The following is a 72,089-nucleotide window of genomic DNA, read 5'->3' on the forward strand; positions in this document are numbered from 1 at the left end:
ACAGTGATGGTGATACAGTAGTGATGGTGAGGTAGTGATGCTGTAGCAGTGATAGTGATATATCAGTGAATATAAGGAGGAAATATATCAGTGTGAGGTGATAATGCAGAGAAAGTGAAATGATGTTGGTGTAGCAGTGATAGTGTTATGTGATAGTGAGCTGTTGGTGATATAACAGTGACAATAGCTGTCATATAGTGACACCAACAATTTGTTATTCAACATGGTCAGTATATGACCCCATGTGTGGGGCCTGAGGTGATGGTGATATATAGAGGTGATAGTGAAGCTATATTGATACAGCAATGATAGGTTACAGGACTGGGAAGATATAGCATTGATGGTGATACAGCCGTGATTGTCAGGTATATGATACCAAAGTATAATACCAAAGATAGTGAAGTTATGATGATATTGTGAAAAAAGTCTGTCCTTAAATTACATTGGCATCAAAACACGCAGTGATGCAAGAGTGATGGTGATGGTACAGTGAACTAGAGTGGCAGCACAACACCACAGTAGTGATGGTGATGGTACAGTGAACTAGAGTGGCAGCACAACACCACAGTAGAGATGGTGGTGGTACAGTGAACTAGAGTGGCAGCACAACACCACAGTAGTGATGGTGGTGGTACAGTGAACTAGAGTGGCAGCACAACACTACAGTAGTGATGGTACAGTGAACTAGAGTGGCAGCACAACACCACAGTAGTGATGGTGATGGTACAGTGAACTAGAGTGACAGCACAACACCACATTAATGATGGTGGTGTTACAGTGAACTAGAGTGGCAGCACAACACCACAGTAGTGATGGTGGTGGTACAGTGAACTAGAGTGGCAGCACAACACCACAGTAGTGATGGTGGTAGTACAGTGAACTAGAGTGGCAGCACACCATCACAGTAGTGATGGTGGTGGAACAGTGAACTAGAGTGGCAGCACAACACCACAGTAGTGATGGTACAGTGAACTAGAGTGGCAGCACAACACCACAGTAGTGATGGTGATGGTACAGTGAACTAGAGTGGTAGCACAACACCACAGTTGTGATGGTGATGGTACAGTGAACTAGAGTGGCAGCACTACACCACAGTAGTGATGGTGATGGTACAGTGAACTTGAGTGGCAGCACAACACCACAGTAGTGATGGTGATGGTACAGTGAACTAGAGTGGCAGCACAACACCACAGTAGTGATGTTACAGTGAACTAGAGTGGTAGCACAACACCACAGTAGTGATGGTGATGGTACAGTGAACTAGAGTGGCAGCACAACACCACAGTAGTGATGGTACAGTGAACTAGAGTGGTAGCACAACACCACATTAGTGATGGTGCTGGTACAGTGAACTAGAGTAGCAGCACAATACCACAGTAGTGATGGTACAGTGAACTAGAGTGGTAGCACAACACCACAGTAGTGATGGTACAGTGAACTAGAGTGGTAGCACAACACCACAGTAGTGATGGTGATGGTACAGTGAACTAGAGTGGCAGCACAACACCACAGTAGTGATGGTGATGGTACAGTGAACTAGAGTGGCAGCACAACACCACAGTAGTGATGGTACAGTGAACTAGAGTGGCAGCACAACACCACAGTAGTGATGGTACAGTGAACTAGAGTGGCAGCACAACACCACAGTAGTGATGGTGATGGTACAGTGAACTAGAGTGGCAGCACAACACCACAGTAGTGATGGTGATGGTACAGTGAACTAGAGTGGCAGCACAACACCACAGTAGTGATGGTACAGTGAACTAGAGTGGCAGCACAACACAACAGAAGTGATGGTGGTGGTACAGTGAACTAGAGTGGCAGGACAACACCACAGTAGTGATGGTGGTGGTACAGTGAACTAGAGTGGCAGCACAACACCACAGTAGTGATGGTGGTGGTACAGTGAACTAGAGTGGCAGGACAACACCACAGTAGTGATGGTGGTGGTACAGTGAACTAGAGTGGCAGCACAACACCACAGTAGTGATGGTACAGTGAACTAGAGTGGCAGCACAACACCACAGTAGTGATGGTGATGGTACAGTGAACTAGAGTGGCAGCACAACACCACAGTAGTGATGGTACAGTGAACTAGAGTGGCAGCACAACACCACAGTAGTGATGGTGATGGTACAGTGAACTAGCGTGGCAGTACAACACCACAGTAGTGATGGTGATGGTACAGTGAACTAGAGTGGCAGCACAACACCACAGTAGTGATGGTGGTGGTACAGTGAACTAGAGTGGCAGTACAACACCACAGTAGTGATGGTGGTGGTACAGTGAACTAGAGAGGTAGCACAACACCACAGTAGTGATGGTGGTGGTACAGTGAACTAGAGTGGCAGCACAACACCACAGTAGTGATGGTGGTGGTACAGTGAACTAGAGTGGCAGCACAACACGACAGTAGTGATGGTGATGGTACAGTGAACTAGAGTGGCAGCAAAACACCACAGTAGTGATGGTGGTGGTACAGTGAACTAGAGTGGCAGCACAACACCACAGTAGTGATGGTGGTGGTACAGTGAACTAGAGTGGCAGCACAACACCACAGTAGTGATGATAAAGTGAACTAGAGTGGCAGCACAACACCACAGTAGTGATGGTGAAGGTACAGTGAACTAGAGAGGCAGCAAAACACCACAGTAGTGATGGTGATGGTACAGTGAACTAGAGTGACAGCACAACACCACAGTAGTGATGGTACAGTGAACTAGAGTGGCAGCACAACACCACAGTAGTGATGGTGATGGTACAGTGAACTAGAGTGGCAGCACAACACCACAGTAGTGATGGTGGTGGTACAGTGAACTAGAATGGCAGCACAACACCACAGTAGTGATGGTACAGTGAACTAGAGTGGCAGCACACCACCACAGTAGTGATGGTGATGGTACAGTGAATTAGAGTGGCAGGAAAACACCACAGTAGTGATGGTACAGTGAACTAGAGTGGCAGCACAACACCACAGTAGTGATGGTACAGTGAACTAGAGTGGCAGCACAACACCACAGTAGTGATGGTGGTGGTACAGTGAACTAGAGAGGTAGCACAACACCACAGTAGTGATGGTGGTGGTACAGTGAACTAGAGTGGCAGCACAACACCACAGTAGTGATGGTGGTGGTACAGTGAACTAGAGTGGCAGCACAACACCACAGTAGTGATGGTGATGGTACAGTGAACTAGAGTGGCAGCACAACACCACAGTAGTGATGATGGTGGTACAGTGAACTAGAGTGGCAGCATAACACTACAGTAGTGATAGTGATGGTACAGTGAACTAGAGTGGCAGCACAACACCACAGTAGTGATGGTGATGGTACAGTGAACTAGAGTGGCAGCACAACACCACAGTAGTGATGGTAGTGATACAGTGAACTAGAGTGACAGCACAACACCACAGAAGTGATGGTGGTGGTACAGTGAACTAGAGAGGCAGCACAACAACACAGTAGTGATGGTTGTGATACAGTGAACTAGAGTGACAGCACAACACCACAGTAGTGATGGTACAGTGAACTAGAGTGGCAGCACAACACCACAGTAGTGATGGTACAGTGAACTAGAGTGGTATCACAATACCACACTAGTGGTGGTGGTGGTGCAGTGAACTAGAGTGGCAGCATAACACCACAGTAGTGATGGTGGTGGTACAGTGAACTAGAGTGGCAGCACAACACCACAGTAGTGATGGTACAGTGAACTAGAGTGGCAGCACAACACCACAGTCCACTACAGTCACCTCCCTAATGTCACTGTGGTTGACTGCTGCCCTCACCACATCCAGGCCGCTCACCACATCACCGAAGACATGTGACCACAGGTAACCATCCTGGCGGTCCCTGGTGGTGATGGTGAACTGGGCACTCCTGGGACCCCCCGGCCTCCACCTGGCCCACACAGCTCCTGCCTGGCCTGACTCCCGGTACTGCCCCTGGAGGTCAGGCAGCAGTGGGGCTCCTCCCTCACCATCATTACTCTCGTAGTCTCCGCCCTCCACCCACTCCCCCGGCCAACCCTTGTCCCACACCTCCAACAGTTTAGTGTTGCGGTAGGTGTGGCCCCGCTGGCCCGTACACAACAACACAAACTGTCTGGCCAGCGGAGTGTCAGGGGTCAGCCGGATGGTGACCCGCCCTCTTGTTGACCCCGCCCACCCGAGGTCAAGGAACGCCAGGGTGCAGGAGGGCTCCAGCACGCCCACAACCTCACTCTCCTGCAGGAAATGAAATAAATCATGCTGATAACTGTATAACAAAATGTTATCATATTAGTTATCAAAACTCAGTAAGTCAGTAATGTCAGTAAGACTAGTGAGTGTAATAAAGTAACCTGGAGGGTGTGGGCGTGGGTGGGCGTGGGCTGATGCAGGAGTGGGTGGAGGTACAGCTGTCCGTCTTGTAGAGTTATCCTGGCGGAGCGGCGGCCATCTTGGTCTTCCTGGACGGCCAACACCCGGCTAGCCTCCACCAGCCTCTTGACGGGCTCCCTCATCCTGTGGAGGTCCTCAACCTGTGGACAGTGTCAGCCCCATTATCACCTGTGGTCAATGTCAGCCCCATTATCACCTGTGGTCAGTGTCAGACCCATTATAACCTGTGGTCAGTGTCAGTCCCGTTATTTTAGACCTGTAGCTCCAGCCCCCCCTCTACTGGAAGCGGGTTGGTGCTGGACCTGAAGCTCGAGCCCCCTCTACTGGCAGGGGGTTGGTGTTGGACCTGTAGCTCCAGCCCCACTCTAATGGCAGGGGGTTGGTGTTGGACCTGTAGCTCCAGCCCCCTCTACTGGCAGGGGGTTGGTGTTGGACCTGTAGCTCCAGCCCCCTCTACTGGCAGGGGGTTGGTGTTGGACCTGTAGCTCCAGCCCCACTCTACTGGCAGGGGGTTGGTGTTGGACCTGTAGCTCCAGCCCCCTCTACTGGCAGGGGGTTGGTGTTGGACCTGTAGCTCCAGCCCCACTCTACTGGCAGGGGGTTGGTGTTGGACCTGTAGCTCCAGCCCCCTCTACTGGCAGGGGGTTGGTGTTGGACCTGCAGCTCCAGTTCCACTCTACTGGCAGGGGTTGGTGTTGGACCTGTAGCTCCAGCCCCCCTCTTCTGGCAGGGGGTTGGTGCTGGACCTGTAGCTCCAGCCCCCCCTCTACTGGCAGGGGGTTGGTGCTGGACCTATAGCTCCAGCCCCACACTACTGGCCGAAGGGTTCGTGCTGGACCGGTAGCTCCAGCCCCCCTCTACTGGCAGGGGGATGGTGATGGACCTGTAGCTCCAGCCCACCTCTACTGGCAGGTGGTTGGTGCTGGACCTATAACTCCAGCCCCCCCCCCCTCTACAGGCAGCGGGTTGGTGCTGGACCTGTAGCTCTAGCCTCCCTCTACTGGCAGGGGGTTGGTGCTGGACCTTTAGCTCCAGCCCCCCACTAGTGGCAGGGAGTTGGTGCTGGACCTGTAGCTCCAGCCCCCCTCTACTGGCAGGGGGTTCTTTCAGGACCAGTCGCTCCAGCCTCCCTCTACTGGAAGGGGGTTGGTGCTGGACCTGTAGCTCCAGCCCCCTTCTACTGGCATGGGGTTGGTGCTGGACCTGTAGCTCCAGCCCCCCCTCTACTGGCAGGGGGTTGCTGCTGGAAATGTAGCTCCAGCCCCCCTCTACTGGCAGGAGAGTTGGTGCTGGACCTGTAGCTCCAGCCCCCTCTACAGGCATGGGAGTTGGTGCTGGACCTGTATCTCCAGCCCCCTTCTACTGGCAGGGGGTTGGTGCTGGACCTGTATCTCCAGCCCCCTTCTACTGGCAGGGGGATGGTGCTGGACCTGTATCTCCAGCCCCCCCTCTACTGGCAGGGGGTTGGTGCTGGACCTGTATCTCCAGCCCCCCCTCTACTGGCAGGGGGTTGGTGCTGGACCTGTAGCTCCAGGCCGCCTCTAATGGCAGGGGGTTGGTGCTGGACCAGTAGCTCCAGCCCCCCTCTACTGGCAGGGGGTTGGTGCTGGACCTGTATCTCCAGCCCCCCCTCTACTGGCAGGGGGTTGGTGCTGGACCTGTAGCTCCAGGCCGCCTCTACTGGCAGGGGGTTGATGCTGGACCTGTAGCTCCAGCCCCCCTCTACTGGCTGGTGGTTGGTGCTAGACCTGTAGCTCCTGCCCCCCCCCCTCTACTGGCATTGGGGGTTGGTGCTGGATATGTAGCTCCAACCCTCCCCTCTACTGGCAGGGGGTTGGTGCTGGACCTGTAGCTCCATCCCCCCTCTGCTGGCAGGGGGTTGGTGCTGGACCTGTAGCTCCAGCCTCCATCTACTGGCAGGGGGTTGGTGCTGGACCAGTAGCTCCAGCCCCCCTCTACTGGCAGGGGGTTGGTGCTGGACCAGTAGCTCCAGCCCCCCTCTACTGGCAGGGGGTTGGTGCTGGACCTGTAGCTCCAGCCCCCCTCTACTGGCAGGGGGTTGGTTCTGGACCTGTAGCTCCAGCACCCCCTCTACTGGCTGGGGGTTGGTGCTAGACCTGTAGCTCCTGCCCCCCCCCTCTACTGGCATGGGGGGTTGGTGCTGGATATGTAGCTCCCTCACCCCTCTACTGCCAGGGGGTTGGTGCTAGACCTGTAGCTCCAGCCCCCCCCCCCCTCTACTGGAAAGGGGTTGGTGCTGGACCTTTAGCTCCAGCCCCTCCTCTAATGGCAGAGGGGTTGGTGCTGGACCTGTAGCTCCTGCCCCCCTCTACTGTCAGGGGATTAGTGCTGAACCTGTAGCTTTTGGCCACCTCTTCTGGCAGGGGGTTGAGGCTGGACCAGTAGCTCCAGCCCTCCTCTACTGGCAGGGGGTTGGTGCTGGACCTGTAGCTCCAGCCCCCTTTTACTTGCAGGGAGTTGGTGCTGGACCTGTAGCTCCAGCCCCCCCTCAACTGGCAGGGGGGGTTGGTGCTGGACCTGTAGCTCCATCCCCCCCACCTCTATTGGCAAGGGGTTGGTGCTGGGCCTGTAGCTCCAGCCCCCCCTCTACTGGCATGGGGGGTTGGTGCTGGACCTGTAGCTCCAGCCCCCCTCTACTGGCAGGGGGATGGTGCTGGACCTATAGCTTCAGCCCCCCTCTACTGGCAGGGGGTTGGTGCTGGACCTGTAGCTCTAGCCCCCCTCTACTGGCAGGGGGTTGATGCTGGACCTATAGCTCCAGCCCCCCTCTACTGGCAGGGGGTTGGTGTTAGCCCTATATCTCCAGGCCCCCCCCCCCTCTGCTGACAGGGGGTTGGTGCTGGGCCTGTAGCTCCAGCCCCCCCTCTACTGGCATGGGGGGTTGGTGCTAGACCTGTAGCTTCAGCCCCCCTCTACTGGCAGGTGATTGGTGCTGGACCTGTAGCTGCAGCCCCCCCCCTCTACTGGCAGGGGGTTGGTGCTGGACCAGTAGCTCCAGCCCCCCTCTACTGGCAGGGGGTTGGTGTTAGCCCTATATCTCCAGGCCCCCCCCCTCTGCTGACAGGGGGTTGGTGCTGGACCTGTAGCTCCAGGCCGCCTCTCCTGGCAGGGGGTTGATGCTGGACTTGTAACTCCAGCCCCCCTCTACTGGCAGGGGGTTGGTTCTGGACCTGTAGCTCTAGCCCCCCCTCTACTGGCATGGGGGGTTGGTGCTAGACCTGTAGCTCCAGCCCCCCTCTACTGGCAGGGGGATGGTGCTGGACCTGTAGCTTCAGCCCCCCTCTACTGGCAGGGGGTTGGTGCTGGACCTGTAGCTCTAGCCCCCCTCTACTGGCAGGGGGTTGATACTTGACCTATAGCTACAGCCCCCCCTCTACTGGCCGAAGGGTTGGTGCTGGGCCTGTAGCTCCAGCCCCCCTCTACTGGCATGGGGGGTTGGGGCTAGACTTGTAGCTCCAGCCCCCCTCTACTGGCAGAGGGTTGGTGCTGGACCTGTAGCTTCAGCCCCCCTCTACTGGCAGGGGGTTGGTGCTGGACCTGTAGCTCTAGCCCCCCCTCTACTGGCAGGGGGTTGGTGCTGGACCAGTAGCTCCAGCCCCCCTCTACTGGCAGGGGGTTGGTGTTAGCCCTATATCTCCAGGCCCCCCCCCCTCTGCTGACAGGGGGTTGGTGTTAGCCCTATAGCTTCAGCCCCCCTCTGCTGACCGGGGGTTGGTGTTAGCCCTATAGCTTCAGCCCCCCTCTACTGGCAGGGGGATGGTGCTGGACCTGTAGCTCCAGCCCCCCCTCTACTGGCAGGGGTTTGGTGCTGGACCTGTAGCTCCAGCCCCCCCCTCTACTGGAAAGGGGTTGGTGCTGGGCCTGTAGCTCCAGCCCCCTTCTACTGGCAGAGGGGTTGGTGCTAGACCTGTAGCTCCTGCCCCCCTCTACTGTCAGGAGATTAGTGCTGAACCTGTAGCTCCAGGCCCCCTCTACTGGCAGGGGGATGGGGCTGGACCAGTATCTCCAGCCCCCCTCTACTGGCAGAGGGTTGGTGCTAGACCGGTAGCTCCAGCCTTCCTTTACTGGAAGGGGGTTGGTGCTGAACCTGAAGCTCCAACCCTCCCCTCTACTGGCATGGGGTTGGTGCTGGATCTGTATCTCCAGCCCCCCCCCCCCCCTCTACTGGCAGGTGATTGGTGCTGGACCTGTAGCTGCAGCCCCCCCCCCCTCTACTGGCAGGGGGTTGGTGCTGATCCTGTAGCTCCAGCCCAACACCCTCTACTGTCAAGGGGTTGGTCCTGAACCTGAAGCACCAACCCTCCCCTGAACTGGCCGGGGGTTGGTGTTAGCCCTATAGCTCCAGCCCCCCCCCCCTCTGCTGACAGGGGGTTGGTGTTAGCCCTATAGCTTCAGCCCCCCCTCTGCTGACCGGGGGTTGGTGCTGGACCTGTAGCTCCAGCCCCCTCTACTGGCAGGGGGTTGGTGCTGGACCTGTAGCTCCAGCCCCCCCCCCGCTACTGGAAAGGGGTTGGTGCTGGACCTTTAGCTCCAGCCCCTCCTCTAATGGCAGAGGGGTTGGTGCTGGACCTGTAGCTCCTGCCCCCCTCTACTGTCAGGGGATTAGTGCTGAACCTGTAGCTCCAGGCCCCCTCTACTGGCAGGGGGATGAGTCTGGACCAGTAGCTCCAGCCCCCCTCTACTGGCAGGGGGTTGGTGCTGGACCTGTAGCTCCAGCCCCCTTCTACTTGCAGGGAGTTGGTGCTGGACCTGTAGCTCCAGCTCCCCCTCAACTGGCAGGGGGGTTGGTGCTGGACCTGTAGCTCCATTCCCCCCCCTCTATTGGCAAGGGGTTGGTGCTGGGCCTGTAGCTCCAGCCCCCCTCTACTGGCATGGGGGGTTGGTGCTAGACCTGTAGCTCCAGCGCCCCTCTACTGGCAGGGGAATGGTGCTGGACCTGTAGCTTCAGCCCCCCCTCTACTGGCAGGGGGTTGGTGCTGGACCTGTAGCTCTAGCCCCCCTCTACTGGAAGGGGGTTGATGCTGGACCTATAGCTCCAGCCCCACACTACTGGCCGAAGGGTTGGTGCTGGGCCTGTAGCTCCAGCCCCCCTCTACTGGCATGGGGTTGGTGCTAGACCTGTAGCTCCAGCCCCCCTCTACTGGCAGGTGATTGGTGCTGGACCTGTAGCTCCAGCCCCCCCTCTACTGGCAGGGGGTTGGTGCGGGACCAGTAGCTCCAGCCCCCCTCTACTGGCAGGGGGTTGGTGTTAGCCCTATATCTCCAGCCCCCCCCCCTCTGCTGACAGGGGGTTGGTGTTAGCCCTATAGCTTCAGCCCCCCCTCTGCTGACCGGGGGTTGGTGCTGGACCTGTACCTCCAAACCCCCCCCCCCTCAACTGGCAGAGGGGTTGGTGCTGGACCTGTAGCTCCAGCCCCCCCCCTCTATTGGCAAGGGGTTGGTGCTGGGCCTGTAGCTCCAACCCCCTCTACTGGCAGGTGGTTGATGCTGGACCTGTAGCTCCAGCCCTCCTCTACTGGCAAGGGGGTTGGTGCTGGACCTGTAACTCCAGCCTCCCTCTACTGGCAGGGGGTTGGTGCTGGACCTGTAGCTCCAGCCCTCCCTCTACTGGCAGGGGGTTGGTGCTGGACCTGTAGCTCCAGCCCCCCTCTACTGGCAGAGGGTTGGTGCTAGACCAGTAGCTCCAGCCTTCCTTTACTGGAAGGGGGTTGGTGCTGGACCTGTAGCTCCAGCCCCCCTCTACTAGCAGGGGGTTGGGGCTGGACCTGTAACTCCAGCCCCCCTCTACTGTCAGGGGGTTGGTGCTAGACCTGTAGCTCCTGCCCCCCCCTCTACTGGCAGGGGGTTGGTGCTGGACCTGTAGCTCCAGCCCCCCCTCTACTGTCAAGGTGTTGGTGCTGAACCTGAAGCTCCAACCCTCCCCTCTACTGGCAGGGGGTTGGATCTGTATCTCCAGCCCCCCTTTACTGGCAGGGGGTTCTTTCAGGACCAGTCGCTCCAGCCTCCCTCTACTGGAAGGGCGTTGGTGCTGGACCTGTAGCTTTAGCCCCCCCTCTACTGCCATGGGGTTGGTGCTAGACCTGTAGCTCCAGCCCCCCTCTACTGGTAGGGGGTTGGTGCTGGACCTGTAGCTCCAGCCCCCCTCTACTTGCAGAGAGTTGGTGCTGGACCTGTAGCTCCAGCCCCCTCTCAATTGGCAGGGGGGTTGGTGCTGGACCTGTAGCTCCATCCCCCCCTCTATTGGCAAGGGGTTGGTGCTGGGCCTGTAACTCCAGCCCCCCCTCTACTGGCATGGGGGGTTGATGCTAGACCTGTATCTCCTGCCCCCTCTACTGACAAGGGGCGGGTGCTGAACCTGAAGCTCCAACCCTCCCCTCTAGTGGCAGGGGGTTGGTTCTGGACCTACAGCTCCAGCGCCTCCCTCTACTGGCAGGGGGTTAGGGCTGGACCAGTAGCTCCAGCCCCCCTCAACTGGCAGGGGGTTGGTGCTGGACCTGTAGCTCCAGCCCCCCTCTACTGCCAGGGGGTTGGTGCTGGACCAGTAGCTCCAGCCCCCTCTACTGCCAGGGGGTTGGTGCTGGACCAGTAGCTCCAGCCCCCCTCTACTGCCAGGGGGTTGGTGCTGGACCAGTAGCTCCAGCCCCCTCCACCCTCTACTGCCAGGGGGTTGGTGCTAGACCTGTAGCTCCAGTCTCTCTCTACTGGCAGGGGGTTGGTGCTGGACCTGTAGCTCCTGCCCTCCTCTATTGTCAAGAGGCTGGTGCTAAACCTGAAGCTCCAACCCTCCCCTCTACTGGCATGGGGTTGGTGCTGGATCTACAGCTCCAGCCCCCTCTACGGGCAGGGGGTTGGTGCTGGACCTACAGCTCCAGCCCCTCCCTCTACTGGCAGGGGGTTACGGATGGACCAGTAGCTCCAGCCCCCCTCTACTGGCAGCGGGTTGGAGCTGGACCTATATCTCCAGCCCCCCCTCTACTGGCAGGGGGCTGGTGCTGGACCTGTAACTCCAGCCCCCCTCTACTGCCAGGGGGTTGGTGCTGGACCTGTAGCTCCAGCACCCCCCTCTACTGGCAGGGGGTTGGTGCTGGACATGTATCTCCAGCCCCCCTCTACTGGCAGGGGGTTGGTGCTGGACATGTATCTCCAGCCCCCCTCTACTGGGAAGTGGTTGGTGCCGAACCAGAAGCTCCAACCCACCCCTCTACTGCCAGGGGGTTGGTGCTAGACCTGTAACTCCAGCCCCCTTCCACTGGCAGGGGGTTGGTGCTTGACCTGTAGCTCCAGCCCCCCCTCTACTGGCAGGGGGTTGGTGCTGGACCTGTAGCTCCAGCCCCACTCTACTGGCAGGGGGTTGATGCTGGACCTGTAGCTCCAGCGCCGCTCTACTGGCAGGGGGTTGATGCTGGACCTGTAGCTCCAGCCCCCTTCTACTGGCAGGGGGTTGGTGCTAGACCTGTAACTCCAGCCCCCTTCTACTGGCAGGGGGTTAGTGCTGGACCTGTAGCTCCAGCCCCCCTCTACTAGCAGGGGGTTGGTGCTGGACCTGTAGCTCCAGCCCCACTCTATTGGCAGGGGGTTGGTGCTGGAGCAGTAGCTCCAGCCTCCAGCCTCCTACGAGGGGGCCTCGTAGCCTGGTGGATAGCGCGCAGGACTCGTAATTCTGTGGCGCGGGTTCGATTCCCGCACGAGGCAGAAACAAATGGGCAAAAGTTTCTTTCACCCTGAATGCCCCTGTTACCTAGCAGTAAATAGGTACCTGGGAGTTAGTCAGCTGTCACAGGCTGCTTCTTGGGGGTGGAGGCCTGGTCGAGGACCGGGCCGCGGGGACACTAAAGCCCCGAAATCATCTCAAGATAACCTCAAGATAACCTCCCTCTATTGGCAGGGGGATGGAGCTGGACCTGTAACTCCAGCCCCACTCTTCTGGCAAGGGCTGGTGTTGGAGATGTTGCTACAGCCCCCCCTCTACTGGCAGGGGGTTGGTGCTGGACCCGTAGCTCCAGCCCCCCCCCCCTCTACTGGAAAGGGGTTGGTGCTGGACCTCTATCTTAAGCCCCCCTCTACTGGCAGGGGGTTGGTGTTGGACCTGAAGCTCCAGCCACCCTCTACTGGCAGAGGGTTGGTTCTGGACCTGTAGCTCCAGCCCACCTCTACTGGCAGGGGTTTGGTGCTGGACCTGTAGCTCCAGCCCCCCTCTGCTGGCAGGGGGTCTGTGCTGGACCTGTAGCTCCAACCCCCCCCCCCTCTCTCCCAACTGGCAGGGGACTGGTGGTGGACCTGTAGCTCCAGCCCCCCTCTACTGGCATGTGTTTGATTCTGGAACTTTAGCTCTAGCCCCACCTCTCTAGTGGCAGGGGGGTTGAAGCTGGACCTGTAGCTCCAGCCCCTCCCCTCTACTGGCAGGGGGTTGGTGCTGGACCTGTAGCTCCAGCCTCACTCTACTGGCAGGGGGAGGGATGGTGCTGGACCTGTAGCCCCAGCCCCCTTCTACTGGCAGGGAGTTGGTGCTGGACCTGTAGCTACAGCCCTCCCTCTACTGGCAGGGGGTTGGTGCTGGACCTGTAGTTCCAGTCCCCCTCTACTGACAGGGGGTTGGTGCTGGACCTGTAGCTCCAGCCCCCCCCCCCATCTACTGGCAGGGGGGATGGTGCTGGATCTGTAGCCCCAGCCCCTTTCTACTGGCAGGGGGTTGGTGCTGGACCTGTAGGTCCAGCCTTCCCTCTACTGGCAGGGGGGGATGGTGCTGGATCTGTAGCCCCAGCCCCCTCTAATGGCAGGGGCTTGGTCCTGGACCTGTAGCTCTAGCCCCCCCCCCCCCTCTACTGGCAGGGGGTTGATTCTGGACCTGTAGCTCCAGCCAACCACTATACTGGCAGGGGGTTGGTGTGGGAAATGTAGCTCCAGCCCCCCCTCTACTGGCAGGGGGTTGGTGCTAGACCTGTACCTTCAGCCCCCCCTCTACTGGCAGGGGGTTGGTTCTGGACCTGTAGCTCCAGCCCACCTCTACTGGCAGGGGGCTGGTGCTGGACCTAAAGCTCCAGCCCCTCTCTACTGGCAGGGGGTTGGTTCTGGATCTGTAGCTTTAGCCCACCTCTACTGCATGTCAAGGATTTGGGAATAATGATGTCCGACGATGTAACATTTAGGGAGCATAACCAAGCAAATATCGCATCAGCCAGAAAAATGATCGCGAGAACTTTCAAATCCAGGGATCCCATCACAATGGTTGTACTCTTCAAGTCACTTGTGTTGTTCCGTCTCGAGTACTGTTCAGTACTCAGTCCCCCCTTTAGAGCAGGAGAGATTGCTGAATTAGAGGGAATACAGAGAACATATACGGCACGCATAGACGAGATAAAACACCTAAATTATTGGGATCGTCTCAAAACTCTCCAAATGTACTCTCTAGAAAGGAGACGAGAGAGTTACCAAATAATATACACACTGAAAATACTGAAGGGTCAGGTCCAAAATGTACACAGTAAAATAACAACATACTGGAGTGAACAATATGGAAGAAAATGCATGATTGGACCAGTGAAGAGCAGGGGTGCCATAGGCACAATCAGAGAACACTGTATAAACATCAGAGGTCAGCGCTTGTTCAACGTCTTCCCAGTGATTATAATAAATATTGCCGGAACAACTGTGGACATCTTCAAGAGAAAACTGGACGGTTTTCTAAGAGAAGTTCCGGATCAGCCGGGCTGTGGTGGGTATGTGGCCCTGCGGGCCGCTCCAAGCAACAGCCTGGTGGACCAAAATCTCACAAGTCGAGCCTGGCCTCGGGCTGGGCTTGGGGAGTAGAACTCCCAGAACCCCATCAACTAGGTATCAACCAGGTACTGGCAGGGGGTTGGTGCTGGACCGCTGGACCTGTAGCTCCAGCCTCACTCTACTGGCAGGGGGTTGGTGCTGGACCTGTAGCTCCAGCCTCCCTGTACTGGCAGGTGGTTGGTACTGGACCTGTAGCTCCAGCCTCCCTGTACTGGCAGGGGGTTGGTGCTGGACCTGTAGCTCCAGCCTCCCTGTACTGGCAGAGGGTTGGTGCTGGACCCGTAGCTCCACTCCCCCTCTACTGGCAGGGGGTTGGTGTTGGACCTGAAATTCCAGCCTCCTCTTCTGGCAGGGAGGTTTATGCTGGCATTGTCTGGGAGTTTGTTGGCAGTTCTAAGGCTTCAGTCTCTTCGAACCCAGCAGTGGTCTGTTTTGGTTCACTGTCTTCCTGAATGCTTTCCCGGTTGGTTGGTGGAGTGTCACCCGCTCTCTGTGCCTCTGTGAGGGGAGCCAGGATCCCGGGTTCAATAGAGGATCACAGGTTCAATCACCATGCAGGACAGAAATGGTTCACATGCTTCCTTTCACCTGATAGGTCTGTTCACCTACCAGTAAATATTTATCCAGGAGTTAGGCAACTATTGTGCATTGTATGTTAAGGAAAGTCAGTAGTTGACCTTGGGGAACCTCGATAAACCTAAGAACAGGCTTCCTCTCCTCAAAACGCAACTCAATATCTTGTGATATGACCTATGAGAGGAAATCAGAAACTTACTGTTAATTGCTTCTGGTGGATCTCTCCAGTGATTTCCTGAACTTTATTCATGATGCTGGAGGCTGAGTCTCCCAGGTGTACGGTGTCAGCTGTGGCACCTGTCTCTGTGGTCATCATCTCCAGGGCCTCCCTGATGGTCTCCTGCACCTGTCATTACCAACACAAACATTAATGGTGGAGGCTGAGTCTCCCAGGTGTATGGGGTCAGCTGTGGCACCTGTCTCTGTGGTCATCATCTCCAGGGCCTCCTTGATGGTCTCCTGCACCTGTCATTACCAACACAAACATTAATAGTGGAGGCTGAGTCTCCCAGGTGTACGGGGTCAGCTGTGGCACTTGTCTCTGTGGACATCATCTCCAGGGCCTCCCTCATGGTCTCCTGCACCTGTCATTGCCAACACAAACATTAATGGCGGAACCTGGCTCTGAGTAAATGAAGCATCAGCCTCTGAGTAAAGTAATTTGACAATATAAGTAATGTTTTTCTACACTGACCACAGTGTAGAGAAACACCAAGATGACAGTTGACTTTATTAATAAAAATGTTTCAGGTGTTAGAACAAAAAGTTTCCTATATATAAAGTCTACTCTCATCTTGATGTGTGTCCATGTCAAAAGTGTTTATATAGAGGCAATACTACACTCAGTTGGGTGAGAACAATGTGACCTTCAGCAGCGTACCTTCACTGAGGTGTGGACAGTCTTGACATCTGGGAAGAGTTCCTGGCACTTCCGGAGCCAATTTTCTACCTCCATGTTGCATTGGTCAACTTCATTGATGGTCATGAATACTTCCTGTGCTGTGTTGACTGTGTTGAGGCTCCCCAACATGGCCTGCAGCTGAGTCTTCCCTTCCTCTCCTTGTGTTGTCATATCCACCACACTGGTATCCTCCAGTTCCAAGAGTTTCATTGCTGACTTATTCTGCTCTACCAGAGCATAGAGTCTGTCCTGGAGCTGGAGGTGATGAGTCTTCCAGTCCCCCAACTGCCCCCGGTACTCCCCCAGCTGGGACAGTACCTCTTCACAGCTAGTAATGAGGCGGCTGATGCTGCTCATCTGCTCCTGCACCATGGAACGTAATGTCTTACTGATGCCTTTGGCAGAACCTTCATAAGGTTTTGCTGGCACTACTTCCTCAGTTGTTAGCTGGATATTTTTGAGTTTCCTAACTAAAGCCTCCACAGCATAGTTAATTGGGAACTGAGTAGAGGCTGTGGCAGCGTGCTCGGCACGGCAGCTGGGGCAGGTCAGCTGACCATTCTTGATAGCATTGTCAATACACTGGGAGCAGAATGTGTGGCCACATGGCAGTGTGCGAGGTCGTAGCCGATTTTCGGCATAATCGTTAAAACACACTGAACATTCCTCTGGCTTGTTATCCTGTGGAAAAGAATATTTAGTTTGCTAGATGTATTTACAACTAAAACTAATATTACAGTACTTTATTTACTAATACAAATTACATATTTTTATACATTCTTTGCATTAGCTATTTCAAAGCAGGGTTAATATTACTGACAGATTAACACATTCACAGCAAGGCCAATATTTTTTATAAACATATCCCAGAGTATGGGATAATATATTTTGGTAACACATTGCAGCAGCAGGGCCGTATATAAGTTTATAAGCCGTACCCAAGAGTACAGACTAACAAAACCCGTCCTTACTTTATTATGAATAATGGAAGGAAATGTATGTATCGTATGTGATAATGGGGGAAGGACCAAGTATTCTTAGTCTAAGTTGGACAATAAGTACACTGTGGGTTACATCTTAACACATGGGTTTTATTGAACAACTCTGGATTATTTTACACTTACTATGGGAACACACAATTACGTTACAGGACTGTTGAGATTGAGTGATACTCTTCACCAAACATAACCATGATGGATAAATTGACTATTGGTCTCACACAAATCTGGGCTTAGTCGATTTGGTGGTGATAAGACCACCAGATCTTATCTATTTGATTTATAAAGTACAGTATATATATATATATATATATATATATATATATATATATATATATATATATATATATATATATATATATGTCGTACCTAGTAGCCAGAACGCACTTCTCAGCCTACTATGCATGGCCAGATTTGCCTAATAAGCCAAGTTTTCATGAATTAATATATTTTCTCTATTTTTTTCTTTTGAAATGATAAAGCTATCCATTTCATTATGTATGAGGTCAATTTTTTTTTATTGGAGTTAAAATTAACGTAGATATATGACCGAACCTAACCAACCCTACCTAACCTAACCTAACCTATCTTTATAGGTTAGGTTCGGTTAGGTAGCCGAAAAAGTTAGGTTAGGTTAGGTAGGTTAGGTAGTCGAAAAACAACTAATTCATGAAAACTTGGCTTATTAGGCAAATCGGGGCTTGCATAGTAGGCTGAGAAGTGCGTTCTGGCTACTAGGTACGACATATATATATATATATATATATATATATATATATATATATATATATATATATATATATATATATATATATATATATATAGAGGGCGAGGCCTAGGGGACGGACGTGTGGCGGAGGAGCTGCTGCCTTCTCAGCCATTACCCTGAGACATCTTGGCCTCACCGTACCAAGACTCAACCATATTCACCGTGTATACACCAAGCAGACGTGGAAGTGGCCGAAAGTGCCTACTGTGTACCATCTATGTGAAAACTTATCAAAACAGGTGGGTTGGCAGTGTGGAGTCATGGAGGCTGGAGTGAGGGGCCAGGATGGACCCTGCAGGCCTCCCATAGTGAGGGGAGGTGGGGGGTGAGTGAGGGGTGTTGTGTGGTCAGGAGAGAGAGGTGGGGGTTACGCGTGTGCCAAATAGTGTTTTGTGTTTTTCTTTTTTGAAAGTTTTGTTGAACAACTTACGTTGTCAGCGATAATTGGCGCAACATATCTATTATACTGTTAGTACATCACACGTGCAGTGAGTCAGATTACAAGTGTGTGATTCATTCATTATTGTGCAGTGATATACGGGGGAATTATACCAGTGTTATACGGGGGAATTATACCAGTGTTATATGGCAGTGATATACGGGGGAATTATACCAGTGTTATACGGCAGTGATATACGGAGGAATTATACCAGTGTTAGTGTCGCCCTGACCCCCGCCTCCACCCAGCGCCCAGGCCGGGAAGTACCTGCTCTCCCCCTACTTCCTCACCCCACCACGTCGCCTCCCCACCCACGAGGCCACCTTGCCACCCGCCCATAGAAGCCGGGAGGCTCCCATGTGTGTCTACACCACCCACCCACCCAATGTATACCCACATATTGTGTAGTGGGTGTATACCCACACTTTGTATAGAGGTGGTATATGTATTACCACTCATCTGAGTAGTAAGTGCCACAGCCAGCTGATCATCCCCCCAGCCTCCAACCGCCGCCCACCCTCCAGTCTCCACCCTCCCGCCCTGCGCCCGCCCATGTCGCAGCCCTCAACAGACAGCCACGCTTCTCCAAGCCAAGATGAGCCATCAAGCAGGGGTAGACACGGTAGATGTCAGACGTGTGACAGGGTATGCTATATCCGGTTGAGGGATGATAATGTGCGCATTCATTACCACAACGGAGCCAGGTGTTTGGGTTCTGAGCGCCCTCCCAGGGAGAACACCAATCAACAGCCCACACCGCCCGTAAGGCAAAACACCTCCCAGACCTTCATTCCCACAGAAAATTAATTAGAAGCTATCAAAGCAACATCGGCCAGAACCTTGCACCACATCCCTAAAGCAGCCCGCCCCCATGCAGCAGCCAAATTATCTGCCCTCCTGAGAAAGGTCAACGACTCTCCTGGAACGACTCAAGCATGGCACAACCTCCTAATGTTTGGCAACATATGTCTAGCCACCCCTGCAAGGAGAGACAAGACCTTAGCTGCCTCAGTCATCAAAGCTATAAATGATTTTCCCAGGGAGGACAACCAGGTGCACCTTCCCACTCGCGCGAGAAACACCCACGGCAGGAAGAGCAACAGTGGCATATCCGAGACATCAAAAATCAGAACATCAGTCACCAAGAAAATAGAAGAAGGAAACACTATTGGCGCAATACGAGTCATCACCAGTGAGGACTCAATTGCCGACAGAGATGCAGCAACAGCTCAAGCCCTAAGGGAGAAACACCCACCCAGGGCTCCGCGTGAGGACGACATTGTACAAGAGGGGGCTACCAGAGCAGAACCTCTATGGGTGGCTGAATCTGTGGTCCATAAAGCAGCCATGTCCTTCCCTACAGGATCAGCAGGTGGGTTCACAGGACTAAAACCCAACCACCTCAAGCAAATGCTCAACCCTGCACTGGGTGACATTGCAAAGAACCTCTTGGTGGAACTAACCAGATTCACCAACACATGTCTAGCTGGCAACATACCAGCGTCCATAAGACCTATCTTTTTTGGATCATCTCTCTGTGCTCTAAAGAAAAAGGATGGAGGGATCAGGCCAATAGCTGTGGGCAATTCTCTCCGGCGTCTCGTCGCAAAGGCAGCTGCAAAAACAGTTAGTGATGCAGCAGCCAACATGCTGAAGCCAAAACAGCTTGGGTTTGGCATTCCACAAGGGTGTGAGGCGGCAGCCCATGCAGCTCGAGCCTTCATCGCCAACATCACAGACGAAAAGGCCCTTATCAAGCTAGATTTAAAAAATGCCTTCAATTTGGTGTGGAGGGATGCTGTACTCCATGCGGTTCATAGTCATTTCACTTCCCTCTACCCTTTTGTACATTCATGCTACAGTATGGATCTTAAGCTACTTTTTGGCGAACATGAAATTGACTCGCGAGAAGGCGTCCAACAGGGTGACCCTCTTGCTCCTCTCCTTTTCTGCTTAGTCATCAAACAAGTCACAGAGGTCCTGTCCAGCGAGCTTAACATCTGGTTCTTGGATGATGGTACCCTAGCTGGTTCCCAAGACTCCCTCCTGGAGGACATCAGAAAAATCCAGGAGCAAGGTGCAGTTTTAGGCCTCACCCTGAACCCTTCTAAATGTGAAATAATATGTTCCAACCAGGGCATCGTAGAGAGAATAGAGGGTCTTCTGCCAAATATCCATAAAACTAAACCTGAAGACAGCACACTCCTAGGAGCTCCCCTGGGGTTGAAAGCCATCGATGAGGTCCTTGATAAGAAAATCGCCGACCTTAAGAGGATGAATGGGAGGATTGAGGATATTGATGCTCATGATGCACTCTACCTCATCACCAGATGTCTGTCCCTCCCCAGCTTAACCTACTTTCTGAGGTGTTCACCATCTTACAGTAGCCAAAAACTAAGTGAGTATGACCGGTTACTGAAATCAATGCTAGAAAAAGCCCTTAACCTCTCTCTCGATGACCTACAATGGAAACAAGCCTCTCTTCCCGTAAGACTTGGGGGCCTCGGAGTTCGAACAGCAACGCAAATCGCTGTTCCAGCCTTCCTGTCCTTATCAGCATCCGACGACCTTGTGAAGGAAATTCTACCTGCCCACTTACTTCAGCTGGCAGGTGTACATGATCCCAATTTTACACGCTGTGCCACAGAGTGGGCCTCTCGTGCAGGCCAATCACCTCAACCACCATCCCCAAAAGCCCACAAGCAATCCAGCTGGGATGGCCCCATTGTAGACCAAGTTGCTGCAGAGTGCCTGGGTGCTGCAACAACACAACACGACATTGCTCGCCTCACAGCAGTAGCAGCACCACATGCAGGGGATTTCCTGTTAGCAACCCCAATGTCGGCAACTGGCACGCGTCTCACACCACATGCCCTCCGAATTGCTGTGGCCCTCCGCTTTGCTGCCCCAATCCACACCAGATATAGGTGTATTTGCGGCGAGGTGGTGGCTGACAGGTACGGCCACCATGGCCTACTCTGCCAAAGCACAGGGGGATGGCACTCGAGGCACAGTGAAGTTAACGACATCATCAAGAGGAGCCTCACCACAGCTGGATGCCCAGCTGAAAGAGAGCCCCGTTACCTAACGCCCCGTAACTCTGATGCTCTTATTGGTCGCCCGGATGGTATCACAGTGAACTCCTGGAAGAATGGCAAGCAGTTGGTATGGGACTACACGTGCGTATCAACCCTGGCTAGCACCTACATTAACCTCAGTGTTGCACAACCAGGTGGCGCTGCCACCCACAGGGAAGCAGCCAAATCCCGTAAGTATAGAGAACTGGATCACCACTACAATTTTGTCCCCATTGCTTCTGAGACACTTGGCACCTGGGGTAAAAGTGCTACCAGTTTTTTGAAGGAACTGGGTTCTAGGCTCATTGAAACGACAAGGGACCCAAGAGCTGCAAGCTTTCTTTTCCAGCGCCTCAGTGTGGCGATACAGAGGGGAAATGCGCACTGCATCCAGGGTTCCTGCCCGCCATCTGAGGAGCTGGAGGAACTCGACAACCTATGATAACCATCTTTGTAACCCATATGTAACTCTTTTTTTGTAACAAAGTTCAAATAAAGTAAATATATATGTGTACATACAAAAGAATGGGGGTGGTAGGAGAAGATAATATTAGTGTTCAGTGAGAAACCACAAGGTCTCCTCTGAATACTTTTTATTTTCTTCTCCGAGGCTATGGGTCCCCACATTGGCACCAGAGGTGGTACCCTCACAAACTTTCTATATATATATATATATATATATATATATATATATATATATATATATATATATATATATATATATATATATATACACACAATGGGGCCTCGACTTCCGATGCTAATCCGTTCCCAGAGACGGATCGTAAGTTGAAATATCGAAAGTCGAAGCGATTTTTCCCATAAGAAATAAAGGGAATTGAATTAATCCGTTCCCCACCCTCCAAAATATTAACATACAAATACATTTTATACTGAATACAATGTTTTTTTCTAACTACAATACAGTACCAAAGTTTCTCTTACCTTTATGGAGGGCTCTTGATAGCGTAGGGAAGATGGTGATGAGGGGGGAGGAAGAGAGTTGTTACTGTTTGGAAGGGGAGTCCCCTTCCATTATCACATCAGGCAGTGATGTTTTCTCTGGGGTACTCTCTCTCCTACGTTTTGCCTGAATACCACTAGAATCTGGTTATGATTCAGTGCTTGTTTGTCTCACTACAAATTTGTCAAGAGGCATTTGTTGTTCCCTTAATTTTAACATTTGTCTGTAATGATGCATCAGTGTCATTGAGTAGGTTAAGGCAACGACCAACTGCAGCTTGATTTGGGCGAGTCGTTTCAGCAAAGGTTTGCAATTCTTCCCATGCTGCACACATTTTCTTAATTGTTGAGGAAGAGACATTCTGTACTCTTGTATCTGCTATATGCTCATCCTTACATGGGTTTTCATATGTTGAGCCTTACCACTGACTTTCCTGGGACTCATGGCAAGGTATATAATAATTACTTTAATGTTCAAAATGCAAAAAATCACCACAAAAGCGGAATTTCTTATAGGCGCGATCATCACTAAGCGAGCAGCTGTAGTAAACTGAGGCAGGTTGGCCGCGTGACTGGGAACCAATCGCTCGGTCGACCAGAACATGTACCAACAAATATCGTAAGTCGACGACACCATCGGATGTCGAGTCGCATTTTTTTATGAAATTTACATCGTAACTCGAAATTATCGCAAGTAGGGGCAATCGTATGTTGAGGTGCCACTGTATATTATATATACAGTAGAACCTCTATTAACGAGTTTAATCCGTTCTGGCACCGAGCTCGTTACCTGGAAAACTCGTCTTTGGAAACAAATTTCCCCATTTAAAATAAAGGAAATAAATTTAATCCGTTCCACTCCCAAAAACATCCATACTTGTATGACTTTTTTTTATGTAAATATAATACTGCACATGTAAATATAAATGTTTTGTTGTAGTGTTTTATTATTTACTTTACCTTATGAAGAGTAGTTGCTGGCTTGAGGGAGACGATGGAGAGGTGGGAAGGAGGAGAGGGGTTATGGTGTGGAAGGAGAATCCACCTCTGAGTCAGGCGAACTCTCTCTTCTTGGGAATTTCACTCAAATTTCATTTCAAATGTCACACAAGGATGCGTTAGACCAGCACCAAATAAAAAACTACGTTGATTACACTTGTTGTGTCAACAATATAATAGTCTTACCACGAAGATACAATACAATGCCGTTTTCTCAAATAGGCAATGTGGTTATTAAAGAAAACGGAAATTTCATGGCAAACATGTATACAATCCCCAAGTCGATCGGATAAGAATTGGATTTTATAGAAATATTTGCTCAAATGATGCTTGAGCACGGTGTTTGGGTGCATTCAAGAGAAAAAAAGTGTGTTACGTTCAAGCGACATATACCTGCGAAAGTGATAACACTTTCATAAAGTGTTATCACAAAGTGATAAATTAATTAAACATTTTCACACACTGGGTTGTCACTGCTTTATCAGGGCAGCTTTTCCAAGAATGCGTTCACCTTTTCAAACATTCCAAACACTTCCCTGATCTCAGTGGAAGAGGCAGCATCCTCCCTTACCTCCTCATTCCCTTACTAATGGTGTAAATTGTTGATGAGGACCTGCCATACTTCCTTGTGAGATCAATCACACAGACACCACACTCATGCTTTGCTATAATTTCCTTCTTGAAATCCATAATAATTGTGTCTTTCTTCCTCTTGAAAACACTATCTTTAGCAAGCAGCTTCTTTGGAGACATCGTGTGTTACAAATTGTAGTCGCAAAACCACTAAAAACCCAAAGAAAAGCTCAAATAAATGAAGAGGGATGCTTGTCGTGTGAGATACAACAACAACACTGGCGTCGGAGGCGTCCGAGAATTTGCGAGAACCCGCGAGACGCTAGGAAGCGCCATGTGGTTTCACTCGTTAATAGAGGCGAGCTCGTCAATAGAGACAAATTTGCTGCGAGTGGCTTGCTCGTTACTGGAAAAACTCGTTAATAGAGCCACTCGTTAATAGAGGTTCCACTGTGTATATATATATATATATATATATATATATATATATATATATATATATATATATATATATATATATATATATATAGATAGATAGATAGATAGATAGATAGCGGGCAGTGTGTATCGTGATCTGGCCTGTACTCCTCTTGACATACCAGAAAACATTCTAAGGAAACTACTCCAAGCTTGTACTAAAGAGGCACCCTTCTTGAGCCTGGATGGGCACATGTATAAGCAAGTAGATGGGGTCGCTGTGGGTTCTCCCCTAGGTGTTCTGTTTGCAAACTTCTACATGGGTACCATCGAACAAAAGGTCTTAGTCGACATGAACTTGAAACCGGCCATATACTGCAGGTATGTTGACGACATTTTTACTCAGGTACCCGAGGTCAGACATCTGCAGGAGCTGGAGGAGCCATTTGAGCGAAATTCTGTGTTGCGTTTCACCTACGAGATGGAGAAGGATGGGAAGCTGCCCTTTCTAGATGTAACAGTCATGGAAAGGAGCGGAGGTTTCCACACTGCAGTCTACACTAGAGAAACAAACATAGGAATGTGCCTCAATGCCAATAGTGACTGCCCAGACAGGTACAAGAGGAGTGTTGTTAACGCTTATGTCGACCGTGCTCTCAGCCACAGCTCAGGATGGAAGCAAGTCGATGAAGAACTTTATAGGGTAAGGCAGGTCCTAGTCAACAACGGCTTCTCCAATGGTTTCGTTGAAGACATCATAAGAAGGAAGGTGAAACGCCATGCAACCTCTGAAGAGACAACTAACACAACACCTGTACCCCCTATTAGACTTTTTTACAGGAACTTCTTTTCCACAGCTCATAAAACGCAGGAAAGGGTCCTGAAAGATATTGTTAATAGAAACGTTATCCCTACAGACAAAAATCAGAAGATACAATTGACGATTTACTATAAAACCAAGAAAACTGCCATCCTACTCATGAGAAACTCTCCAGACACAAAGCAGAACGGTTTGAAAGAGACCAATGTCGTCTATGCCTTCAAATGCCCACTTGGGGACTGTAAGCCTCAAAGAACTCAGTATATAGGCAAGACAACAACATCTCTTTCCAGGCGATTAACGATACATAAGCAACAGGGCTCCATTAAGGAACATATAATCTCTTCCCACAACCATACCATCACCAGAGAAGTCTTAACAAAAAACACGGAAATCATCGATAGATACACCGATAGCAGGCAGCTTGATATCTGCGAGGCACTACACATTAAGAAGTCAACACCAGCAATCAACAGCCAATTAATGCACAACTATATTCTACCCACTTCAAGACTCCGCACCAATATAGAAGCATCAAGAAATATGGGCCAATAGGCCCTTTGCATTTACTTCCATTCTTCCCCTTTAACTTTACCCAATATTTCGTGTTCTATCTTGTGTTGAAAGTTTGTTTTCACCTCATCCAAAACTGTTGTAACATATCACCTCACCCAAATGCAGGTATATAAAATGAAAAGCCATTTGAATTATAGCATAGTAAGAAATCTGTTTAGTGTTTGCAGGTTATAGTTGTGTGTGTGTAAACTAAAGTCTTTGAAAATGTAATAAGTTATTACGAAACGCGTTCAAGTGTGGCGTCAGACTAGAAATAAAAATGAATTTTGGAGAACTGATTTTTCAATTACCATCGACAGTGAAAAGAAACATAAGAAATATTGAGAAAATTCGTGTTAGAATTATTAATCTTACTTTTTCGGTCATATTTAATAATATATGTCTACAGGAAAGAATGCTACCAAAATATACTAATATATATATATATATATATATATATATATATATATATATATATATATATATATATATATATATATATATATATTAGTATATTTTGGTAGCAGTCTTTCCTGTAGACATATATTATTAAATATGACCGAAAAAGTAAGATTAATAATTCTAACACGAATTTTCTCAATCTTTCGTACATTACGCTTCACTGTTGGAGGTAAATCAAAAATCACTTCTCCAAAATTCATTTTTATTTCTAGTCTGACGCGACACGGGCGCGTTTCGTAAAACTTATTACATTTTCAAAGACTTCACAAATACACAACTGATTAGAACGTATCTCTGATTTTATATCTACATTTGAGTGAGGTGGGAAGGGTGATGTGGCATTAACACAAGACAGAACAGGAGGGGATATTAATAGGGTATTAAAAGTATCAACACAAGACAGAACAGAAACAATGGGTATTGAATAGAAGTGTTTGTAGAAAGCCTATTGGTCCATATTTCTTGATGCTTCTATATTGGAGCGGAGTCTTGAGGTGGGTAGAATATAGTTGTGCAATAATTGGCTGTTGATTGCTGGTGTTGACTTCTTGATGTGTAGTGCCTCGCAAACGTCAAGCCGCCTGCTATCGCTGTATCTATCGATGATTTCTGTGTTGTTTACTAGGATTTCTCTGGCGATGGTTTGGTTATGGGAAGAGATTATATGTTCCTTAATGGAGCCCTGTTGCTTATGCATCGTTAAACGCCTAGAAAGAGATGTTGTTGTCTTGCCTATATACTGGGTTTTTTGGAGCTTACAGTCCCCAAGTGGGCATTTGAAGGCATAGACGACATTAGTCTCTTTTAAAGCGTTCTGTTTTGTGTCTGGAGAGTTTCTCATGAGTAGGCTGGCCGTTTTTCTGGTTTTATAGTAAATCGTCAGTTGTATCCTCTGATTTTTGTCTGTAGGGATAACGTTTCTATTAACAATATCTTTCAGGACCCTTTCCTCCGTTTTATGAGCTGTGGAAAAGAAGTTCCTGTAAAATAGTCTAATAGGGGGTATAGGTGTTGTGTTAGTTGTCTCTTCAGAGGTTGCATGGCTTTTCACTTTCCTTCTTATGATGTCTTCGATGAAACCATTGGAGAAGCCGTTATTGACTAGGACCTGCCTTACCCTACAGAGTTCTTCGTCGACTTGCTTCCATTCTGAGCTGTGGCTGAGAGCACGGTCGACGTATGCGTTAACAACACTCCTCTTGTACCTGTCAGGGCAGTCGCTGTTGGCATTTAGGCACATTCCTATGTTTGTTTCCTTAGTGTAGACTGCAGTGTGGAAACCTCCGCCCTTTTCCATGACTGTTACATCTAGAAAAGGCAGCTTCCCATCCTTTTCCGTCTCGTAAGTGAAACGCAGCACAGAACTCTGTGCTCTGTGTTACGAGACGGAAAAGGATGGGAAGCTGCCTTTTCTAGATGTAACAGTCATGGAAAAGGGCGGAGGTTTCCACACTGCAGTCTACACTAAGGAAACAAACATAGGAATGTGCCTAAATGCCAACAGCGACTGCCCTGACAGGTACAAGAGGAGTGTTGTTAACGCATACGTCGACCGTGCTCTCAGCCACAGCTCAGAATGGAAGCAAGTCGACGAAGAACTCTGTAGGGTAAGGCAGGTCCTAGTCAATAACGGCTTCTCCAATGGTTTCATCGAAGACATCATAAGAAGGAAAGTGAAAAGCCATGCAACCTCTGAAGAGACAACTAACACAACACCTATACCCCCTATTAGACTATTTTACAGGAACTTCTTTTCCACAGCTCATAAAACGGAGGAAAGGGTCCTGAAAGATATTGTTAATAGAAACGTTATCCCTACAGACAAAAATCAGAGGATACAACTGACGATTTACTATAAAACCAGAAAAACGGCCAGCCTACTCATGAGAAACTCTCCAGACACAAAACAGAACGCTTTAAAAGAGACTAATGTCGTCTATGCCTTCAAATGCCCACTTGGGGACTGTAAGCTCCAAAAAACCCAGTATATAGGCAAGACAACAACATCTCTTTCTAGGCGTTTAACGATGCATAAGCAACAGGGCTCCATTAAGGAACATATAATCTCTTCCCATAACCAAACCATCGCCAGAGAAATCCTAGTAAACAACACAGAAATCATCGATAGATACAGCGATAGCAGGCGGCTTGACGTTTGCGAGGCACTACACATCAAGAAGTCAACACCAGCAATCAACAGCCAATTATTGCACAACTATATTCTACCCACCTCAAGACTCCGCTCCAATATAGAAGCATCAAGAAATATGGACCAATAGGCTTTCTACAAACACTTCTATTCAATACCCATTGTTTCTGTTCTGTCTTGTGTTGATACTTTTAATACCCTATTAATATCCCCTCCTGTTCTGTCTTGTGTTAATGCCACATCACCCTTCCCACCTCACTCAAATGTAGATATAAAATCAGAGATACGTTCTAATCAGTTGTGTATTTGTGAAGTCTTTGAAAATGTAATAAGTTTTACGAAACGCGCCCGTGTCGCGTCAGACTAGAAATAAAAATGAATTTTGGAGAAGTGATTTTTTATTTACCTCCAACAGTGAAGCGTAATGTACGAAAGATTGAGAAAATTCGTGTTAGAATTATTAATCTTACTTTTTCGGTCATATTTAATAATATATATATATATATATATATACTGTATATATATTAGTATATTTTGGTAGCATTCTTTCCTGTAGACATATATTATTAAATATGACCGAAAAAGTAAGATTAATAATGACCCCTGACTGTGATATAAATAACCAGGGTTGTGATAATAGCAGGAATGTTGTAATAATTAGCGCTGTGGGAGGAGTGATGCTGAGAGACGGAGGGAGACAGCATCGTTTACTGACTGTGTGGCTACCTGTTATTGTTTGCATTCATCATACCAGGTCAGTGGTTCTCTATGGTGAACACAAATGTAGATACTTATATATAATGTGTGTATTAGTGTAATAACAGCAAAAGGATTATGCTGGGAGGAGCCATATGGGTGACGTAGGTGACGTCGTCTGCACGATTTGTCTAGCTGTTTAGAGGGTGGCCACTATGCTCTTTGGGCGCACTACAAGCTTAGGTGTATAGTTACGGTGCATAAAACATGTAGATACTTATATATAATATGTGTATATAGGGTAATAACACTGCAAACAGTATTGTTGGGGGAGAAAGTTTAGTGCATGTGACCTTGAATGAGTGAGGGAGCCGCCAGCCGCCATCTGTGTATAGCGACGACTCTTAGTGCCTGAACTATATCAGCTTAGCTGTACAGTTGTGGTGAACAAAATATATACATACATATATTGAGGGAGTGGCAGCGAGTGGCTGGCTGGTGTGTGGTGGTAACTCTTCGTTGCTTTTCGACTCTCAATACCAACTCAGTGGTTCGTTATGGTGACCAAAACATGCAGATACTTATATATAACCTGTGTATAGAGTGTAATAGCAGCAAAACTATTTGTTTATTGTTTTATAAACATAATAATTGAATCACTAATATGCACATCATACTTTTGAGTATAGTGATTATTCACCACTTTTATTATATAAATATATTACAATACACACTACTGAATAATATTACTGCAAAAAAACTAAGAAAAAATCAATCGAAGACATTGAAACAATTAGGTAATAATATCTTTGTGGCAACTCCCACCTGTCAGCGCGGGTGACGCTGACTGGGTCTGACGACCGCTCTGTCAACGCCCACTTTTTGCCAGACTTCCTCGGTCAATTGCACCCAAAATATGTCACCTACGATTTTTTTTTATTTTTCCCGTGCTCAGGGGACACAAATTAACATGTCTAGAAGACGAAAAAAAAAATTTGATTTTTTTTTTTCTTGCGCACAGGGGTGTAAATGTCCCCAGGACCCCTGAGCAGTGTAAGGGTTAAACAGCTTTGATTTTATACCTGCATTTGGGTGAGGTGATGTTACAACAGTTTTGGATGAGGTGAAAACAAATTTTCAACACAAGACAGAACACGAAACAATGGGTATAATATTTTGTAAGTTAAAAGGAAGAATGTAAGTAACTGCAATGGGCCTATTGGCCCATATTTCTTGATGCTTCTTTATTGGTGTGGAGTCTTGAAGTGGGTAGAATATAGTTGTGCATTAATTGGCTGTTGATTGCTGGTATCGACTTCTTAATGTGTAGTGCCTCACAGATATCAAGCCGCCTGCTATCGCTGTATCTATCGATGATTTCCGTGTTTTTTGATAAGACTTCTCTGGTGATGGTCTGGTTGTGGGAAGAGATTATATGTTCCTTAATGGAGCCTTGTTACTTATGCATCGTTAACGATGCATAAGCCATTCTATAGGCCATTGCTCCCCTTGCCTCTCTGAGGGGGCCAGGTTCTGGCCGTGGTCCCCGGTAGGCCCTTGAACTCCATACACATGACTGATGCCAAAGTCTGACATTAGCATATCAGCCTGGTAATGCTCCGGGGAGCCTCCGGGTCTCACCTAGAAAATGGCGTTTCATTACATTCAACGCTGTTTTTTTTCCAAAATTTTCACTATACAGTAACACTTGTTAATGATACAGGTCTATATTTGATGGGATCTTCCCTACTGCCACTGTTGTAGATTGCTGCTGCCTCTAATATCAACAGGGAATCTGAAATAGGTAGTACAGTGAATATCAACCTTGTAGTGCAAACATTTGTTCTGTGTTAGCCTTTTTCCACACATCTGCTAGGACTCCTGTTCACGGGGATGCCTGAAAAAATCTGTTAAGTGGAATGCTGAGCTCAAGTGCACATTCTCTCAAAACCCATGGTGAAACTCCATCTGGACCAAATGCTTTGTTCTTACTTAGCTCCTTTGGCATTTTTTTCACTTTATATTCAGACACCTCTATGAAATGTGAGAAATCTTTAAAGAATTCGGATAAAGAAAGATATCTAGAAGTGGTTCTAGATAAAAAGCTATCACCTGAGGACCACATAAAGAACATTGTGTGAAGAGCCAATGCTACACTTTCTAACTTCAGAATTGCTTTTAAATACATGGATGGCAAAATACTAAAGAAATTATTCACAACTATTGTCAGACCAAAACTGGAATATGCAGTGGTTGTATGGTGCCCATATCTTAAGCAGCACATCAACAAACTGGAAAAGGTGCAGAGACATGCAACTACTGTAATTTACTCGTGGAAAATAGTAGAGGGGCTGGTCCCAAATCTGCACACAGAAATAATATCATTTGAGACCGGAAGGTATGGCAGCATGTGCAGAATACCCCCGTTGAAGAGCAGAGGTTCAATAGGTACTCTGAGAGAACTCTGTCAACATCAGAGGCCTGATACTGTTCAACACGCTTCCACTAAATATAAGAGGCATAACTGGCCGACCCCTCACAATGTTCAAGAGAGAACTCAATAAGCACCTCCAAATGATACCTGATTAACCAGGCTGTGATTTATACGTCAGGCTGCGAGTAGCCGCATTCAACAGCCTGATTGACCAATACAGCAACGAGGAGGCCTGGTCGACGACCGGGCAGCGGGGACGCTAAGCCCAGAAAACACCTCAAGGTAGCCTTAAGGCAAGGCTAAAAGTTTTGTGAAGAAATGTTTGCACTGCAAGGTTGATATTCAGTATGTCACTTATTTCAAACTCCCAATTGATATTAGAGGCAGCAGCAATACAGTTGCTTTTACAAGTTTCATTGTGTAGCCTAAGGCTTACCTTCATTGTATCTAGAGGCGGTTTACCTGCTTGATGGGGTTCTGGGAGTTGTTCTACTCCTACTTCTACTCTACTGGAAGTACTTGAGGAGTACTCTCTACTCCTCAAACTCTGACTTGTGAGAGTTTGGTCCACCAGGCTGTTGCTTGGAGCAGCCCACATACCCACCACAGCCAGGTTGGTCCAGCACTCCTTGGAGAAACTTATCTAGTTTTCTCCTGAAGATGTCCACGGTTGTCCCAGCAATATTTCTTATGCTTGCCGGGAGAATGTTGAACAACCGCGGACCACTGACGTTTATACAGTGTTCTCTGTGCCTATAGCACCCCTGCTCTTCACTAGTTTTATTGTGCATTTTCTTTCGTATCATTCACTCCAGTATGTTGTTATTTTACAGTGTAGATTTGGAACCTGGCCCTCTAGTATTTTCCATATGTATATTATTTGATATCTCTCTCGTCGACTTTCTAGTGAGTACATTTGGAGGGCTTTGAGACGATCCCAATAATTTAGGTGCTTTATCGGGTCTATGTATGCCATATATGTTCTCTGTACTCCCTCTATTTCTGCAATCTCTCCCGCTCTGAAGGGTAAAGTGAGTACTGAGCAGTACTCATGATGCGACAACACAAGTGATTTGAAGAGCACAACCATTGTGATGGGATCCCTGGATTTGAAAGTTCTCGTAATCCATCATTTTTCTGGCTGACGCAATATTTGCTTGGTTATGCTCCCTAAACATTAGGTCGTTAGACATCATTATTCCCAAATTCTTTACATGGTGCTTACCTACTATGGGCAAATTTGATTGTGTTATGTACCCTGTATTATGTTTAACCCCTTGTTTAACTCCAAGCTATTTAGCATTTGTCACCCACAGGCGCATACAAAAAAAAATTATTTTTTCTTTTAAACCTGTTAATTTGTGTTCTCTGATCATGGGAAAAATAATAAAAAAATCGTAAGTGGCATATATTGCCCGCTATAGGGCGGGGAAGTCTGGCAAAAAACAGGCGCTGACTCAGCGTGCGTCCTAAGCGATCTGTTGCTCGCCAGCTGTCAGGCAGGAGTGGCCACAAAGACATAATTACCTAATTATTTCAATGTCTCTGATTGATTTTTCATAGTATTTTTGCTGTAATATTATTCAATAGTGTGTAGTGTGATATATTTATATAATAAAATGAGTGAATCATCGTTGTACTCAAAAATATAGTGTGCATATTGTTGATTCAATTATTATGTTCATCAAACAGTGAACAAATACTTTGTCGACTATTACACTATATACACAGGTTATATATAAATATCTGCATGTTTTGTTCACCATAACGTACCATTAAGTTGCTAATATGAGTCAAAAAGCAATGAGGAGTGACCGCCACACACCAGCCAGCCACTCACTCGCCCACATTCTCCTCCCACCATACTGTTTTTGCTTTTATTCACTATATACAGGTGTTACATATAAGTATCTACATTCGTGTTCACCATAACGAACCACTAAGTTGGCATGCTGAGTGCCAGTGGCAACCAGTGGCAGCCTGCCTCTGGCTGCTACTTCCTCCCTCCCTCACCCACATTCTCCTCCCACAATACTGTTTTTGCTTTTATTCACTATATACAGATGTTATATGTAAGTATCTACATGTTTTGTTCACCACAACTGTACAACTAAGTTGATATAGTTAGTTCAGGCACTAAGAGACGTCGCTACACACAGTCAGGTGGCGGCTGCTTCCTTCACACATTCAAGGTCAGACGCACTAAAGTTTCACCCCCAACAATACTGTTTGTGGTGTTATTACCCTATATACAAACGTTTTAAACACTTTTATTATGTGTGATGTTAGTGCAACTGGCCTATAATTTTTTGCCAAGGCTTTACTCCCCCACTTGTGCAACGGAGCTATATCTGCAGATTTAAGTGCTGCTGGTATCTCCCCTGTATCCAGGCTCTTTCTCCAAATTACGCTGAGTGCTCTCGCTACTGGTACTTTACATTTCTTTATGAATATTGAATTCCATGAGTCAGGCCCAGGAGCTGAGTGCATAGGCATATTGTCAATTTCTCTTTCAAAGTTTTCCGAGTTTGTGGTAATATCCGTTATATTATCTGCAGCTTGAATGTCATTCATAAAGAAGCTGTCTGGGTCATCAACTTTCATGTTGTTTATTGGTGTGCTAAACATAGCCTCATACTGGCTTCTTAGAATTTCACTAATCTCTTTGTTGTCCTCTGTGTACGTACCTTCATTTGTAATTAACGGTCCAATACTGGTAGAGGTTTTTGATTTTGATTTTGCGTATGTGAAAAAATATTTCGGATTTTTCCTTATCTCTTGTATAGCTTTCTGTTCCAATTCCATTTCCTCAGACTCATACGATCGCTTCAACGTTTGTTCTATTTCTTCGATCTCCCTGCTTAGGCTTATTTTTTTTGCTTGTGATAGTTGTGTCTGCCGAAGCATTTCCGTTATTTTTTTCCTTCTCCTGTACAGTTGTCTGCGTTCTCTTTCTAGAGTGGTCCTCTTTCTGCCCCTCCTCACAGGCACGTGCTTCAAGCAGACCTTGTAAGCTTCAGCTGTCAGTTGAGCTATTCCCTGTGTGGGAGTTTTGTCGTTTATGACTGTCTCCCATTGAATGGTTGCAAGGTCTACATTTATTTTTTCCCAGTCGATCCTCTTATTGTTAAAATTGAATTGATTGAATATTCCTTCTCGCTTGTTGGGTCTCTTAGACCTCCTACCATTATTTATGCTAGTTCGCACTTCAATGAGCTTATGGTCTGAGTATGAAGTATCTGAGATTGTGATGTCTCTGATTAGTTCATCATTGTTTGTGAACTAATGATGAACTAGAAAACAAGTCTAGAAAACTAGAAAACAACAAAAACACACTAGAAAACAAGTCTAGTGTGTTTTCGTTCCTAGTTGGTTCTGTAATCTGTTGATTGAGCGAGATTTTGTCACAGAATCTCAAAAGTTCTCTAACCTGTGGTTGGTTATTTCCCGGGTCATTCCCTGCTATGATATTTGTGTTTGCCATTCTCCATCTTAGACTCGGTAAATTGAAATCTCCAAGGAAGATTAACTCTTTTGCTGGGCTGGCAAGCGACCTGGCACACACTGCAACGAAGGCTGAGCATTGGCCATGAGCGCACAAACCACACTCAAATGTTTATACAGTGTGACCTCACTCGAACGAGGCGAGGCCGATTCGTTTCACTGCGGAATTCGTTCTACCCGTCAGCCCCAGGCTGTCCCTCCCCTTCATGTGAAAATAACAAAGGTCCTACATCCACTATCAACAAAACAAAAAATCACAGAAAATCTATTTATTATGTATTTATCATTTTGAACATGGCACATGATAGAACAATCAATTGTAAACAATTCCATATTAAAATCAAAACTATGTGACTGTTATTTGTGGCTGCAAATATGATGTAATGGCCAGGATTTCCATAAGCCAACTGTATCAGTCTACATAAATATTCATAAAAATTCATTTATTATGAAGTCTTCATTTTCACTATGGCATTTGATAGAACAATCACTTACAAACAATTTGGATTAAAAATTCTACATATATGAGCATTATTGAATCCAAAAAAGCAAAATCACATAATTTTCTCAACAAACTGAAGAGTAGGGGTGGTTGGCGGGCCGCCGGCAGCTGGTAGTCAGGTGCGGGAGGGGAGGGGGGGGGGGGTTGTAGCATGTTGGCGGTATAGGAGTGGGGGGGGAGGGTGGCAGCCAGACTGACAGATCTTGGGCCAGACCAGGCCTCAGGCCAGGCCTCAGACCAGGCCTCAGGCCAGACCTCAGACCAGGCCTTGAACCCAGACCTCAACGAAACTCGACCCAATGTTGACTGCATAGAGGCTAGCCGCCTCCTTACCCCTCCCTCCCTCCCTCCCCAATACATCCCCTCACCACTGACCCCACACTTTATTATGAATTCTTCATTTTGACTACGGAATATGGTAAAGCGATGCATTACAAACCACTGAAATGGTAAAATTTTCTCTCCTAATTTTGTCAAAAGCACCAAGTGAGCTTAGTATCGAGGCAGGCACGTGCTGTAGCAGTCAGCTGGCGTCTCTACTCACCCTCCTTCTCTGACGCCTTTCCACCCCCTAATACATCCTCACCACTGACACCACAATTTATTATAAATTGTTCATTTTGACTATGGAATATGATAGAGCTTTGTGTTGCAAACAACTGATATGGTAACATTTTCTCAGCTAATTTGGTGAAAAGCAGACAGTGAGTGAACTATCAAGGTGGAGCATGGAGGCGCCAGCCACGTATTGCCATTTACATGATAACTCGAGCCAGAGCTCTCCACTGACACAACCTGCCTCCCCTGACACCACTGTTACCCCATCTTCCCTGACAACTTCCACCACTGACACAACCAGCCTCCCCTGACACCACTATTACTCCAGCTTCCCTGACAACTTACACCACTGACAACCTCCCTTCCATGAGAATAACTTACACCACCTGCCTCCCCCCTAACAATAAACCCTAACTACTGACACCACTTGCCCCCGTGACAACAACTCTCACCAATGACCCTTGATACCATTTTATCATCCTTCAACCATTTATCCCTAGAAACAATGGGTAAGCATAATAAAACACTGTATAACTGTTTACACTTTGGCGAATCATAGATGATGACAGCCACCTCCGACGCTCGGTCTCGGTGACTGCTTGGATGAACAATCCTCGCTTAATCAAACATTTGTATGTTACACTGAACATTTAGTACCTAATTCAATTTGTTCGGATCTTCTGGGAATTCGCTAGAACGGGGTTCGTTAGTGAGGATGAACTGTACTCTTTTCAGCTTTCTAACCTCAATTTTCATGCTACGTCATTCATTTTGCTATCAAACTGTTCACAATATAAAGGGACACATTTAAAACCAGTCCCATAATATTCGGACAATAAATGGGATTTTTAAAAATGCATTAATTGATGATGGCATTACCTTCATCAGGGACTCAGCGTGTTTTGGTTTTATGATGTCGATACCCTCATCAGGCCGCGAATCCCCTGATATTATTAGTTGGTTTTTGTTAACCCTTGGGCTGCTCTCTTGCGATTTTAGCCTGCAACACGTCTTATAAAAGTGTTCATGTGTGTTTCCTGATCATGGGAAAAATAGAAAATAATTTGTGACATATTTTGACCACAATAGGGCGAGGAAGTCTGGCAAAAGTGAGGCGTTGACAGAGTAATCATCGGAGGCAGTCAGCTCCACCCGAGCTGTCAGGCGGGAGTTGCCACAAAAATATTATTACTTAATTATTTCAATGTCTTTGATTTTTTTTTCTGTTTTTTTTCGAGTAATATTATTCAATAGTGTGTAGTGTGATATACTTATATAATAAAATGTGATCCATCGCTATACTCAAAAAGTATTGTGAGCATATTAGTGATTCAATTACAGTGCATCCTCACTCTAACGAACCCTACTCTAAAGCATTCCCGGATAATCCGAACAAATTGCATTTGGCGCTAAATGTTCAGTAGAACATACAAAAAATCATTTGTGTTGCTCCACTGATGGTGATGACCTAGGCCGGTATGGCAGGGCTGTGAGAGCTGTGTACTGTACACACGTTCCACATCATTCACTTCAATATCCGTATCACTAGTATCAGACACCTGTCTTAGGTCTTTTTCCAGATTTGAGTTATCAAAATCCCTGGCATGCTCATCTTCAAGGAATATGCCCTGTATTTAAACATCAGAGTGTTTTCTCAAAAACATGGCCAACTAGAGACTGGGAGCTCAATATGGATACATACAAAATGGTTGCTACCTTGAATATGAGCCTGCCCACAACCGTGGGGAATGCTGGGAATTTTTTTCAAGCTGGCAAACACCTCAGGAATCCATCTTGTACCCAAGTTTTGAACCCTACAATATACCTACAAGTGCCTTAAGGGGTTTGCTATATGAAAATTTAAAAGTTGTTGTAGGGCATTGAAAATTTATTATCCTGATACATGTGAAAGGTGCTGCAACTGGGCCAAGTTTCAGCATCGCAGCCTAAATAGAGAGGGAGAAAAAAATTAAAAAAGTTTTTTTTGGACAATTTTTCAACAATGGTCAAATCATTTCACAGCCCACAATTGTGAACCGAAATCAGTTCTATGACACTTTGCTATGACCTTACTATATAATAAAGATTTGTCTGGTGGATTTTTATCCCAGATGTATTTAGTGCAATAATACAGATTTTGTAAATTTCCCAAAAATTCTATGCAACAATATGATATTTATAAATATTTATAAATTCAATATATCTACGTAGAAAGAAAAGCCACCACAATGTTTTAGAGGCATAAACTCTACATATAATGTGCAAGTTTCATGTAAATTGAATAATAAATAAAGTCTTTGAAATCAGATAAAATTGTAAAATATTTACCTGCACAAACGGAGGTTAAAGTTCAGCCACCTTTAGCTGAGGTTGATGTTGACCAATATCATTCAAAATTTGCACACCTGTAGATAGGCTTGGATTCAGTAAGGTGTGCAAGTTCCATGCAGATCGCCTGATAAATAAAAAAAAAAAAAGTTAAAAAAAAAAAAAAATTATATATTTGCCACCAGTTTTATATGTACAAATATTTATGAAGTAATATCACAATATAACACTAAAACATACTAACCTAATATAATTGGTCAGAAATATGGGTCCTCAAGGTGGCACTGGAGTGGCACTAGTAGGCACCTGCGCCATAGCTGGGGGTCAGCCCCCTCAGGCCCCCTCAGGGGCCTTTCTTGGTTTGGTTGTGCGTCTCATTGGTCTCTGCATATCCTTGTCCTTTTTGTTCAAGTACCAGTCCAGTTAGATTTGGAGTAGCAGGTGCAAGACCTGGAGTAGAAGGTGGAAAATGTGGGGTGGCAGAGGGTGGGATTGTGGGGGGGGGGGCAGCGGGCTGCATCTACGGGCAGCTAGCATGCTTTCAGCTTTCATAGTTTTCCTCATCTTCGTTTTGTACGTCATTTTGCAGTAAAAATAGCACAAATTGTGAGAGCGCGTCCATGATAGGTCCACCAGCTGAGGGACACAAAGAGTGACTGACTTAGCCAGCAAGCCCACCCCTCTCTCACACGAGACTGTTACCAATGAGTGAGTTTATATTCGTTTTATGCATAACACGTTATTTTCCACGCTATTACGAAATATTAGACTTCTACAACGTAAGACACAACACCCCACGGCGCACCCAGGCCACGAGAACCGGATTCACGAAAGTTGCAGCGGGAAATTTGACTCTAATTACGTTATTTTTCAAGATAACATAAAACGGTTTGCACCACAGTGTTGCCAGAACGTTGTAGTATTTTTCAGAAATTTTAGTAAATTTTCGAAATTTTTTGGATTTGAGCATAGATGTCCCCTTAACCACTGTGATGCGCCGAGTTTATTGTGACATTCCCCGTGCACATGAAATCAAGTGTTCCCCCAAAAATGTTTTTTTAACCCTGAACATGTATGTCTATGTAAAAATAAATATAAAATTCCACTTACTTTGTCTGTGGGGACGTGGACAAGGTGCGCTGTGACGTCATCATGGCTGGTCGCCCGTACCAGAAACTCCCAGAAACAAGCGTGCAGGCCATTCAAGCATTGAGAGTTGCCACAAATATATTTTTAATTATTTGTTCTATGTATTTCCAATGCGGTTTTACTAGTTTTTTTATTGTATATGATGCATATTTTTGTTATTTACAATATGTATACAACAGAGCATTCATAATGTTCCATGGAACTGTGATACTGTGTGTCAGTAATGTATCCACAATGTTTATTGTTGCAATATTACTTGCTAAAAATTCACTAAGATTACAATATGTATAGTTTCACACACTATTTACACACTAACACACTGTATTACACAATCAGTACTTCGGAAGTGAGTAATAATCAATGAAGTAGTCCATGGTACAAAGCACGACTTCGCTCTCGTTGCACCAGGTACAGATAGATTTTCGCTGTTTCTTTGTTCTGTGTACTTGCAAATAACGCACTCACGTACATCCTTGGCTTTAGTACTTGTAAGTGGTATGTAGCCAAGCTCGTAATGCGTAAGGTAGTCTTGAAAATATCGCTTTGTAAGGTCCCTGACTGGAAGATTCAGTCATTTATAGCAAGTGTCAGTCAATCTAGAAGAGATTGAGCCATTCTGGAAGAGATTCAGCTAATCTTGAAAATATCTATGGAAAACACCACCATGGAAACCGCTAACACTGTTCATCTATGCTACTTGTACCAAATGCATCATCACTGAACCCAGAAAACGATTCATCTATGTATCACCTATATAAATTGGAGATGGCATAGGTGGACATGGGTGGCGTTCACAGCTACAACTGGATACGCTCACTGTATCATCCTAATAGGTGTGGTATCACTTGCATCCGACCTTTGTGTTAGGTCCTTATTGCGCCAAGCTTCATCAATATCATGACCCTTATGTTCTTCAGGCTATAAGGTCTGAATTTTTCAACATCTTTCAATTTTTCAGCGATCTTTCAACACTGCGTCGGACAGGTGTTTGGGAGCCAGAGGGGCGTGCACCACCCCATGGTTACTCACTCAATACTAACCCAGCCAGCAGCCCTAGGACATTCTGGGAATTTTTTTCAAAGAAAGCTGCCTCTCACTGGGGGGTCCCAAGATTTCATTTTGTATCCAACCTACCGCGAGCGTGTTTTGACCGTGTACAAAAAAAAAAACTTTTGTCGGTGGGGACAGTCGGCACAGTGCAGTGGTTAAGGTGTTATGCGCACCCCTTGATCGAGCGAAATTAGGCACTAATCCATTTCAGAGGGTTAATACACTCAACAAAACTGGTTAATAATACCATGACTAATACAATCAACATCACTGGTTAATGCCAATATGATGAATACACTCACCATCACTGGGTAATGAAAACACCAAGAATAACCCTTGTGTGGCTCCGGGCTATTTAGCATTTGTCACCTACAGGCGCATACCAAAAAAAAAAAAAAAATTTTTTCTTCCTAACCTGTTAAGTCGTGTTCCCTGACCACGAGAACAAAAAATTCAATTGAACTTACCAACGACATAATTGAGCCGACAAGATGAGCGATGACGTCACACCCTGCATGATCGCTCATGCACGGTGTGTCCCAGAGGCGTCGCGCGCGATCTTCAAGCAGCCAGAGTTGCCACGAATTTATTTTCGCGGCATTATTTACAGTGTCTAGGCCTATTTTATTAGCAATATTAGTCACTAATTGTGTTGCACATAATGTTACATCACAGTCATTGTCAATAAATGTTACATACATCGGGTACACACATGTGCACACAAATGTTTTCCATTACGCCATTATATTATGTAATCACAATGTTCATTATTATATGTACACACAAGCACACACTATGTACAGGTTTTTGCACTATTATTGCACATTTAGAATTCTTGGAGAGAGTGGTAGTCGTTGAAGCAGTCGACAGCACACAATGGAACTGCACACGCTTCACACCATGTTTGCACCACTTTACGTTTCTGTACTTTCCTTTTTGTTGTTTTACATACTAGGCATTCACGTTGGCCTATTGCACGCTTTCCAGCTGGTGGCAAATGTTTACTCTGTGTTGCTGAAAGGCCTCCATGTGAGCAAGCATGGGTGTAGCAGCATGCTGCAACACTGGGTTCATGATTGGTCTTTGCATGCCAGGGACATCTTTAATAAACTTTGCTAATAACTGTGTCCCAAGTGTAAAAGCAAACGCATGGAAACTAGGTTTACGTCCAGTTTTCACCAGATACATATTATAGCAGGTCAACATGCTCATGTCAACATGATGGAAAAACACTTTTGTCGTCCATTTCAATGTTTTCCGCACACACTCGATAGTGCCAATCATCATGTCAGCCTTATCAATCAAACGCATGTTGATATTATAGTCAAGACCACAATCTGGCTTATATACTGGTTCTTTCGTTACACGGTTCACCTTGCCACTGTTCACCATTGTACCCTCATGAATGGTTGTCAGCAGGTTCACTTCTCTCTTGTCTTTCCACCGAACCGAGAGTATTTGATCACATTTCTGTAGCTGGCACTCACCAACTGCAAGTCTACCGTCAAACACTGGCATTTCCCTCCTTCGTGCCTTTACTGTGCCAACCAATCCAGTTCTATTTTCAACCAAAAACCTAGTTAGCAATGGACTTGTATAGTAATTATCTGTGTATAAGATGTGGCCCTTGTTCATCCATGGTACCATCAGTGACTTCACCACACTACCCGAGAAACCATATTCGTCGTTACCGGGAATGTCTACATCGCAAGCTGAATACAGAATCATGTGTAACACGTATCCTGTTTCACAGTCACACAGTACTGTACAAAGAATTTCAATCCAAATCTTTCGTTTGATTGGATATACTCGTTTCGTTTGGAGGGAATATACTGCTTGAATGAAACATGTCCTTTGAAAAGCACAAGGGATTCGTCAATCACCAGCTTCTGTGCTGGTACATAAAAATCTCTGAACTTATCAATCACTTTATTCATATAGTGCCTCACTCGCCAAAGTCTATCATCCCCTGTCCGGTCCTCATTACTTGCAAAATGCAGACACCTGAGGAGTATCTGAAACCTATCTCGGGATATATATTTCCCTAAGAAAGGTGTTGGAATAGTCAGATCTTTGCTCCAGTAATCTGTGATAGCGTGTTGACACAGTGCTTCATCAACATACATATTGCTAAAAACACATACATTTCACCTACATTGGTGGTTTTCCAACGATGCAATCGTGAAAATTCTGTTATCTCTCTTCTAATGAGATGAGCCGCATGAAGGTTCGTTTGGTGTACAATATATTCCATGAGCGGCTCATCATTGAATGCTGTAAAATAATCTAATTCACTCATATCCTCTCCATTATCAGGGAAAAGCTTGGTAATCCCGTCTTTATTGTCTAAGGCAGGAATTCGAGTAATAAAACCAGCACCATCACTCCACACTAGTGCACCTGGTGTCCTGCGAGACACAACAGGGGCACAACGGCGAGGAAGCGATGTACACCGTGGACCAGGAGCTGAAGCCTGTCTGCGCACAGTACGGCCGCTACATGCACATAAAGTGGAAGCACTTGAACATCACCATCACTACACTACTCTTGGTGCCTCATGTTGTTCCATGCGGTGGCGCTTGGCTGAGCGAGATGCTGCCGACGCGATAAATTCTCGCCCAGTAACACCACTGGTACTGGCAACAGGCTCGGTAACACTATGTTCTGATTCCACTTCACTAAAACCAGAAAAAGAGTCACCTTCCTCTGACTCGTCACCGAAAATATCCTCAGACTCTAAATAAGCACATGAACTGTGTGGTAGAGGGTGAATTGAAGTAGACACTGGGCAAGGTGAAATGGGTGAGCATAAAGGCCTCGCCATGGGAGGAGGCTGTATCTCATTTTCACTGTCCGTGCTACTATTATCGGTCAATTGTGTGTTTAGTCTTTATCAATGTCAGAGTCATCAAAATCACTTTCCTCACCATCAGAAAATAATTCACTGGTTATTTCCTCTTGGGCGAGTGATTGCGTGGTGCGAGCCCAGGAAGCGTTCGGCCGTGCGCTCGACATGGTGGCTGCTGGGTAGCTGATGCCTCCCACTCGATGGTAGCGCGAGCTGGATTTTTTTTTACAAAATGGCGTCTGTTTACTATAGCCCCTAAGCCGCATATGGGAGCCCCCTCTACCCCGCGGGCCTTTCAAATCTTGCGCGGTACTCCAATGCATCATATGATGTGGAGCGCAAGTTACTGCAAGTCACTCAACCCATCATATGATGAGTTGCGCACTTAAAGGGTTAATACACTCAGCATCACTAGTTAATGACATAATAAATATACTTACCATCACTAGTTAATGACAATATCATGATACACACACACACTGGTAGTACAGTAAGAATAAAATTGTCCTTACCATCATTAATGGGCAGAAGTTGTGTTTGCTATCGTCCTGGGTAGCCGAGCACAGATGGAAGCAGTATTACCTATTAGGCAAAATAAAACAAATTTAAGGTGTCTATGACTAAATTTTTCCCACCAAAACATAGTAAATTTTTAGAAAAATTTAATAATTTTTTTTAGGTATTGTGCTTTGAGCAAAAGTAAGGAGGGTGGGCAGGAGTAAGGAGGGTGGGCAGGAGTAAGGAGGGTGGGCAGGAGTAAGGAGGGTGAGCAGGAGTAAGGACGGTGGGCAGGAGTAAGGAGGGTGGGCAGGAGTAAGGAGGGTGGGCAGGAATAAGGAGGGTGGGCAGGAGTAAGGAGGATGGGCAGGAGTAAGGAGGATGGGCAGGAGTAAGGAGGATGGGCAGGAGTAAGGAGGATGGGCAGGAGTAAGGAGGATGGGCAGGAGTAAGGAGGGTGGGCAGGAGTAAGGAGGGTAGGCAGGAGTAAGGAGGGTGGGCAGGAATAAGGAGGGTAGGCAGGAGTAAGGAGGGTGAGCAGGAGTAAGGAGGGTGGGCAGGAGTAAGGAGGGTAGGCAGGAGTAAGGAGGGTGGGCAGGAGTAAGGAGGGTAGGCAGGAGTAAGGAGGGTGGGCAGGAGTAAGGAGGGTGGGCAGGAGTAAGGAGGGTGGGCAGGAGTAAGGAGGGTGGGCAGGAGTAAGGAGGGTGGGCAGGAGTAAGGAGGGTGGGCAGGAGTAAGGAGGGTGGGCAGGAGTAAGGAGGGTGGGCAGGAGTAAGGAGGGTGGGCAGGAGTAAGGAGGGTGGGCAGGAGTAAGGAGGATGGGCAGGAGTAAGGAGGATGGGCAGGAGTAAGGAGGATGGGCAGGAGTAAGGAGGGTGGGCAGGAGTAAGGAGGGTGGGCAGGAGTAAGGAGGATGGGCAGGAGTAAGGAGGATGGGCAGGAGTAAGGAGGATGGGCAGGAGTAAGGAGGATGGGCAGGAGTAAGGAGGAAGGGCAGGAGTAAGGAGGATGGGCAGGAGTAAGGAGGATGGGCAGGAGTAAGGAGGATGGGCAGGAGTAAGGAGGGTGGCCAGGAGTAAGGAGGGTGGGCAGGAGTAAGGAGGGTGGGCAGGAGTAAGGAGGGTGGGCAGGAGTAAGGAGGGTGGCCAGGAGTAAGGAGGATGGGCAGGAGTAAGGAGGATGGGCAGGAGTAAGGAGGATGGGCAGGAGTAAGGAGGATGGGCAGGAGTAAGGAGGATGGGCAGGAGTAAGGAGGATGGGCAGGAGTAAGGAGGATGGGCAGGAGTAAGGAGGGTGGCCAGGAGTAAGGAGGATGGGCAGGAGTAAGGAGGGTGGGCAGGAGTAAGGAGGATGGGCAGGAGTAAGGAGGATGGGCAGGAGTAAGGAGGATGGGCAGGAGTAAGGAGGGTGGGCAGGAGTAAGGAGGGTGGCCAGGAGTAAGGAGGGTGGGCAGGAATAAGGAGGATGGGCAGGAATAAGGAGGATGGGCAGGAGTAAGGACGGGTGGGCAGGAAAGGGGAAGGGGGTATGGGTGGGTTCTCGGCTGCCTCCCCTCCCTCTCTAACAGCCTACTGTACCCAAGATTAACCATGTAATGTATCAATTATACAATGTATGTATGTGATGTAACTATATAACCTGAGCTTGTAAAAGCACCTTCATCACCTTCAGTGATTAATTAAGTGCTTAATTGCACACTAGTTTCTCTATCAGCTATCTCACCCTGTCAGAGTAAAAGAGACAAATGTATGTGAATGCATGTGTGTGTGTATATATGTATGTATATATGTATGTGTGTGTATGTATATGTATGTGTATAAAGTATATATGGAAGCTGATCAAAATTACATTTCACCTTTGTAAATGCACATTAATGACACTATGTAAAAGACACATCGAACACTTTATGTAGGGCATACGTAAATTTGTGTATCTATGTATTTACGTATGTAGGTTAGCTAAGCATTTTAAAAGCACCAAATCACCTTCTGTGGTTGATTGTTCAATAAACCCTTGAACTATATGTTTAACACATCTCTATCCCTGTCCATGGAGGACAGAAGAAAATGTATATATGCTGGTTAGCATTGTAAATGTGTGGCCACGTCTGTGGTAGAAAAAATAATAATAATAAAAAAAAAAGCCTACGTAATACAAACCACGTGCATTAACCCTAAAGCTGCTACAGCCTGGGCTGTAAAAGCTGGGCTGGGCAAAAAATATTTGAATTATGTGAAAATTAATATTAAATGTTAAACAAATCTCCAACTTATTGGCATAAGCATCATGAAAGTTTCATCCCAATATGTTCAGAAATGTATTTTAGACAATGTTTTTTAAAAAGGAGAACATTTTGTTGATAAGGAGAACAGCTCCTATTAACTGGAACTGAGGGATAATGCAGTAATAAAGAGATGCAAGCACTTGTCCAATGTACAAAGAAGAATAGTAGCAAAAAGTGTCCACAAAGTGGATATGCAGCTGGTGCCTGTAGAGCATTGCCGATTAATACATAATAATACCAATAATAATGAGTATGTTGTCATGCTCTATTTTGTTATATATCATAAAAATGCATTGCCTAATGTTAATTTCTGTTTCTTTCAGAAATGTCCAATTTTTTTTTTTGGGGGGGAAGGAGATTTGTTTTTTTCTCCATTGTTTATTATCAGATTTTGTTGTAACCTCTACATCCTGGAGAGTGCATACCCATCCCTAACTATGTCAAGATAGAATGAAATTGGTCACCAAATAAATCAGTCACAACTGGCAGAACTTGGGACTGAATTTTTGTACTGAGTTTTTTAGATTTCATATTCTATTTTCTTTGTATCTTTAGGCAGTTTTGATGATTAGGGAGCAGATTAGGGCTTTATAACTTTTATACAGAATACATTTTTATCCCTTATTTAAATCCCTAGTTAATAACTATATTTTGTTTCTTGGGGAGGGGGGGGTATTTTTTCTTGACATCATTACAACACATACAGTATTGACCTACAAGTTTCGCATATTCGAGTACGAATGTCAAACTACCTTTATTAAAACAAATAAGTAAATTAATGAATAAGAACTAAATTTTTCATTGTCAATAACTTCAACTTCAATTATCTCTAAAACTAGAGTTTCAACTTTAGAGTCAGTTTAAAAAAATCCAGTTTCGGACCGATTCTCACCATTTTTACAAATAATGTGCACAGCTGTCTGTTCTATAATCTGATTAGAATGGATTTTTCCCAAACCCTACATGTTTGGAGTTATCAATTTTTTTTCTAGGTTTGGCGTATAATTCAAATGCCACATTGACGATTTTTTTTTTACAGTAAATTAAATTGAAAACATATATTCTAAATCTATGAAAATAAAGATCATATACTACTCTGAGAGCATAATAACTCCAAAGAAACAATTGGTGATAGTTAATATTTTTGCAGTGGATTTCAAAATCTGATGTTCTCAATATTCACTTTTATAATTATTTTTTATTTTCTTATTTTTTAAGTTACGTTTGTGATCATTTAGACAAAGTTGCAGGATTTGCTAGTATGCACAAAAAATTGGAAAGCATTAGAGCAAATTTGAGAAACTGAACTTTTCCATCAGGTCCTGTCGTATATGCTCCTGAAATATGGCATATTTGGTTCCGAAACGCTATACGTGCTAGTGGCTTTACAAGAATGGTAATTTAACTTAATTTCTATATTCTCTGTTAACCCCCCAATATATCTTCTTGTATATAAATAAATAAATAAATAAATATGTATGCCATGCACAGCTTAATGGTTAATACAGAACTGTATTGTATAAAACTTCAAGCTAACAATAATAATATTTTAAATAAAACAATTTATAAGTTGATTCTATTAGAAATGCAGCTGAGAGACTTGCTGTGAAGTTAAACATAGACAATTTCAAGGCTAGCACTGAATAGTATGTTGATTTAAAGAGAGGCAATGCATCATTAACAAGAAAATTTGTGGTGAGGCATTAAGTGCAGATGTTGGAAGTGCTAATGCATATAAACATAAACTTTCTCATTCTCAGCACATGATATCTAATAATCTAAGCTGATTTTAAGTGTACAAAGCAGATAAAAATGGCTTTATCTGAAAGATATGTATATGATAAGATATATGATAAGATATTTAACTGAAACTATATATTATGAAAGATATTGTAATGAAGCTCACAACAAAGAAACAAACTAAGATTCAAAAGTTTTGGTACGGTTTCACAGTAGGCCTACAGGACCAGCACCCAGCACTAGCAAGGACTCACCTTCCAAGGATGCCCCAGGCAACTGGACCAGCACCCAGCACTAGCAAGGACTCACCTTCCGAAGATGCCCAGGCCACTAGACCAGCACCCAGCACTAGCAAGGACTCACCTTCCGAGGATGCCCAGGCAACTGGACCAGCACCCAGCACTAGCAAGGACTCACCTTCCGAAGATGCCCAGGCCACTAGACCAGCACCCAGCACTAGCAAGGACTCACCTTCCGAGAATGCCCAGGCAACTAGACCAGCACCCAGCACTAGCAAGGACTCACCTTCCGAGGATGCCCAGGCCACTAGACCAGCACCCAGCACTAGCAAGGACTCACCTTCCGAGGATGCCCAGGCAACTGGACCAGCACCCAGCACTAGCAAGGACTCACCTTCCGAAGATGCCCAGGCCACTAGACCAGCACCCAGCACTAGCAAGGACTCACCTTCCGAGGATGCCCAGGCAACTAGACCAGCACCCAGCACTAGCCATAACTTACCTGGGAGTACCAATTGAGCTGTACAGTACAGTTCTAATGACATTAAATGTACAAAGTGTAGTTTATATGATATAAGTGTACTGCAGTAGTGTGATTCTAGTGGACTGTACTTTATGTACAGACTGTAGTGTATAATGTACATTTGTTAGAAAAGTTACTGTTCTTTAAACAATTTATATTCATATGTGTGGCACTCTCAGGATATTAAGGCTAACAAAGTTTGCACTACAAAACTCAACTGGTAGGGTAAGTACAGTACTGTAACGTGCAATATCAATTTATTTCATTGCATTACAAATTCTTTGTTGTTTAAATTATTCAAAAGGCAAATGTGTACTGGCATATGTATTATTAATTTTTTTTTTGGGGGGGAAGGGGGATGCCGGGGCCGGATTGATGGAATGAATTCCACACATGAATGAATCGGCTACGCACCCATATAGCTCATTCAAGCGAGGGCACACTGTGATACTCATATAATTTCTACATTTACTATCTACATTTAATGTCATTTAATTTCATGAATTTCTTTGATAAAGTGTTTACTCGTGTCCTTTATGATCTTGGTTATTTGTAAGTGCTGGCCTCATTAACCTTAAATTATAGTATGTTTATGTTACTCTATGTTCTGATATGTTCCAAAAAAATGTCATGAGGAGCAGTTCTAAATTACACCTTGTATTTCCATTCTGTAATTAATGTAAATAAACTACTGTACTGTTGCTAGAACTACTGACTCCATAATGTAATAATCTATGCCAGTACTCTTGACTATACTCTGTACCTGTAAAGTAAGGCTGTAAAGTACCTGTACACATTTTTTGTCAATTTTACTGTAAATTATCTACTTAAAATTATCTGTTAGTTTAAGGACTTCCCCGAAACTCTATGCGTGCTAATGGCTTTACAGGAATGTAAAATCAACCTCATTTCTATGTTCTCTCTTGACCCCCAATGTACCTTCTTGTATATAAATAAATAAATAAATGCTTGTCATCCTTATGTATCACCTTTGTATTAATTTTTTATTTTCCTTGAACATTCTCATTTTGTTAACTTACTTCTCTTATAGTATTAAGTGTTTTACCCCGTCACAACATTAATTAAAAAAATTCTATATTACTATTAATTTTGCCCGAAACACTTTTCGTAATAGTGGCTTCATTAGTACAGTATGTGTAACTGCTGTCCCTTCAATTGAACAATACTCTTATTACACATAGAAATCACAATAGTGTGATGCATCAAATTTATTTATTTATTTATTTATTTAGTTATTTATATACAAGAAGGTACATTGGGTTTGTGAGAATACATAGCATGGTATTTACAATCTTGTAAAGCCACTAGTACGCACAGCATTTCGGGCAGGTCCTTAATCTAACAGATAATTTTAAGTAGGAAAATTCTAGCGGAATTAATAAAATGATAACAGATACATTGCAAGAAAGAAAAAAAAATGAGATGAGACAGATTAGTAGGAATATTAAAGCACATTGGTATATTAAAGTTCAGTTTGATTGCACTGACAGCTTGATTGGTAATTTAAACGAAGATTAATAGGCACCATACAGCAAATTGAAAGCACATATAAGAAGACAGCAATGATCACAATGGTAAAGTTGTTTGGATTGGGTACATGAAGATTGGGTAGCACTAGATACAGTGCAATTTTAAAGCAACAAGGTAAAAAACTATGAAGATGAAATTAGGTACTTTTTAGTTTTGTTTTTGAATGACACAAAAGTTGGACAGCTTTCCAATTCATTAGGGAGTGAGTTCCATAGACTAAGTCAGTTTATTTGCAAAGATTAAGTTTGACTCTGGGAATATCAAAGATATATTTATTTCTGGTGATAATGGATCCTATTACATCTGTCCAGGGAGAGTTTCAGAACATGATTTGCATTTAAGAACAGGGTTTGTAAATGTAGTTGACACAAGAGAATGTGTGGAGTGAGATTATGTTTAGCATGTTTAGGGAGTTAAACAAGGGGGCTGAGTGTTGTCTGAAAACAGAATTTGTTATTATTCTGAAAGCAGATTTTGCTGGGGGATGATGGACCTGAGGTGGTTTGCAGTGGTTGAACCCCATGCACAGATACCATAATTAAGATAGGGATAGATTGGTGTATAATATAGTGAGATGAGAGCAGAGTTAGATACATAGTATTTGATTTTGGAGAGTATACCAACTGTTTAGAGACTTTCTTAGTTATGTGACTTTAGACTTTAGACTTTCTTAGTTACTTTCCATCATTTTTATTATTAATGTTAACATTGTCTATCTGAAGCTGAATTGCATTTGTTGATTTGCTTCCAAATAAGATGTAGTAGGTCTTTTCTATGTTAAGTGTTAGTTTGTTGGTTGACATCCATAAGTGGACTATTTTTTAGTTCATTATTAACAGCATTATTTAGTGTGTGTTTTGGGGTTAGAGTAGATGAGGGTAGTATCATCAGCAAACAATGTAGGTTTCAGAATGTTGGTGACATCAGGCAGACCATTGATGTACTGTATATAAGAAATAGGAGAGGTCCCAAGATGCTGCCGAGTGGCACACCAATGGTTATTGGTAGAGTGGAAGTTATATCGTTGATGGCTACACATTGGTGTCTATTGTCTATCACTAAGATAGGATTGTATATAGTGCAGGACATGGCCTCGGATTCCATAATGATGCAGTTTACATAAGAGGTAGTTGTGATTACCAGTATCAAAGGCCTTTCTCAGGTCAATGAAGAGTCCAATCGGAAACTCATTTTTGTCAAGGGCTGAGTAAATTATATCAAGGAGACTAATAATTGCGTCGTTAGTACTCTTTTGGGAACGGAAGCTAAACTGACAGGAGCCAAGTATGTCGAATTTTACGAGGTAGCAGTACAGCTGTTTGTATATATTTTTTTCAAATATTTTTGATAGTACGGGTAGGTTTGATATGAACAAATTTGAAATGAGTTTGTTTGTTTGTTTCATTTCAAGTTTGAAATGAACAAATCCACAAGAGCTGTGACGAGGGTTCAAATCTACGTCCGAGAGTGTGTAATGAAGGAAGGGCGAAGAGGTAGAACAGCTTATTGACAGAGCTCAGGTGCATGGGGGAATTGTGTAAAAACCTACAGTAGTTTGTGTCTCAGAGAGACTGCAGGATCCGTGGTAGGTCAAGTTGATTTCTCGGTTGCAATTCTTATCCATGTCGTAGCTCAGTCAATTAACCACCATGCTGCGCCGAGTTTATTGTGAAATTCCCCCTGTGCGCATGAAATAAAGCGTTCCCAAAAAATTCATTTTTCTTCATAAAATGATAAATTCCCTTCCCTGAACATGTCTATGTAAAAATAAATACTGTACCAAATTCCACTTACTTTGGCTCTGGGAACGTGGGCAAGGTGCGTTGTTATGTCATCAGGGGCTGGTCACCTGTGCGTGACACGCCCAGACATCATCGCGCGGGCCATTCAAGCACCAGATGTTGGCACAAATATATTTTAAATTATTTGTTTTATGTATTTCCAATGCAGTTTTATTTGTTTGTTTTTTTATCGTATATGATGCATATTTGTATTCTTTACAATATGTATACAGTAGAACGTTCATAATGTTCCATGAAACTGTGATACATGTGTCAGCAATGTGTCCACAATAAATGTTTATTGTCGCAATATTACTTGTTAAAAATTCACTAAAATTACAATATGTACAGTTTCACACACTACACAGTAACACACTGTATTACACACTCAGTACTTCGGAAGTGAGTAATAATCAACGAAGTAGTCCAGGGTACACAGTGCGACTTCTCTCTCGTTGCACCTGGTACAGATAGAATTTCACTTCCTGTTTCTTTGTTCTGTGTGCTTGCAAATAACGCACTCATGTACACCCTTGGCATTAGTACCTGTAGGTGGTATGTAGCCAAGCTTGTAAAACATAAGGTAGTCTTGTAAAGATTACAGGGAAAGATCAATTTGTAAGGTAGTCGTGAAAAGATCGCCTTGTAAGGTCCCACACAGGAAAAAATTCAGTCAGCCTCAAAGAGTGTCCGTCAGTCTGGAAGAGATTCAGCCAGCCTCAAAGAGTGTCCGTCAGTTAAGAAGAGATTCAGCTATTCTTGAAAATATCTATGGAAAACACCACCATGGAAGCTGCTAACACTGTTTATCTATGCTACTTGTATCAGATGCATCATCACTGAATGCAGAAAACGATTCATCTATGTATCATCTAAATAAATTGGAGATAGCATAGGTGGGCAAGGGTGGCGCTCAGAGCTACAACTGGATACGCTCGCTGTATTGTCCTCATAGGTGCTGTATCACTTGCATCTGACCTTTGTGTTAGGTCCTTATTGCACCTAGCTTCACCAATATTATGACCCTTATATTCTTCAAACATTAAGGTTTGAATTTCACCGACAAAGCGCGATCTTTCAACTCCGCGTCGGACAGGTGTTTGGGAGCCAGAGGTGCGTGTGCCACTCATGGTTGCTCACTCAGTACTAACCCAGCCAGATGCCCTAGGGCATAAGGGGAATTTTTTCCAAGATGGCTACCTCTCACTGGAGGTCCTAAGATTCCATTTCGTACACAACCAACCTCGCGCACATTTAGAATGGGTACGAAAAAATCAAACCGAGTATTCTCGGTTGGCGCAGTTAAGTGGTTAAGGAGCGTCTGGGATCTTCTCGGATGTAGGTTCGAACCCTCGTCATGGCCCTTGTGGATTTATTCATTTATTACTCTTATGTTCTTTGTACACACTCTTTTGAATAAATAATAATAATATTATTACTGTATTCATATTATTATTATTATTTACTCACAGAAAATCACACTAACGTGATATACATCAATGAGAAAATTCACTCGGGCTGTGAGGCGATGCGAACCTGCAATGTTTGCGTCACCTCACAGCCCCAGTGGATCGTTCATTGATGTATATCTCCTTAGTGCGATTTTCAGTGTAGTATCTGAAGTTGGGCGTACAGTGTTCAACTACAACACTTTACCACTTCACCTGAGTGCTTGGGGGGTCTTACGTAAAATTTGGACTGGCTTCAAGTCTTCCTGTGACATAAGGATATCACAGACTTCCTGTGACATCAGTAAAAACGGTCCGTCTAATTACCACAAGCTACACAAGCTTCACAAAGCTTCCTGGCAATATGTTAGTAATGAATAAATATGATATATTTACTCATTATAATGTTGGTGCTGAATGTACAACACGAGAAAACGTAATTTTAATCTGAAAAAGTATATTTTTATTAAGAAATTAGACGAAAATAAAGAGATGGTGACACCAAATAAAGTCGACGATTCAAGCGTCAGTTAGGTTAGGTTAGGTTAGGTTAGGTTAGGTTTGGTTAGGTTAGGTTAGGTTAGTTTAGGTTAGGTCAGCCTATCATATTTATTCATTACTAACGTATTGCCAGGAAGCTTTCTGAAGCTTTGTGAAGCTTGTGGTAATTAAACGGACCCAGTAGAAATCTGATTGTCAGACTTTTAGGAAGTCGGTGGTGGTACAGTGGTAGAGTATGCGGCTGGCAATGCCTTGGTCGTGGGTTTGCGACACCACACAGTCCCAGTGGATTTTCTCATTATTATTATTCTTCTTATTATTATTATTCGATAAGCCAATGTCCACACCCCAACAATGCCATAGGCTTATAATTTACCTCAACAATTCCATAGGCCTACGTCTACATCCCAACAATGCCATAGGCCTATTTCCACACCCCAACAATTGCATGTTGGGGTGTAAGACAATAGTGGAGCAGAAAGTACTCCAGTACTTACGGTGGATGATGAGAGTGCGAGAAACAAGGTGGTCAGGCGGAGCCAGTGACTCCTTCCTTCAACAGTTTTGTCTCTCCCTCGTGGTATATCCTCAATGTCTTCAGTGGTGTGGCCTCACTACACACTTACACTGCCATAAGTGTCCTGAGAGTACTGTGGGAGGGACAATTTGGCGGGTATTGTGGACACAGGTCTTTAAGACAGGCGAACTTCACGAGTCGTGGAGACGTCTATAGCAACCTTTGTTGTGATGACGTCACTCGCTCGCTCGCTTACCCGCCACGTTGCTCTTCCCATTTTCTTTGGTTACTGATCTTTGCCGACGTATAATTTACTTGAGACACTAATATTGGTGGCCTCAACGAGGACAGGAAGCTGGCGGCTTGTCAAAAGTCCTACCATTTGCCTGGACGATCTTTTCTATCTGTATTTTAAAACCCAGTAGAGTTTTGGCGTTTACCTTACCTACTTTTTGGCGGGTAGGCTGTTCCACGGGTTTACCACCATACGGGTGAAAAAGCCTCTCCTGTTTTCTGTCCTACATTGTGGCTTGTTGAGCTTGAACCCGTTGCTCCTCGTTCGTGTTACATCTGACCTTTTGAAGAAAGTGTCCGGATCAACATCGTCCAAATTGTTGAGTATTTTAAGTGTTTCGATGAGCTCCGCCCTGTCATGCCTGGTTTGCTGTGTTGTTTGGCCAGTGGCCCTCAACCCTTCCTGATACGAGAGATGACTAAGCTCTGGTATGATTTTTGTTGCCCGGTGTTGCACCTTCTCCAGAGCAGCTATGTCTTTCTGAAGATAAGGTCTCAATGCCTGTATGCAATAATCCAGGTGGGGGCGCACCAAATACTTATACAATTGAAGGACTACTTTAGTTTCCTTGAAGGTAAAGGCACGCTTGATTATTCCCAAGGTTTGGTTCGCTTTTTTTACTGCCGCTCCCACTTGTTGTGCAACTTTTAGTGAATGATGGATTCTGATTCCAATGTCGCATTCTTCATCTATCTGTTGTAATATACTAATATATATAATGTATATATATCAATAAAATCAATCAATTAATCAATGAATCATAAAAAATCAATAAATTATCAATAATAAATCAACAATAAATAATCAATACATAAATTAAAGTGAATATGAAATTCTTGCTAATCAACTCTGCGCATGCACATCCAATAAGATAAGAAGAATTCACAATAAGAAGCAAAATCAGAAATATTCAGGCACAGGCAGAAGTAGAGAGGAGAAGTATAATGTATGAGAGAAGTCAAACCATGCAACACTACATGTATGTGAGTCAAAACACCTATATTTCACTTACGGTAAAAGGAGAAATGCTTGGAGTGACTCTGTGTACAAATGCGGCTCGAGCCGCATTTGTACACAGAGAAGATCAGGCTTGGGTACAAATATTACTGGGAATATGGGATAGGTGTTCATGATAATGACACGAAGTGTAAACTATGTGGTATGTTAAGGTCTCACACCCTTGCCCATTATGTTCTTGATTGTCCGTTGATTAATGTATATAGAAACACTGAGATAAGGACTGTTCCCGAACAAATAGCCTGGATGTGTCACAACGGAAAGGTTGATGATATTTTTGAGAGATATAAGAATTTTGCACCAAGACTGTAATTTTTTTGTTGAATTATCTGCATGTCTCTAGCAAATTGTGTATACAGTATACCTAGGTCATAAAAGTATTTATGTGTACGTCTGATACCATACTGGTTGTGTAAAGGAGGAAATGTATATGTTTATCTCTCAGAATGTTTGGTAATATGTTTATTGTTTGTGATATGTATCTATGTACGTATTAACACGATGTACTGAACGGGGTGAGAATAGCTTGAGCTAACTCATCTCTTTGTGTGTATTTTACGTCAATAAGCTTATTTCAATTTCAATTTCACGTTGTCAATGTACGGAGTGTCTAAACTGCCACTTTTATACAACTACAAATATCTTTGGTTTTACTTAATATATTGAATGTACTAGCATTGTATGTACTAGCTCTATCTATAAATTCATCAATTTTTGTTTCACCCCTTGTATGTATGTATTTTACCTAAATAAACCTTTGAATTTAAATTTTTAATTTTTAAAAAATATTTGTCTGGTAAAGGTTTTATATATTGCTCCCATTTCTGTCTTTCTTCTGTCTAATAAATAATTTAAGTTATCAAGATGTTTTCAACCATATTTTTTCGGCGTTCGACTATTCCAACATGGGAGACCATTTTGGAAACGCGATACTTGGGTTAACCCAACTGATACTTGGGTCAGTTCCATTATGGTTCGGAACACATTCACTATGGGAGAGCTGTTTCCTTCAAAAAGCATAATCGTGTAGCATTATGTTTAAAGAAACAATTCCAAGTATATTCTTTGATTGAAAAACAAGAGGATAAATCCAAGTCTTAATTGTAAATGACCAGTTATAAACAAAAATAAGAAGTAGAAAAATGATATGTGGAACCCGACAAAAACATTGGAACCCTTAGGTGATGAGAGGGTAAACAACCGCCGCCATTTTAGCAGCGCTACAGCCGGTGATGTCCACGAACATTAAGAGAAAACCTTGACACAAACTGCACCTATCATAAAGAAGAAGCACCACCACTGACCGCCAAGTGCTCACATCAAGTCTAACTCTTAGAAACAACACTCAAGCCTTGACGCTTCTCCCAACATCCGGGGGAGAAAACCTTCACACAAACTGCACCTGTCATAAAGAAGATGAAGACTCACCAGTGTCCACAGTGTCCAAAGGTATTCAACCGTACTGGAGATGTGGAGCGTCACATGTTAGTGCATTCAAAGGACAAACCACATGAGTGTCCTGAGTGTGGGAAGAGATTCAGTCAGCGTGGAAGTATGAAGAGGCACAGGATGGTGCATGCGGATGAGAGACCTTTTCAATGTGTTGAGTGTGGCAAAAAATTTAGAGTACGTGGAACTATAATAAAGCACATGTTAGTGCATTCAGGTGACAAACCTCACGAGTGTCCAGAATGTGGAAAGAGATTCAGAGAGCGTGGAACTATGAAGACTCATATGTTAGTGCATTCAAGGGACAAACCACATGAGGGTCCAGAGTGTGGGAAGAGATTCAGTCGTCTTGGACAAATGAAGAAGCACAAGATGATACATGCAGATAATAGGCTAAACACTTTGAGTGTGAAAGATCATTAAGAGAATGTGGAAGGATAATGAGGCACATAATAGTATATTAACTTACTTTTAATCTAACAGTGTGCTATCACAATGTCAGTTAGATGTCCTTCAGAGGTAATTATATTTTGTTTGAGAAATACACTTCACAATGAAAAGGTAAAGATCTGAATATATTTTATTATATTGTTCTTTTATGAAAGATGACCAAGCAAGAACTAGAGAAGCTGTCACTAGGAAAACTCAAAATTGCTTATAAGTATAGAAATATCTCTTTAATTTAGCAAAGGTAAAACAAAGCTTTAAATGTTTTTCTTCATACTTATGTAAATAATGTGCTTCCTTTTTTTCCTTTCTGTGGAAATTTATTTAAAATGTAATATACTCTGTAGCTAAGTTATGGACATTTTTGTTGTAATATTATTTAGCATTGGAGTTGGTGAAGAAGACAATCTGAGACGTACTTAAGGTGAGACCATTTGATTGGTAAGGAAATGTATGTTAATCAAGGAATTTTCTCATCAGATTCATATGCAAACTGATGTCCATTTTTTTTTTAGCCCTATTTATGAGTTCTACTCTTGATTATAAATAATTCACCGAAGAGTATATTGAAGGCTGATTGGCATTTATAGCTGTCAGTCAAGTTAATATGATATTTAAATTTATAGTACTCTAGAAATTTATCACTCTAAATTTACCAGAAATTTATTACTCTAGCCTAACTTTATGAGTTATGCTGTAATTGTCTGGGAATAATATTTTACCCGATTTACCTGAGGGCCACTAACCCGAGTGGCCTCAATGAGAACAGGAAGTCGGCTTGTTGAAGGTTCCCTTCCCCCTCCCAGTTTGCCTTCATGATTTTTTCCATGTATATTTTGAAATTCAGCACAGTTTTAGCAGTTATGGCTTCGACAGTTCCATCGATCAATAACCCTGTGGGTGATAAAGCCTCATTCAAAGTTATATTAGCCTGATTGGCAATTATATTAGCCTGATTGGCAATTATATTAGCCTGATTGGCAATTATATTATCCTGATTGTCAATTTATATAAATAATTTATATCAAAGAAATATTTATTTATGATGTGGTGCTTGTGGGTTCTATTACGTCTATCAATGGAGAGTTTCAGATCAGGGTTGGCATTTAGGAACAAGGTTTTGTACTTGTAAATAGCACAAGAGGATGTGTATAGCAAATGTATATGTAGCATGTTCAGGGATTTAAACAGAGAGGTTGGGTGTTGTTTGAAGACAGTTTTATTGTTATGATAGCACATTTTTGTTGGGTGATGATGGGTTTGAGGTAATTTGCAGTGGATGAATGAATCCCATACATAAATACTGTATGTTGAGATACCAACCCTAATTTACAAAAAAGCCTCTAGATTTTTAGCTCCAGCCATTGCATTGCTCTACAACAAATTATATGAACTCTAAACCTTTCCTGATATTTTGAGAAAAAAGCAAGAGTAACCTTAGTCCATAAAAGCAGCAACCTCAATGAAGTCATCAATTATAGACCAATATCAATTCTGCCGATTTTGTCTAAAATATTTTAACCCTTAAATGGCGCATGGCTATATACCATTTGACACCCACAGGCGCATTCAAAAAAATCGTTTTTCTTCCTAACCTGTTAATTTGTGTTCATTGATCATGGGAAAAATAATAAAAAAATCGTAAGTGGCATATATTGCCCGCTATAGGGCAGGGAAATCTGACAAAAAACAGGCGCTGACTCAGCGTGCATCCCAGGCGGTCTGTTGATCGCCAGCTGTCAGGCCGGAGTTGCCACAAAGAGATAATTACCTAATTATTTCAATGTCTCTGATTTTTCTTAGTTTTTTTGCTGTAATATTATTCAATAGTATGTTGTGTGATATATTTATATAATAAAATGAGTGAATCATCGCTGTACTCAAAAATATGGTGTGCATATTGTTGATTCAATTATGTTCATCAAACAGTGAACAAATACTTTGTCGGTTACTACACTATATACACAGGTTATATATAAGTATCAGCATGTTTTGTTCACCATAACGAACCACTAAGTTGCTATTATGAGTCAAAAAGTAACGAGGAGTGACCGCCGTGTACCAGCCAGCCACTCACGCCCTCCCTCAAGTCACCTGACTCACCCACATTCTCCTCCCACAATACTGTTTTTGCTTTTATTCACTATATACAGAAAATAAAAATGAACATACGACCCCACGTTGGTAGGTTTCTTTTAGGAAACCTACCAACGTGGGGTCGTATGTTCATTTTTATTCGAATCATCATAGTAAAGTTAAACAGGCAGTTTTTTCAGGAATGTTTCTACGAGCTTTGAGGGTATGCAGCCTTGAGTTTTTGATGAAGAGATTGCTAAAATATATGAAATTGGGAAGAGTTTACAATATCCTAAGAGGTTTTTGGATTTCTCGTTTGAACAAGCCAAGCGTACGTTTTATAATCACGTCCCTAAGGCGAAACCAAAAATTATTAACTCATTGGTGGTACCTTATGCGAGTGGACTTGAAAAATTGTCTCTGATTTTTAAGAAACTTAATATAAATTTGGTGTTCACTAATAGTACGATGAAATCCAAATTAATAAAAAACTCCCCTGATACAGCAGGTTGTGTGTATTTGATTCCCTGCAATGATTGTGATTCTGTGTACCTTGGACAAACAGGAAAGTCCTTACAATTGCGGTTGTCACAACATGCGTATAGTATTAGAACTGCCCAAACGTCTAATGCATTGTATCTACATATGAGTTTATGCGATCACAATATTAACTGGAATGGGGCAAAAAGCATTACCAATTGTGGGGATTTCGTGGAACGGAATTTAATTGAGTCTGCTCTAATCAGTGTCCAAATCTTCTTAATGTTAGTACTGGAATGTACAAACGTGATCCATTTTTAAGTTATAATATTGCACAACAGTTTAAGAAAAAACTCTGATAGAGAGGCTTACAATGTCTCATTATAATTTTACATTCATATATTGTGTGTTCATGAGGCTTTTCTTTAATCTTTCATCCTTATTCTCTGACCGCTTAATCCTCCTTGACCATTCTAAGCTAAGCTATACCTGTTTCTGGTTAATTCTTTCCCTAGGAATGGGTTTATCAGGTGTCGGCCTATATATCCTCCCCCTTCTCCCTTCTCCTTTAGTCAGTCTGGTGTTGACAAAGGCTTTAACAAGCCGAAACGTTCACCTCATTTCATATTTCTCTGTGGATTTTCCGCATAAAATGATCAGTGTTTTGTGATCATCAATTGCATATATTATATATATATATATATATATGTGATGATTTGGTAAAATGCTATGCCCAAGATTACTATCCGAGTGCCAGCGGTGGGGTGGTTCAAATAGCTTAGGCTATCACCTCATTATGTCCAGTCGTGATGGTCAAGTGGATTAAGGCGTCTTGTACATACCAGCCTCCTCCCCGCTCAGCTCGTTGTCGCCGTGTGGGGGCTTAGTGGGCGGCTGCCGGAGTGTGATGCTCCTTGGGACAGTCCTCTGTCCTTTTCTAGCCTTGTGCTCCTGCTGCCGTCCTCTCCAATTTTGCTGGGCATCTTTTCCTTTTCCTTCTGTTTCGTTTTTCTCCCCCTCTTCTCCTATCTGCTTGCCGTTTCCTGCCGACCTTTTGCTCGTTCTGGTTCTTCCATGGACTTCTTCTATTTTGACGCCCGGGTGCTTGAGGAGGCATACTCATGCACCCGTAGAACTGCAGTACCCGACGTCGAGAGCGAGGGGAACCTTTTATTGTCAATCCCCACTTCGTCACTGAACCCGATCTCGACTGACTGTCGGTTTCTTAAGGTGGCGTTTGTGGGGCGTATACTCACAACGCACCCCTAGGAGGCCCCGACAAGATCGGCGATAGCTTCTTGTTGGGTGTCCTGCCTCTAATTGTGGCTCCACGGTGGGTGTGGGGGCACATTCGTGAGTGAATTCTTCATTTCGTCAAGATGATAACCCCTGTTTCGGCTGCTTCTGCCTTACCTTCTCAGGCTCGTGGGGTGGGCGTCCAAGCCCCCGAGTCGGTCCGTATTGGAAGACCGGGCTCTGTAGCCTCCGCTGCATTGGGCCCCGACCTTGCTCCTCCTTTGGCCTCTCTGACTCCTTCCCCTGGCTCCCCTCCCTCCTCTGTGGTTGGGTCGAGCCCCAAGCCCCCAGTGGTGACTACCTCGTCCCCTGGCGCGGCTCCTTCTCTAGTTGTAACTACTGCGCCTTTTAACCCCTCTCTCTCTGGGGGTTCTCACCGTCGTCCTCGTCACGGCCGCCCTCGCTCGATTCCTTCCAGTTCTGCTACCTATCAAGCCTTGTTTGGTCCCGCTTCGTGGGCCAAATATTTTGATCTCCTCCCTCTTGATTCTGCGCCTCCTGACGATTTCTCCCTTCATCGACATCTCATTGATTCCGTGGATGCCTCCATTACTTTCAACCCCACTCGTCTCGGTACACGTGTCGTTGCTGCTCCTTCTCAGGATGCTGCTTCCCGCTTGGCTGCCTTATCCTGCCTTGGCGAGACCCCCGTTCGGGTCTCGAAGAACGCTCAGTTGAATGCCAGTGTTGGCACTATTTTGCTCCCGCCCCATGTTGCAACCGGTGTTCGGGACCTGCGCGACTGCCACGACGATATTCGCCATATCCTCGCTGCCCAGGGCCATTCTATTCGCCAGGTGGACACGTTTACTCGTCCCCCTCGTGGTAGTCGCCGTCAACCCCTCCGGGTTGTGAAGATTACCTTTGATGGTAGGACCCTTCCACCCTCTGTCATTCTTGCTGGTGCCAGGTGCTCTGTCCAGGAGTACATTCCTTCTCGGCTCTGCAACAAGTGCTGGAGGTTTGGGCATGGTGCCCTCCGCTGCTCCGGGACTGTCTCTCTCTGTCTTTTGTGTGGTGGCGAAGGTCACTCTAAGTCGGAGTGCACTTCTCCCCAGGCTCGTTGCCTCAACTGCGGTGAGGCCCATCCTACCTTCTCCCGTGCGTGTGTCCATTACAAGCTTGAGGCAGCCGTCCTCAACCTGAAGCACCAGGAGCGTTTATCTTTTCCTGAGGCGAGGCGCCAGGTTCGCCGGCTCCCGCCTTATGCTAATATCTCTTATGCTCGCGTGTTGCGCTCTTCCTCTCCTCGTCCTTCCCGCCTTCCTCAGACTCACAACCGTTTCCGGGCCTTGGACCCTGATGCGCCCACTGCCCCCTCCTCTGTTCCTTTGGGTTCTCTCCCGAAGGATCCTCCTCCTGGTCCTCTGTCTGGGGTTCCCCTTAATTCTACCCGGTCTGTCGTGTCTTCTGTGTCTTCTTCCTCGTCCCCCTCCGATCCTCCTTCCCATCCTCTTCCTCCATCTATTGGCTCTCCCCACCGCCTGTCGGTGCGGGCGGATGTCCATCGCTCTCCTAACGGCCGTCGTGTGTGCTCTCGTTCGGCTTCTCCTGTTGAGACACTGGAATCCGTTGCCCGGTACGTAGTTGCTGGGACACCGGTCTCTCTAAGTCAGAAGCGTAAGCCTGGCTCCTCTCCTTCCTCTTCCCCGGCAGGTAAGAAGGCTTCGCTTTCTTCCTCAGCTCCTCCTTCTGGCTCTGTTGCTCCTTCCCCTCCCGTTTCAGTGCTTGCGCCCCCTGTTCCTGCTATGGAGGTTTCTTTGGCCCCTGCTTCCCTTTCGGTTGCTGCTCTTGCTGGGGTGCGCTCCCCTCTTTCTACTCCCCCTCCTCCTGCTGCTGTCCTTGACGGCTCCTCTCCGTTGTCTCCTCCTCTTCCTCCTCCTCCTCCAGACCCTGCCCGCCCACCTCTGCTCTGTTCTCCCGTTTCCTTCCCTCCGTCTTTGCTCAGTTTACCCATGCCCCCTAACCCTGACTTTGCTGACCCTGATCCCGACCCTGATATTCTTTAACGTGCTCTGTTGCTCTTTCGCCTTTGTTTCTTCCTTGTTCTCTGTTTTTGTCCTTTCTCTTCTCGTCGTTGTCCATTCTTCAATGAAACGTTCGAGGTTATTACGCCAATTTCCTCGAACTCCAACTTCTGATTTCGCGGTTTTCGCCCCTTTGTGTCTGTCTCCAGGAGCCAATGCTTGGTGCTCGTCCTGGTCGTTTTCGTGGCTATTCCTTTCTCTCCCCCCCCCCCCCAGCCATTGCTGGGGCTTCTATTTCTTCTGCTCTTTTGATTCGGGCTGATGTTCCCTTTGTTCCTTTACTTTTTCCTTCGCCTCTCCATTGTTCTGCTGCTCGTATCTTTGTGGGGAAATGGTACACAGTTTGTTCCATTTATCTCCCCCCGAGTGTCCCGCTCTCTCTTCCTGATTTGAAACACCTCCTGGACTCCTTGCCGGAGCCTGTGCTCCTGCTGGGTGACTTCAATTGTCGTCATTCTCTTTGGGGTGACGTTCTGACGAATACCCGGGGTCGCCTCCTTGAGCCGTTTCTCCTCTCTTCTTCCCTGTCTCTTCTGAATTCTGGTGAGCCCACTCATTTGGACTCTCGGACTCGCACCCTTTCTTGTCTTGATCTTTCTCTCTGCTCTTCTTCTCTTTACTTAGATTTCACGTGGCAGGTTCTTGATGACCTCCATGGAAGTGATCATTTCCCCATCCTTGTTTCCTTTTTCTCTTTTCGCCCTTCCCTCTCTTTCCCTAGGTGGCAGTTTGCTAAGGCAGACTGGACCCTATTTACCCTCAGTGCTGCTCTCCCTGACCTCTCCCTTCTGCCTCTCTCTCGCGCTCTCCTCCTTTTTCATGACACTGTCTTCAACGCTGCCCTCCGCTCTATTCCTCGCTCTTCCTCTCGGGGTCCACGGAAGTGCGTTCCCTGGTGGAATGCGGACTGTGCTCGGGCTGTCCGCTGTAAGCGTGCAGCCTGGAAGAGGCACCGCCGTAGGTAGACGACCGATTCTTTTCTTTTCTTTCGGAAAGCGAGTGCGGTGGCCCGTAGGGCCATCCATACGGCTAAACATGAATGTTGGGCATCTTATGTCTCAACAATTACGTCCGAGACCCCTCTGGCCCAGATCTGGAAGCGTATCCGCAAGATAGCGGGTAAGTTCGTTCCTGATGTTTCACCGGTCCTTCACCTCCATGATACTCTTGTGGCGGACCCGTTGCAGGTCGCTTCCGAACTGGGTTCCCACTTTTCTTCTGTTAGCTCTGGTCTTCATCTTCCCCAATCTTTCCTTCTTCGTAAACCTGCCCTTGAGTCTCGTCCTTTAGATTTCTGCACTCATCTTCAGCTTCCCTATAATGATCCCTTCTCTCTCTCTGAACTTCGTTCTGCCCTGGCCCTCTGCGGTTCTACGGCGGCGGGCTCCGATGGTATTCATTATGAGATGCTTCGCCATCTCCCTCCGAGCACGTCTCAGTATTTACTGAGTCTGTATAATCGGATCTGGGAGTCGTCGTCAGTCCCTGAGGACTGGCTCGATGCCGTTGTCCTCCCTGTTCGCAAACCGGGGTCTCTGGGTACTTCCCCTAAGGACTTTCGCCCTATTGCTCTCACAAGTTGTGTCTGCAAACTCTTTGAACGTATGGTTAACGTTCGTCTGATGTGGTTCCTGGAACACCATCACCTCCTCTCCCCTTCTCAATTTGGTTTCCGCAAGTGCCGCAGCACGACAGATGTCCTGGTGAACTTGGAGGTCTATATTCGTACTGCTTTTGCTGCGAAGACCTCCGTTGTTGCCGTCCTTTTTGACCTAGAAAAGGCTTACGACACCACTTGGCGTTATCATATCCTATCTCAACTTCATTCTTTTGGCCTTCGTGGTCATCTCCCTCTCTTTCTCCGCAGCTTCCTCTCTCGTCGTTCCTTTCGGGTGCGCCTTGGTACCACTCTCTCTCCCTCTTTTCAGCAATACGAAGGTGTGCCCCAGGGTAGTGTTCTGAGCACTACTCTTTTTCTTGTTGCCCTCAATGGTCTTCTTTCCTCTCTTCCTTCTGGTGTCTTCTCCGCTCTCTATGTCGATGATCTTACCCTTTGTTGTCAGGGTGATGATTCGCCTCTCCTTCAACGCCGGCTTCAACTTGCAATTGATGCCGTGTCGTCTTGGGCCACAGGTCATGGCTTCAAGTTCTCTACTTCTAAGACTTGTGCCATGACTTTTACGCGGAAACGGGTTGTTCTTCGTCCCTCTTTGTCACTTTATGGTCATCCCCTTGAATACAAAGATTCCGCGAAGCTTTTGGGGTTATTCCTTGACACTCGTTTGTCTTGGTCTCCCCATATCTCTTACCTCCGTGTTGAGTGCTCTAAGGCCCTTACCCTCCTTCGGGTCTTGTCTCATACTTCTTGGGGGGCAGATAGGCGCACTCTCCTTGCTTTACATTCCTCTCTCGTCCTGTCTAAGCTCGATTATGGTTGCCCTGCTTACTCGTCTGCTTCTCCTTCTACTCTTCGCCGTCTTGATGCTTTGCACCATACTGGGTTGTGCCTCAGTTCTGGTGCCTTTCGTTCGACTCCCATCCTTAGCTTGTATGTTGACACTGGCTTCCTGTCTCTCCAGGACCGCCGTGATCGCTACTGTCTTCGCTATCTTGCGCGGTCCTTGCAACATCCTTCCTCTCGCCTCTGCCGTGCTTTAACTTTTACCCCTCCTGTGGTTCCTGTTCCTCTTCACCACCTCCCTCTTTCTGTCCGGTTATCTCGCCTACAGGATTCTCTCTCCGTTCGTATTTCTGATGTTTCTCCTCGTGTTGTTCCTTCTTTGCCCCCGTGGAGGGTCCCTCTTCCGCGGTTTTGTACTTCCTTGACCCGTATCACTAAAGCTTTTACCCCTCCTACGGTTCTAAAACGCCTTTTCCTCGAGCACTTTTCTTCTCACTCCCGCTCCGTTTCTGTCTTCACCGATGGGTCTAAGTCAGCGGACGGTGTTGGCTACTCTGTTGTTTTTCCTGATCGCACTTATATGTGTCGCTTGCCTCCGGAGACTAGCATCTTTACAGCGGAACTTTATGCTATTCTCTATGCTCTTCGTCTCCTGCTTTCTCGTTGTCAGTCTTCCTTTGTGGTTGTTGTTGACTCTCGTAGTGCCCTCATGGCTCTCGGGTCCTTTAATCCGGTTCATCCAGTAGTTGTCGAGATCCAGCATTGGCTGTTTCTCGTTCACAGTAAATTTAAGTCGGTTGAGTTTTGTTGGGTTCCCAGCCATATTGGTGTGTCTTTAAATGAGCGTGTGGATGCTGCCGCTAAGGAAGCTATCCGCTCTTGTCCCATCTCTCGTAAAGGCATTCCGTAATCCGACTTTTACCCGGTTATCAATTCCTCAGTCCTTACCCGTTGGCAGGCTTCTTGGTTGTCTGTTACTGGTAACAAGCTACGTACTCTTAAATGTTGTGTTTCCTCGTGGCCGTCCTCCTTCCACCGTAACCGGCGGTGGGAAACAGCTCTGGCGAGGTTGCGTATTGGCCATACTCGCTTAACCCATGGTCACTTGATGGAGCGCCGCCCTGCTCCTTATTGTCCTAGTTGCATTGTCCCTCTTACGGTCGTGCATGTCCTTCTTGAATGTCCTGACTTCCAGGACGAGCGTGTGTCTTGCTTTCCGACCGCCCCTCGCGGTCACCTGTCCCTCGATAGAATTCTTGGTGACTCGGATACTTTTGATATCGTTCGCCTTATGCGTTTTTGTTCTCGTATTGGCATCCTTGGTGATATTTAGCGCCCTCTGATTATTTTGCGTATTTGATGGTGCTACATAGCCTTCCCGGTTTGGTGCCTTCTTTTGATAATTACTTACTTGTACATACCAGTTGCGTTGCTCCTGGGAGTATGGGTTCGAGTCACTTCTGGGGTGTGAGTTTTCAGTTGCATATTGTCCTGGGGACCATTCAGGCTTGTTCGCATATACATATATCTTTGGACAACACCCACCAGTGGGCCTCGAACCCAGAAAGCACAACTACCTTCCAGTAGCTGCCATAACTAGTACGCCTTAACCCACTACACCATCAGACCCTACAAAAGAAGTAGAGACTTCGAGATATATATACACCTCAAATATCTCCACTTCCCGAGGGCACTAAACAAGTGAGAGGTTACTCTGCGTTTTTCATCAAGCCACTGTTAATGTGAGAACTCGTGTCCATGCTATAAGCCTATACTTGCATAAACCACAAGTGAAGATTAACAATCTTTGGACAGCACCCACCAGTGGGCCTCGAACCCAGAAAGCACAACTACCTTCCAGTAGCTGCCATAACCCACTACACCATCAGACCCTACAAAAGAAGTTGAGACTTCGAGACATATATACACCTCAAATATCTCCACTTCCTGAGAGCACTAGACAAGTGAGAGGTTACTCTGCATTTTTCATCAAGCCACTGTTAATGTGAGAGAACTCGTGTCCATGCTATAAGCCTATACTTGCATAAACCACAAGTGAAGATTAACAATCTTTGGACAACACCCACCAGTGGGCCTCGAACCCAGAAAGCACAACTACCTTCCAGTAGCTGCCATAACTAGTACGCCTTAACCCACTACACCATCAGACCCTACAAAAGAAGTAGAGACTTCGAGATATATATACACCTCAAATATCTCCACTTTCCGAGGGCACTAGACAAGTGAGAGGTTACTCTGCGTTTTTCATCAAGCCACTGTTAATGTGAGAGAACTCGTGTCCATGCTATAAGCTACTGGAAGGTAGTTGTGCTTTCTGGGTTCGAGGCCCACTGGTGGGTGTTGTCCAAAGATTGTTAATCTTCACTTGTGGTTTATGCAAGTATAGGCTTATACAAACAAACAACAAACATTTTCACGTGTTTAAAACATCCTAAAAACGACATTTCATTGTTTTCAGCACGTTTATAATTACGTTTAGAAAATGTTTTTTGAGAACTTTTATATACAACCTTAGAACGTAAATAATTAACATTTCTAAAAACTTTTTTATAATCTTTTAATTACCTACATTAAAACGTTTAGGGTAAATTAGGGTATAATAATTTTTTAATTCATATCTGAAATAGAAAGGGAGAGAAAGAAAGAAGACATATCTGAGAAAGAAATGGACATCCTATATATGTATGTGTAAATTACAAATAAATAGGGTACAAAAAGAGAATTAAAATATATTTATTTAATTAAGAATGAGTAATACAACAAAATATATGTAATAGCTCGAAATATATAGACTATATCTATAACAGAATATAAAAGTAAAAATTTAAAAATCTATAAAAATCTATATATGCAATATGTGAACACAATAGATTTTGTGATCAAGCAGCCTGTGATTCATGTCATACTGAGATCAGTCTGACGTTACAAGCAGTTATTGTTACTTAAAACTAAAACAAGTAAAATTTTCCGAGTATACATATAACACTATAGTTTTTCTATGACTAATAATAAAAATCTATTAATCAAAAGTTTAGGACTAATTAACTAAAAATAAAAATCTACAAGTGAATGTAAACACAGTCAAGTATAATATTCATGTAGAAAGAGAAAGAAAAAGAGAGAGAAGGAAAGAAAGAGAAAGAAAGAAAGGGAGAAAGAGAAAGAAAAGAAAAAACAGTCATGTATAATATTCATATTAGCACCATGCAATATAACTTAGATTAAGTAAAAAATCTCAGACATTTTTAAATCAAATGAAATATGAGAGCCAGAGAGAGAGACCCAGAGCCAGAGAGAGAGAGCGAGAGCCAGAGAGAGAGCGCCACAGAGCCAGAGAGAGAGAGCGTGAGCCAGAGAGAGAGAGAGCCAGAGAGAGCCAGAGAGTGAGAGAGAGAGAGCCAGAGAGAGAGAGAGCCAGAGAGAGAGAGAGCCAGAGAGAGAGAGAGAGCCAGAGAGAGAGAGAGAGCGAGAGCCAGAGAGAAAGAGAGCCAGAGAGAGCGAAAGAGCCAGAGAGAGCGAGAGAGCCAAGAGAGACAGAGCCAGAGAGAGAGAGAGAGCCAGAGAGAGAGAGAGAGAGCCAGAGAGAGAGAGAGCCAGAGAGAGAGAGAGAGAGAGAGGGAGAGAGAGAGAGAGAGAGGGAGAGAGAGAGAGAGAGAGAGAGAGAGAGAGCCAGAGAGAGAGAGAGAGCCAGAGAGAGAGAGCCAGAGAGAGAGAGAGAGCCAGAGAGAGAGAGAGAGAGCCAGAGAGAGAGAGAGAGAGAGCCAGAGAGAGAGAGAGAGAGACAGAGCCAGAGAGAGAGAGAGAGAGCCAGAGAGAGAGAGAGAGCCAGAGAGAGAGAGAGAGAGAGCCAGAGAGAGAGAGAGAGAGTCAGAGAGAGAGAGAGAGAGCAAGAGAGCCAGAGAGAGCGAGAGAGAGCGAGAGAGAGAGAGAGCCAGAGAGAGAGAGAGCAAGAGAGCCAGAGAGAGAGAGAGAAAGAGAGAGACAGAAAGACACACACACAACAAAAGAGGAGACAGAACAAAATTAAGGCAAGGAGAGAGAAGACAGAACAGAAACAACAGAGAGAGGAGAGAAATGAGAAATCATTGAAGAGAAGGGGAAGAGAAACACAAGATAAGAAAAAGATACAAGAAAAATATACAAGATAAAAATGACATAAATGAATACCACAAATATAAAAAGTAAAGGAAGAGAGAAGCTAGAAGAGACAGGAAACGAGAGGTGTTAGAAGAGAGGAGGAAAGGAGAGATTAAAAGACAAGAAAAACAGGAGAGAAACGTAAAAGAAATAAAAAAAAGGGACATTTGTGAGGAGAGAAAATAAAGAGACCGGAGAAGACCATATATCAAGAGTGTGAGGATAAAGACTTATATATTTTCTTAGTAGACATCCTCTGGCTCTTGTTGCCCTTCTTGTATACGAATTGTACTTGCAAGTTTTCCCTGAAAAGATATTAACAAAATTAATATTTAATTATTTATTTATATAAATTACACACACACAAACATATATATATATATATAAATATATATATATATATATATATATATATATATATATATATATATATATATATATATATATATATATATATAATATATATAGACCAGAGACCAATTATATATATATATATATATATATATATATATATATATATAATTTCGTAAACCTCACCCTGTAAACATTTATGTTTCTACATGTTAAACAAGCTACGAGGATGAGGGAAGGGGATGTTCCCTCCATGCTGGATATTATATTTACCAGGAAAGAGAAAGATATATTTATCATTCAGTACCTCCCTCCTTTGGTACCTCCCTCCTTTTACCCAAGTGACATGGTCACTTGGGTAAAAGTGACCATGTCTTTTTGGGAATAAAGTATGCAATGCATTATAATCTGGAAGAAAATGAGCTTGAAGCAGTTGAAAAACCTGACTTGTGGAGAGGTCATTATGGGGAACTCAGATATTTCCTTAAGGAATTTGACAAACACTTGCTGTTAGAACATGAAGTAAATGAGATGTATGTCAAGTTTTGTGAAATATATGATAATGGCACAACAAAATTTATACTAAAGCAGAGATGCAGAACTAGGAAAAGGGGAAAAATTGCCCAAACATACAAGCAATACAAAGATGCGAGAAACAACAATAGCAGTAAGGAGAGGGGCAGAAAGACTGACTTTCGGTCATATTCAACAACACAAATATACATACACACACACACACATTATTGGAAAAAATTGGAATTGGAATATTGGAAAAAATAATTAAAACTAAATGGGTAGAACACCTGGAGAGAAATGATATAATTTCAGACAGACAGTATGGTTTTCGATTTGGAAGATCCTGTGTATCGAATTTACTCAGTTTCTATGATCGAGCAACAGATATATTACAGGAAAGAGATGGTTGGGTTGACTGCATCTATTTGGACCTAAAAAAGGCATTCGACAGTTCCACATAGAGAGGTTGTTCTGGAAACTGGAAAATATTGGAGGGGTGACAGGTAAGCTTCTAATATGGATGAAAAATTTTCTGACATAGAAAAATGAGGGCAGTAATCAGAGGCAATGTATCGGACTGGAGAAATGTCACAAGTGGAGTACCACAGGGTTCAGTTCTTGCACCAGTGATGTTTATTGTCTACATAAATGATCTACCAGTTGGTATACAGAATTACATGAACATGTTTGCTGATGATGCTAAGATAATAGGAAGGATAAGAAATTTAGATGATTGTCATGCCCTTCAAGAAAACCTGGATAAAATAAGTATATGGAGCACCACTTGGCAAATGGAATTTAATGTTAATAAATGCCATGTTATGGAATGTGGAACAGGAGAACATAGACCCCACACAACCTATACATTATGTGAGAAATCTTTAAAGAATTCTGATAAAGAAAGAGATCTAGGGGTGGTTCTAGATAGAAAACTATCACCTGAGGACCACATAAAGAATATTGTGCGAGGAGCCTATGCTACGCTTTCTAACTTTAGAATTGCGTTTAAATACATGGATGGTGATATACTAAAGAAATTGTTCATGACTTTTGTTACGCCAAAGCTAGAATATGCAGCTGTTGTGTGGTGCCCAACAACAGAAGTTGGCCCATATCTTAAGAAGCACATCAACAAACTGGAAAAGGTGCAAAGACATGCTACTAAGTGGCTCCCAGAACTGAAGGGCAAGAGCTACGAGGAGACGTTAGAGGCATTAAATATGCCAAAACTAAAAGACAGAAGAGGTGATATGATCACTACATACAAAATAGTAACAGGAATTGATAAAATCGACAGGGAAGATTTCCTGAGACCTGGAACTTCAAGAACAGGAGGTCATAGATTGAAACTAGCTTAACACAGATGCTAAAGAAATATAAGAAAATTCACTTTCGCAAATAGAGTGGTAGACGGTTGGAACAAGTTAGGTGAGAAGGTGGTGGAGGCCAAGACTGTCAGTAGTTTCAAAGCGTTATATGACAAAGAGTGCTGGGAAGACGGTCTCATCCTTTAACTACACTTAGGTAATTACACACACACACACACAT

The 72,089-nt window shown here is 45.1% G+C and overlaps 1 protein-coding gene and 1 long non-coding RNA gene across 2 annotated transcripts in view; both read right to left on the reverse strand.

Annotated features, from left to right (window-relative positions):
* Positions 1-2,257: 2,257 nt before the first annotated feature.
* LOC138371393 (tripartite motif-containing protein 5-like) lies at positions 2,258-54,285 on the reverse strand. The gene is made up of 6 exons (XM_069336179.1): positions 54,009-54,285; positions 43,459-43,528; positions 15,636-16,337; positions 14,955-15,101; positions 4,342-4,521; positions 2,258-4,225 (listed from the first exon to the last, which is right to left on the reverse strand). Exons 2-6 carry the CDS (start codon positions 43,462-43,464, stop codon positions 3,713-3,715), a joined length of 1,548 nt encoding a protein of 515 aa, XP_069192280.1. The 5' UTR covers positions 43,465-43,528; positions 54,009-54,285; the 3' UTR covers positions 2,258-3,712.
* Positions 54,286-69,332: 15,047 nt separating this feature from the next.
* LOC138371277 (uncharacterized) overlaps positions 69,333-72,089 on the reverse strand; it is a 4,331-nt gene continuing 1,574 nt past the window's right edge. Inside the window, exon 3 of the long non-coding RNA XR_011230382.1 lies at positions 69,333-69,979. This is a non-coding gene — a long non-coding RNA (uncharacterized lncRNA). The remainder of the gene's footprint in view (positions 69,980-72,089) is intronic.

Source organism: Procambarus clarkii, chromosome 35, assembly GCF_040958095.1.
Source record: "Procambarus clarkii isolate CNS0578487 chromosome 35, FALCON_Pclarkii_2.0, whole genome shotgun sequence".
NCBI lineage: Eukaryota > Metazoa > Arthropoda > Malacostraca > Decapoda > Cambaridae > Procambarus > Procambarus clarkii.

Excerpts from the sequence above, each read along its gene's own strand:
- LOC138371393 (XM_069336179.1), bottom strand. Across the intron at positions 15,102-15,635 it reads CTGTCCACACCTCAGTGAAG|GTGCAGGAGACCATCAGGGA; the intron begins GTACGCTGCTGA and ends TGGTAATGACAG. Across the intron at positions 4,522-14,954 it reads TCCACCAGAAGCAATTAACA|GTTGAGGACCTCCACAGGAT; the intron begins GTAAGTTTCTGA and ends CACTGTCCACAG.